This window comes from Urocitellus parryii, chromosome 2 (assembly GCF_045843805.1).
Source record: "Urocitellus parryii isolate mUroPar1 chromosome 2, mUroPar1.hap1, whole genome shotgun sequence".
NCBI classification, from domain to species: domain Eukaryota; kingdom Metazoa; phylum Chordata; class Mammalia; order Rodentia; family Sciuridae; genus Urocitellus; species Urocitellus parryii.
Genome location: NC_135532.1, coordinates 152,528,533 through 152,600,621, shown reverse-complemented (window position 1 = coordinate 152,600,621; position 72,089 = coordinate 152,528,533).

Below are 72,089 nucleotides of genomic sequence, written 5' to 3'. Positions count from 1 at the left end.
GAAAATGAAGACATTATGAGCATGAGAGTCCTTTCATTATTTATCTCCTTTCCCCCATCTTTCTTCTTTCTTCCTTTCTGAATCTCCCTCTCTCTCTCCATCTCTCTCTCTTTGTATCTCTGTCTTCTCTCTTTTCCTCTCTCTTTTCTCTATCTCTCCTCCCTATCAGCCTTTCCATTTGCTGATACAATACTAGATAATAGACATTTAATATACATGTAAATTATTTCATCAGTAGAGTTTCCATTGATTTTAAAAGTTTTTAATTTTGCTACACTGATGATTTTTTTCAGTTCTAAAGCTTTTATTCCTCTAACAATTCAAATTTGTTTTTACATATTTTTCTTAAATCTGCTAATCTTCTCATGTCAGCCTCTTGCATTTCATGTCTCCTCTTTTATCGTTTTCATTTCTTAAAAGCTATTAAAATAATGTTGTCAAAATACGTATGTTTTGAAAATATAATTCATCCATTCCAACTATTTCTCCTTCTATATGTTTTACATTGTATAATTATTATCTCTTTTATTCATCCTAGATTCGTTTTTTATAAATACCATATTTTCTTTTGTTGTTTTTTGGAGGCAGTGGGTGCCAGGGATTGAAGTCAGGGGCACTGAGTTACCCTCTGTACAGTCACATCACTAACCTTATTTTATATCTTATTTGGATACAGGGTCTGAGTTGCTTAGCATGTCACTTTTGCTGAGGCCAGCTTTGAGCTTGCAATCCTCCTTCCTCAACCTCCCTAGCCACTGAGATTAGAGGTACGCACCACAGCACCTGGCTTTTTGTTGTTTTTGTTGTTATTTACTCATTCTTAGAAAAGACTAAGTGTTTCCTAGACTAACTGAATAGCCTAAATTCTTACAGCATTTTCTATTTATCTGAACATCACCGAAGCCCTCTGTAAGACACTAATCTCAATCTGCCTGCCTATCTATCTATCTATATTTATTTATTTTTCATGTGATCACTCATGGCACATGCGTGCACCCCCCCCCCCACACACACACCCACACACACACACAAACACACACACACAGAGTTTAGTCTTTCACAAGCTTTTGAAGCCTGGGAATAAGTTAGTGCCCCGTAGTTTCAGCAAGGGACACTCACTTTGCCTGCTTTTTTCTCTCATTGTTGCCAAGATCTTTCCAAATCTAACATAACACGGATTTGAATTTCTATATTCTATATATTGATGTGTAAAATTAAAGAGCATTTCTTTTTCTCCAAGGATTTTGTCAAGCACAGAACTTGTATTTCTGCTGATGCTGCTATAAAAGAAAGCCAAAAGTTAAGAATAAACAAAAAATAGCTTACAAAAGACATTCCAGGATTTTTTGTTTTTCCAGATTTAGGACAATTTCAGAAAATTGGAAGCTATTTTGACTACTGTGTATGTATAAGGCAACTCCTCTTATCCTGTCTCCCCTTTGTTTGCACTGTCATTTGTCCTGGAGGCCTTATTACAGGGAATATACAAAAGAAATTATCATCCCCTTGTTTCTAGACCCTAAGAAAAGTTTAAAAAAACATGAGATTGAAGGCATTTATTATTCTGAGCCCTGCTAATTGTATCACTTTGGCTGGCTAGATGGGTATCAGTGACTATCTACAAGAGATTATCTTCTGCATTCTGCAAACAGCTTGCTTCCTTTGCATGTTCAGGCTGTATCTCACCATGGTGATTTTCAGTTCTTAGTGGAGTGATTATCTGATGCATTTACTACCTGCTTATATTCAATCTGCTACTGAACTCTTCAGCTGGCAAAACTGGGGATCTGGTGTGCAACCAGGATAGCAAATGCCAGCTGCACCTCCAGCTCCCCCATCCAAATTCATCTTTGAGTTTGGCTTTTGTACTTTGGCAAACACCTTCCAGTATCAGCCATGGTCTATCTAATCCATAGCTGAGAAGTCTTATCCCACAACTTGCCATAGATATCTCATTCTTTGCCAGAGTGGCTTTTTGCAAGCCTGTTATCTCCTGCCAGTAACTTTTCTAATCTGCTTTGTGGTGGCATATAGAGCTTGACAGTTCATCTAAAGAGCAGAGGAACTGAGGCATCTGCTTTTGGGGGTGAATAGTTAGGGCCAGGACAGTAACATCCATGTACAAATACCACCTGAGAGGTGCAACATTGCTTCACTCCTCGATGAACACTGACTTCTCAGAGTTATTCAGTTTTCTTGGGCTTCTCTAAACTGAATCCTTAAGTGAAGAAGATTGGTGTAACCATCTCTGCTTCAACCCATTTCTGAGACTATGCTAGTGAAAAGTCTAAATGAAATATGTATTTATGGGAGATGAAATATAAAATTTCATTGTTATAACATGCCATTTTTAAACATTAGTATATTTCTTCTCTGTTTGACTTGAACTTTACTCTAAATATGCACTGTGTCCATGCATTTGCTCAGAGAATTTTCTAGTCAGCTTGGGAGAAATTAGAATTTTCTCATTTAATTGAGTTTTCATTCTTGATTTAAGACCTTTCCTACAAAGTTGTTTCTGTATTAAGAGAGAGAAATGTATTCAGGGACAATCTTCATTGACTGCAGGTGCTATTGTTATGGCTGTCCATATTTTTGGTCCCTGTATTTTTTTTTCTAAAATTTGATGGTTCATAGGACTGAATTATCTCACAGAGTAGAGATACCAGTATTTTCTGCTACAAATAGTACTCTAGACCTCACTGTACTCTTTGATTTAGGATAAAACTTACTGATGCCTGGGTTATTTCAAACCCCTATTGGGAAGTCAGTCAAAATAAAGACCAAAGACCCATAAAAGATTTCACATTTTGTAGCAATCTTAGAATGACTTTTTGTTGAAGCAAAAGGGGTTCTTATAGAAAGATGATTATTTGTAAAATAATTTTTATTAATATATCCCATCAAAATATTTTTCTCAAAATTTTAGAGCTTTTAAGAAAATTTTCTTCATTTGTTTCATATAACGCAGAAATGATTTTGCAGAAATAAAATGTATGCCTTGGCAATTAAAAAAAAATCCCTTTAACATGATAGCGAGTCTTGAAGAAATTCCTTTTTCCAGTGCTAAATTTTTAATAAGCACTTGTTTCACTGCAACAGAAGAATCTGTGCTCTTTCTTTCTTCTTTCTTTCTTTCTTTCTTTCTTTCTTTCTTTCTTTCTTTCTTTCTTTCTTTCTTTCTTTCTTTTGGAATACTTGTGAAGCTCCTAGAATTGTAATTTTGAATATTATCTGCCTCCATCCTTTTTTTCTGGAAGTTAGTAAGTTTTATTCAAATGAATAAAAAGATATTAGGCAAGAAAAGGGGAAGTTGAATTTTCTTCCAGGCAAAGACAATACCACTAAGAAAAATATATAAAGTCTCCAAAAAAAGTTTTTCTGTTAAATAGTGTATTCTTTGAAATGTTTCTAGAGATATAAGAAAAAAGGTTTCAATAACAATGACTTGTAAAATTTAAGAAACTGTTAATTATCTACTAATTTACTTTTAATATAAATTTGCAATATTATAAGATAGTACATACAGTTTTTCTAGATTTATTGTTCATAAAGACATAAAATGAATATTTCACCAGCTCTAAAGTTTACATCTCTAGTTAGAAAATAATCACTGAAATTTCAATTGTAGATCCTTAAAATCTAAATGTCCTTGTTCTTGGATAGGCAGAATTAATATTGTCAAAATGGCCATAATACCAAAAGTGCCATTTCAATTTAATGTAATTTCTATTAAGATTCCAATGATGTTCTTAAAAGAAATAGAAAAAAAAACAATCATAAAATTCATTTGGAAACAAAAGAGGTTCACAATAGCTAATGTAATCCTTAGCAAGAAAAACAAAGCAGGAGGCATCAAATGCCAGTCCTTAAATTATCCTACAGAGAAATAGTAACAAAAATGGTTTGGTATTGACACCAAAAGAGACACGAGTGCTAATGGTACAGAATAGAAGGCACAGAGACAAACCCAAATAAATAACAGTTATCTCATACTAAACAAAGATACCATAAACATACATTGGAGAAAAGGCAGCCTATTCAATAAATGGTGGTGGTAAAATTGGAAATTCATATGTAACAAAATTAAGTTATACCCTTATCTTTCACCCTACAGGAAACTCAACTCAAAATGGATTAAGGACCCAGGCATTAAACGAGAGATCCTAATCCTACTAGAAGAAAAAGTAGGCCCAAATCTCCATCATACCAGCTTAGGAACCAAATTCTTCAACATGGCCCCTAAAGCCCAAGAAATAATATCAAGAATCAATAAATGGGATGATATCAAACAAAAAATATGTTTCACAGCAAAGGAAACAATCAAGAGTGCAAATAGAGAGCCTATAGAATGGGAGAAAAATCTTTGCCACCCACATTTCAGATAGAGCATTATTTTCCAGGATATACAAAAAGCTCAAAAAACAACATCAAAAACAAAACAAAACAAACAAAGAAACAAAAAACAACAACAATAACAAAACAAACAAACAAATAACCCAATCAACAAATGGCAAAATGAACTGACCGGATACCTCATAGAAGAAGAAATACGATCAGTCAACAAATATATGAAAAAATGTTCAACATCATCAGCAATTAGAGAAATGCAAATTAAAACTACACTGAGATTTCACCTTACTATAACCTGAATGGAAATTATCAAAATTACAAGCAACAATAAATGTTGGTGAAGATGTGAGGGAATGGGTACATTCATACATTGCTATTGAGACTGCAAATTGGTGCAATCTCTCTGGAAATCAGTATGGAGATTCCTCAGAAAATCTGGAATGGAACCACCATTTCACCAAGTTATCCCACTCCTCAATATAAACTCAAAGGACTTAAAATCAGCATACTGTAGTGATGTAGCCACATCAAGTTTTACAGAAGCTCAATTCAGAATAACTAAACTATGGGAACAAACTAGATGAATGGATAAAGAAAATGTGGTACATATACACAATGGAATATAAATCAGCTATAAAGAAGAATCAAATGGTGGTTTATGCCTGTAAATGGGTGGAACTAAGACTATCGTGCTAAGTGATATAAGCCAATTCCATAAAACAAAGGCTGAATATTCTCTCTCTGCAGATGCTGACTCACAAGAGGTGAGGAGTGTGGGGTGGGTGGAAGAGAGGAGGGGAAGTTCACCTGATTGGATGGGGGTGGGGTGAAGGAGGATAGGAATGGAAAAGATGGTAGAATGAATCAGACATAACTTTCCTATATTCACATATAAATACATGTCCATCATGTACAACCACAAAAATGGGAAGTTACATTCCATGTATGATATGTCAAAATGCATTCTACTGTCATATATAAATAAAATGAACAACTGATTGATAAAAATCTAAATGTCTTATTTCCTTTGATATTAATAATAATTTGCAGTCAATAGTGAATATACTAGCTAAAATAATGAAGAAAATACTCCATAAAATTGTAGGTCCAATTGCAATGACAGCTGACACTAGGTAATATAATTTAGCAGTGCTTAATGCTTGAAAGGACTCTGTTGAAACATTGAGCCATTTACCCCATAAGGAAGTGCTGCATATACAGGAATTCCCCATGTACTTTTCACAGGAGCTCTCAAAATCACCATATGAAAGGGTGCAGGCTTCTCATACTAACTGTATTCTTTAAAAATTTCTTAATAAATTCTAAAAGGCACTATTTATTTTTAAAGTTCTGAGCACTGACTAGGGACACCTATAATCCTGAAATACTTTTTTCTGAAATATTATTATGCATTTCATAGGAATTAATTCGAGTTTCAGTTTCTCAACTTCCCCATTCCCCATTCATCTGCCTCCTCTTCACTGCCTTCTATCTCTAGACTTCTAGCAGGATGAAATAATAGAGATATTATTGTTCTAATTATGCTGCTTAAAACACCACATCATTTGCTTTCTGAACTCATGCAGTTTTCCTCAAGAGTTTAATTTAATATATTTCATATGAATTTCTAACAGGTGTTGAGAACCCCCACTCCCTGCTCACAGAAAGACTGAACTTCACATTTAGAAATGGGATGTAAATGGAGGGTTATACTTCACTGGAACAAATACATGTTTAAGCTAGTAATTACCATTTATAGTGCTGTCCTTAAAATGTCTAACATCCCCTTGGCTCCCCTGTACCATTCATGCTAATTCTAAGACAAGAGTTTCCGAATGAAAACAAACCTTATAAATCTTTCAAAGTGGTCATGAAGATACTCTTTGTGAAACTATAAAAGCCATTAAATTGACAATGATAATATTGTGTGCATGGACATATCTTAAACTCTTGGATCTATATCACTTAGAACAGGAACTCAATATGCTACATAAATGACAAGTTCTGTGCAATCATCGCCATTATCACGAGGGAAAGGCAGTGCCAGGAAAGCTAAGTAGCCATCACAGGCCATATGAGCACAGCCCTTGGATTTCTCAAAGAACTGTCTGCTACAGAAAATGTAGTCATGAAAGAAATCATTTAGCATTGAGGGATAAGTGAAATTGCTGATTACTAGTTGCATGTATTGTCTCCAGTTTTTATATCTATGACATTTAAATTTTCTTCTCAAGCCCAGTCATATTTCATTGTACTACAATACCATTGGTATATTTATCCACTTTGAACCTCAATTCTAGTATATATCTATGACAAAAATTTTATATTTTACTAACCCCTATATTGCACAAACTTTTTTCCCATTCCTTTACTCTTTCATATACTTTTTTTGGTGAGTCACATTATAAAGTTCTAATGTTTGCTCAAAAAGTGCCTAGAATATGATCATTTGTCCCTGCATATTGGCTAGAAATAGCCCCATGTTATTTATTTCATAACAGCTAAAACTATCAGCTAAAAGCCACTCAGCTCATAGATAAATATTTTTATCTATCTCTTTGATCTTGAACATTTTGTGAGTATGAGCTCTCTTAATAATAAATTGAAGGTACTTGTTTAGGGTGTCCTTAGAACCCCAAAAATCATTGCTATAGAATTTTGCTGTTTCATTTATTATCTCTCTTCTCTATAGGCATTGCTTTGGCCAAGCCACTAGTCCCTGTGCATCACAATTGGAATTCCTTTCTGTAAAACTTTGACATTTTCAGAGAACATTTGTGAAAAATAATACTTAGCATAAATTCCTCCTTGATACCTTGGACATTCTGTAATATTATTTTATTGTAAGTTTTTTCATTGTCCTCTTAAAATATTGAACATCGGTTCATTGGTGAGTAAGCAAAAATTCTGGGTCAAGTTTTAAACAGGGAATAGATTTTTTTTTTTTTATTTTACTGATGTTTCAACGACTTACCCTGTGCTATAGCTTTAAAACAGATTAACATTCAATCATTTACAATGAACAGTGTATGCTGCCTGCTGCAGAATTTATCAATGATAAAATCACACAATATGCATTCAAAAAGCCATGTCTCTATTCTGATTGTCAGTACAGGTTAGCCCACTCAGTAAATAGAGAGGAAAATAAGGGAAATAGTATTTTAGTTCTTCTTTCACACTCGCAGGCTATTAAATAAGTGAGTCAGAGAGCCCCTGAATATTGGCTAAAAATGGCCCCATGTTGTTTACTTCATAGCAGCCACAACTATCAACCCAAAGCCACTGGTACCAACTTCAAATTCTTAAATGTGAAGTTATTTCATATGTAGTCCAAATAAGGATATTTTTAGCTATTTAAAGCATATTTCCTTTGCATATCCTTCCAAACTGGGCCCAACATCTGATCACCATGGGTAAAACAAATGCAGTAACTATAAACCACCCCAAACCACTACTGCCCTTTTAATACTCTGACCCAGAGACTACGTACTTTACTGTAGAGTGACACAACTTGTGGACATTGGCTCCCTCACTGATATTTTTTTCTCCCTGAAAAGTCCTTAGAGCTATCTTTTCCTAGGTGATGGCTTTATGCTATTGCCTCTGGCAAGTCTCCTCCTGGGAGAAACTTCCCTCTCATGCCAACATCTCCAAATACTGTTCAGTGAACACTGCTGCCATGTGCTGTGGCCGATTTTTACCCTCTTTTTTCCTAGATCAACTCCACATTCTCAACCTTACCACAGAGGGAATACACTCAATTCAATTGAGAGGTTTCTTGGCCTTGGTCCAACATTCAGTATCTTAAATGAAAGAGGGGAACACACACACACACACACACACACACACACACACACACACTCATTAAGACTGCTACCTAATCACTTCTAAATGAAGGAAGAAGTTAATTTTAATCACTCAAAAATTCTTTCAAGGCAATAATATTGCTATTCTAATTTGTTGCCTGGCATTCTATTGAAGGATAAATATTTTGCTACAGAAATTTTGTAAATATCTAACATTATAAATCAGAAAAAAGTAAGCTTCTCCCTTATAAATGTAAAATTGTGAGCAAGAAGAAGAAAAAAAAAGGAGAAGAAAGAGGAAAAGCAAAGACTCATCTTGCATGCAAATACAAGAAAACTCTGAAACTAAAGATGTCATCATAGACAATAGCTATCTAAGCCATAGTTCTGAAAACTAAAGATAAATATGCTTACTACCCTTCCATTTTCCCACACTGAGAAGAGGTTTTGATTTTAATACTAATCTATCCAAAAGCTCTTTAAAAGGGAAGTTGCTCTCATAGTAAAATAAAAATATGAAAGCCTACCCAATTGATAGACTAGTTGTTCACATGACCTTTATAATTGTATTTTAAAAGAGAAAAGAACCTGTATTGGAAAATTATTAAGTGCTTAATTTTGTAGTTTTCAAAGAAAATGATATGGTATACCTTTCTTTGGGTTTCATTGTCCCTGAGTTTTAGGGACTTGAGTATCTTTTTATGGGTATATTGGCCAATCACATTTATTATTTAGTGACTTGTTGATTTTTTTTTTATGTTTTTTTTTTTTTTATTGTTGGTCGTTCAAAACATTACATAGTTCCTCATACATCATATTTCACAGTTTGATTCAAATGAGTTATGAACTCCCAATTTTATCCCGTATACAGATTGCTGTATCACATCAGTTACCCTTCCATTGATTGACATATTGCCTTTCTAGTGTCTGATGTATTCTGCTGTCTGTATTATTCTCTACTATCCCCCCTCCCCTCCCCTCCCCTCCCCTTTTCTCTCTCTACCCCTTCTACTGTAAATCACTTCTTCCATTTGAATTATCTTGTCTTACCCCTCCTTTCCTCTTATATGTCATTTTGTATAACCCTGAGGATCGCCTTCCATTTCCATGCGATTCCCCTTCTCGTTTCCTTTCCCTCCCACCTCTCAACCCTGTTAATGAAAATCTTCGTCTCAAGCTCTTCGTCCCTACCCTGTCCTTGTTTCCTCCCCTTATATCAGAGGAGTCATTTGGTATTTGTTTTTTAAAGATTGACTAGCTTCACTTAGCATAATCTGCTCTAATGCCATCCATTTCCCTCCAAATTCTATGATTTTGTCATTTTTAAATGCAGAGTAATACTCCATTGTGTATAAATGCCACATTTTTTTAATCCATTCATCTATTGAAGGGCATCTAGGCTGATTCCACAATCTTGCTATCATGAATTGTGCTGCTATGAACATCGATGTAGCAGTGTCCCTGTAGCATGCTCTTATTAGGTCTTTAGGGAATAGACCGAGAAGGGGAATAGCTGGGTCAAATGGTGGTTCCATTCCCAGCTTTCCAAGAAATCTCCATACTGCTTTCCAAATTGGCTGCACCAATTTGCAGTCCCACCAGCAATGAACAAGAGTGCCCTTTTCCCCACATCCTCTCCAGCACTTATTGTTGTTTGACTTCCTAATGGCTGCCAATCTTACTGGAGTGAGATGGTATCTTAGGGTAGTTTTGATTTGCATTTCTCTGACTGCTAGAGATGGTGAGCATTTTTTCATGTACTTATTGATTGATTGTATGTCCTCTTCTGAGAAGTGTCTGTTCAGGTCCTTTGTCCATTTATTGATTGGGTTCCTTGTTGTCTTATTGTCTAATTTTTTGAGTTCTTTATATATTCTGGTTATTAGGGCTCTACCTGAAGTGTGTGGAGTAAAGATTTGTTCCCAGGATGTAGGCTCCCTGTTTATCTCTCTTATTGTTTCTTTTGCTGAGAAAAAACTTTTCAACACACCTCTCTCACCACTGGACAGATCTTCCAAACAAAAGTTAAACAAGGAAACTATAGAACTCAACAACACAATTAATAACCTAGACTTAATTGACATATATAGACTTTACCACCCAACATCAAGTAGTTACACTTTTTTTTCAGCAGCACATGGAACCTTCTCAAAAATAGACCATATATTATGTCACAGGGCAACTCTTAGACAATATAAAGGAGTAGAGATAATACCATGCATCTTATCTGATCATAATGGAATGAAACTGAAAATCAATGATAAAAGAAGAAAGGAAAAATCAAGCATCACTTGGAGAATGAACAACAGGTTGCTGAATGACATATGGGTTATTGAAGACATCAAGGAGGAAATTAAAAAATTCCTAGAGTTAAATGAAAACACGGACACAACATATCGGAATCTATGGGACACATTGAAAGCAGTCCTAAGAGGAAAATTCATTGCTTGGAGTTCATTCCTCAAAAAAAGAAAAAACCAACAAATAAATGATCTCATACTTCATCTCAAAATCCTAGAAAAAGAGGAGCAAAACAACAGCAAAAGAAGTAGAAGGCAAGAAATAATCAAAATCAGAGCTGAAATTAATGAAATTGAAACAAAAGAAACAATTGAAAAAATTGACAAAACTAAAAGCTGGTTCTTTGAAAAAATAAATAAAATTGACAGACCCTTAGCCATGCTAACGAAGAGAAGAAGAGAGAGAACCCAGATTACTAGCATACGGGATGAAAAAGGCAATATCACAACAGACACTTCAGAAATACAGAAGATAATCAGAGACTATTTTGAAGCCTTATACTCCAATAAAATAGAAGATAGTGAAGGCATAGATAAATTCCTTAAGTCTTACGATCTGCCCAGATTGAACCAGGAGGATATAGACAACCTAAACAGACCAATAACAATAGAAGAAATAGAAGAAACCATCAAAAGACTACCAACTAAGAAAATCCCAGGACTGGATGGGTATACAGCAGAGTTGTTGATTGTTTTGTAATGCTGAGTTTTATATTTAGTTGTTATCTTCTTGTAAAATAATTATATATGCATATATTAATACAATTATTGTTCATCATTTTAAAATATTTTTCCACTTTGTTTCTCACCCTTAACCATCTATATATTAAGCTTTTACATCTGAACATTTGGCAAAGTAAGAGTGGATGCCAAATGGGAGCAAGGGAGTATGTTTGGGGATAGGTAAAACAATACAGCACTGAATGATATTAAATGAAGAATGTTTTTAAATTCCTAGAATTATGTATCTTCATAAAATTCTGCTCTTAGTTACTTAGTGGATAACAAGAACATCATAACCACTTAATTCAGTAATCATTTCTTAAATTTCCATCATTGGATAGTTTACATTGATAATTTTCCTTAGTTGCAGTGCAATCTGGCTTATAACATGGTGTATATTAGTTTTATTTCACATTGTAGTTTTCAGGGTTCATTGTCTTAGAACTTCAATTGTGTCTTATATAACCTGGTTTCTATCATATTTTCTGCCAATTTCAGAAATTTCTTTCACCTTATAGATTTTTCTTTATTTTTTTAAATTTTAAATTGGTATCAGGAATTTAATCCAGAGGTACTTATCACCAAACCACATTCCCATCTCCCCAACCCCTGCCATTTTTTTTAAATGTTTATTTAGAGACAAGGTCTCACTAATTTTCTTAGGGCCTTGCTAAATTGCTGAAGATGGTTTTGAACTTTTTCGATCCTGCCTCAGCAGATGGGATTGTAAGCATGTACCACTGTGCCTGGCCTCATCTTATATATTCTAATATAACATGAGGGAACAATATATGTAGTTACTCTTCTTCCACTATTAATTCTTTAAATATTTTAAGGCATTCTATTATGAAATCATTTTATACACATTTACAAAATTGGTAGAGGATTCCTATATATTCTTTACCTTGTTACTTTCATAACTATAACATAATGATGAAAACCAGGGAAGTAATATCAGTACAATGCTATTAACTAAACTACGATGTTTTTAATATCATTAGTCACATTTTATAGTTTATTTCTTACAAATTTTTATGCAGGATATTGTTATGACTGGTCTTGGTTGTCAATTAACTGGATTGAGAGATGCCCAGAAAATTGGTAAAAAACACTTCTGTGTGAGTTTGTGAGGGTGTTTCCAGAGACAGTTTTTCATGTGGGTCAACAAATTAAAGACACAACCTGTATTTGGGCAGCACCATGTAAATGATTGGGGACCCAGATGGAACAAAAATCAGAATGATCTCATGCAAGCACAAGGTGGATTCTTCCAGAATGGGCTTTTTTTTTTTTTTTTTTTTTTTTTTTCTGCTGTCACAGGCAAATACCAGATTCCATATTTTCTCTTTAAATACAGTCTTACAGGGAACTCCCAGTCCTTCAGCCTGGAACTGGGGCTACATCATCAGTGTATCTTCTGGGACTCCCTTCTTCTTTAACTGAGAAGCTACTGGTTTTCCTTACACTTCAGGCTGCAGGTGCCCATTGTGGGATTATTTGTTCTTTGACTGTGTAAGACAATTAAATTGTTCCCTCTTATAAATACTTTATTTTTCCAATAGAGAATTCTGACTAATATGGATTTATTAACCCACCTCCTTTTTTTTAAGTTTTGTGATGTAAAATTAAGAAATTAATAAGCTTAGGCTCACATTTATTTTTCTACTTTTTTGATTTCTCTGTCATCAACTTCTATCTCTGCTATTACTGTTACATTTACTTATACTGAACTCTGTGAACAATGTTATTTTTTAATAGAGCAGACAAACTTCATGGGCAATACTAAATTTCAAAATGTGTAACAACTCCATCTGTAGTTCTGAGTTTCTTGGGAAAATATTTTTTTCTGATTTTTAAAGAAAAATAAAATATTATTTGTACTAGTTAGAATAGTTTACTCCATTGACATACTGAATTGATGAGAAGCTGCTATTAATCACTACTATTTGAATCAGATATCTGTATTCTTGCTGCCACAATAAACATTTATTTTTTTCTTTACAATTTGCCTTTTAACTCTATTAGCTAAACTTGTAGATGCCTCCTTCTATTTTTGATAACTTATCATTTTTTTTCCAATTTTCATTTGAGTTCTTTCTTCTCCACTCTCTTCAATTTACCCCAGGTTGTTTCATCCACTCTGAAGATTTCTTACATCATGTGATTGTTGACTTCAAAATGATTAATATTAGGCAGGTCTTTCTTCTGAGTTTCATCTTGTACACATTCATTTTGTTATTTTACATTTATCTTAAACTTAGTATGTCCCAAACTGAACACTTGTTTCAATAAAATGACTTTATTTCCTTCTATCCTATAGTCATTTCTATCCTAATCAATGTCTTCTTTCTGAATTATTATACATATCCAGTAAGCAAAAATCAACATATTCTTCAAATTTTACCTACAGAATGTTTTTAAACTTATTTAGTTTTATTAATATTCATAGGTAAATAACAAATTCAGGTCAGAACCACATCACTTTCTACCTATGTCCATCCCATGATCATGCAGTAAAATCCCAGTGATCATCTACTAGTTTCCTCCCTTATGTTCGCTACTATAAAATAATGATTTGCTTAAAACATAAATAAGATCTGCACAGGTAGAAAACAATTTGGGGGGGTTCTTTAATTTTTGCATGATTCAGAAGAAGCACTGATAGCACTTTATTCTAGACTTTTTTTTTTTTAAATTGGATGTTTGTTTAGCAAAGAGATTCAAGAAAAAAAAATGCGTCTCAACTGGACCCAAGTGTATCATGATTACTCTTCAAAATAATAAAGAACATGTTTTTTCCTGGATAAAACTTTAGTTTTCCTTATTTTCCATTAAAAAGATTCATGTTCTTTGAGCTGAGGTCCTCCTCCTGCAACAACACCTATTGCCTGGCCTAATATAATTCAGGTCCACCTGTGTTATTGATAGGGAACAGGAAGTAAAAGGAACTACCACAAATGCATTGATACTCACCTGTTTACAGTGCCACAGATAACAATTTCCTTTATCTCTTATTCAAAAATCTCAAGTCATCTCCTAGCACTCCTAACTCAGACAGGCTAATTTATAAACTTGCAAGTAAGGTCAAATCTCCTACTATTCATGTATTTTTAATGTTATATCTCTCTGGAATCAATGTTTTACAGTAATACTTTAAAGGAAATCTGGTAGTATCTGAGATTTTCTTCATGGACTGTGCAAATCTATTTCATTTCATATAATGCCAATGTCTATTTGTTTACTAAAAGTTAGCCACTTAAACTTTCTTCCAGTTTCTCAAATGCACTGAGTATTTTCTTGCTTTGAAGCTGTCCTCTTACCTCAACACTACTCTCCTTAACCTGTGGAATCTGCCTTGGCAATTTAAAGGAAGTCTGTTTTAAATAATCTTCACACTCACACCCTCACCATCACTATGAGTTACCTGGTTTCTTTCCTCATAGTTGTAATCACAAGATCTTATTTTATTTGACTGTTTTTTTTTGTTTTTGTCTCCTTATTCAAACTAGGTAATACTCTTATTAACACAGATTTGGAATACAGTAGGTTTTCATGGTGTTTTCCATTCTCAATGTGACTGTGAGGCATACAATTTTCTACGTGGGTCTTACTTTAACATAGAAAAAAAGAAAGTTTCTGATATTTCAAAAAATTTCTCACTCTTACACTAATCAGTATTCCAAATTTTAAAAAATGTGTACAGTTTATTAATAACATGTGTTTGGTTTAATTTCCAAATAGTTCCTATAATATATGGGAAAATATAAACATTCAGTTATACAGTTAAAAGTTTCCATTAGCAACTAATAAAGCAATATACTGTCTCATAATGCATAACAGGTAATCAATAATTTTTCCTAACTTTATAACGACATAGTAGTTACTCTAATGCTAACATTAAATGATCAATAAATATTTGTTTCAATTGATCAAGAGTGTATCTACGTGAGCACTTCACTGGAGTCAAAGTGGAGAATGGACCAGTTTAGCAAAAATATTGAATATACTTGGAACCAGAGAACATGCTCATTTTGATGCCATTGGCTGTATTTAATTGTATTTGTCAGTCTATATAATTTAATTTCAAATTGATTTGATTTTGGATCCCAATGAGTTTTCTGACAGTTTTGAAACTGAAAACTCAAATGTCTGAGTTAAAAGCCATGCTTGCAGTAATGGCTGAAACTCCCCAGTTAGTCACAAATGCAACTTATTGTTCTTTCATGGTGGTGAGAAGTGCATGTATCATTCTGCTGTGAATGGGGGCTCCTAGGGATGATCATATACGAACAAGTGTGGGAAGTAAAACTTCAGAGTGGACATCTCACCTATAATAGCTCCCAAAGTGCCAGTAAAGAGATAGCTCTAAAAGGGTATGAAACGTAGGTCACTCACAATTGCAAAAAGAGAAACTTAGCTTTGTTTTTGTGCAAAATGTAGTTTTTCAAGTTAAACTGATTGATGCAAATAATTCTGAGTTATAAATAACAGTGTTTGTGGACAAGTGACAACTGCTTTAAAAATATCCACAGTTTCTACTGTACCTAAAACCCAGCACTCATTTTTTCTGTTTGCTCTGGGACCCATTCATCTAATTGATGGCAGGTTTACTGCAGGAGTTCAAAGTTGAAAGCTTCTCTGGGTTTCTGAGTAGTGAGGAGCACTGGACCAAAGTTTTATATTACAAAATCATGTCTAGGGAGGTAGAAATTTTGAATAATGGTGTTATGTCTTAGACATGAGGCATCTCCCAAAATTTCATGTGTGAGACAATGCAAGGAATTTTAGAATTGAAACGGCAGGTTTATGATAGCCTTAACTTAACTGGTGCATTAATCCTCTGATAGGGATTAACTGGATGGAAACTGTAGGCAGGTACAGTGTGGCTATAGGAGGTGGGTCATTGAGAACATATGTTGGAGTTTGTATTTTGTCCATAGTGAGGAAAGCTTTTTCTCCTTCCTGGTTGTCATGTTCTGAGCTGCTTTCCTCTTCTACCCTTCCAACTATGATGGAAAAAGGTCATTGGTAATCATAAGAAGAGAAACTTGTCTTTCACCTTGGGCCCAGCTGACTATCAGTGGGAAAATAGTGATACAGAAAGACCAGTACTGCACAAATTTCAGTGGCTCAATGGAATCAGCTATCTAGGGACTGAGATCTCTGAAACTATGAACTCTGAATAAATTTTTCCTTCTCTAAAATTGTCTCTGTCAGATTTTAATCACAACAGTGGAGAAACTGCCTAAAACAAATGGTTTGCCGTTTTTTGTTGTCTTATTTAAAGGTATCAAATATCACAAACAGGTTTCAGGACTTCTTCTGTCTCTGACTTTACAGTTTCTTGTAGAGAGCAATCTCAATAGCAAAGTTGTTACTAACATAACGATAAAATATGACCACAAATATTATATTTCAAATCTGAATTTGATCAAAAGTAGGAAAAAAAGATATCAAAATATATATCTTTCTTTTCACCCTCATTACAATCTTTCAAGGATCCTTGAGATTTCTTTGTTTAGTCTGTCTCATCACAGGAAGAAATAATTATTGGGTGTGTCTATGTGTGTATGTGAATGTACTCATGCATGTTTTTGTGTGTGTCTGCCTCAGTGAGGAGCAGAGCCCAAAGAACTGAGTGGCTCATAGATGTGAGTTGACCCAGTCATTCTTTATGATATAGCCTACAAAACGTGTGACAGCCAAACATACTAAATAATTAGAAATGAGAGAAAGGCAGAGCACTAGGGAACACTCTCAGGAATACAGTGAAATACCCTTTATCATTTTTACCTAATATATACCCAATTACAAATATTTAAAAGAATATTGATGCACATTTTCCATCTTTTATGTCAGCCTCTTTAATATAATGGCCAAACTCTTTTACAGAAAGGAAAGTGAATGTTTCTATGGCACTATTATTCTAAATAGACTTGAAGTTAAGAAATCAAAGGCAATTTGGTATGACTATTTATACGTATCTGCTGAATTTGTTCATGCTTATGGAGAAAAGTAGAAGAAACCCAACTGGAATTGCCAAATGAAATAGAAAATGTCCAGTTCAATTTGAATTTCAGAGAAACAGCAAGTAATTTTTATCATAAATATGTCCTAAATATTGCATGAGACATAATTACTTAAAAAAAATCATGCTGTTTATCTAAAATTTAAATTTAACTGAAATTTTGGTCTTATTATTTAAGTCTTGCAATCCCATGATTAGGGCACCAAAGTCCCCAGCATGAGGACATCAATAGTGCAGTGGAGTTTAAGGAACCAAGAGAAGGATGTAGCAGTTATACTAAATGATATTTCAAATTTGCCTTGGATTACTATAGGGTAGAGGGATCTCTAATTGTGATTGTATAAAATCTGAATTTACTTGCTCAAATATTGGAGCACGGAAATATTTTAAAATAGATTTTTTCCTAATTAATAATTTCACCTCAGTGACTGTGTATTATTACTAATACATTTATAATTCTTTTTATCTCTTACTTTTTTTGTTTTAATTAGTTATACATGACAGTAGAACGTACTTATGCACTTTGATATATCATACATAGTTGGGATATAATTTCTCATTTTTCTGAGCATACATATTGGTCATGCAGTCACATATATACATAAAGTAATAATATCTGTTTTGTTCTACTAGCCTTCCTATCCCCACATCCCCTCTCCTCTCCTGCCTTCACTTCTCTCTAGTAATCTAAGGAAACACGATTCTTCTCTAGTGCCCCCCACACCACGCCTCGCGCCTCGCCTCTTGTGATTAGCATCTGCGTATTAGAGAAAACATTCAGCCTTTGATTTTTTGGCTCATTTTGTTTAGCATGGTATTCTCCAACTCTGTCCATTAACTGGCAAATGCCATAATTTCACTCTTCTTTAAAGCTGAGTAATATTTCATTGAATATATATACACACACACACTCACACACACACACACACATATATATATATATATATAACATTTTCTTTATCCATTCATCTAACTTTTTATCACTTTAATTTATGAGAACGCATATCTAAATAACTGATACAAATAGCGAAGGGTTTTCTTTGCTTTAAGAATAGGAACCCAGTTGTTTAAGCATTTACCAAATTTTTTTATATAAATTTTTTTTTTACAATTTGTTAAAATGTTAATTATTCTCTTCTCATTTCAATTAAGTGCTTTGGAAGATGATACTCTTCATTTCTGTTGGATATCACATACTCATTCTTCTCTGATTGTAAACCTTAATCTCTTTCACAGAGTGGAAAGATAGTAAGAAATTCATGTTTATCATTTAAATTGTCTGGTTGAAATAACTTTCCAAAGATTTATTTTTATGAACATATTATTCAGAAAGTAAGATAGATATGCATATTTAATAGGTGGATTAATTTATTAATCAACTAGTGAATACATTAATTTCCTTTTTATTCATTGGTTGAATAAAGTGGTTACTATTTACAAATAAGAACTATGCATGATTCTTATTTTGTATAATTATTTTTTTGGATATCCATCATGTGTCAGAATCATTTTTAGACACTGAAGATAAAAAATAGAGGATATATAAAATGTTGTGTCTTTGCCAATAGTACTTTTTTAAAGTGGGCATCAGATTATGAATAATATAAATGGACAAAATAAATACATAAAATGTATATTATGTAAGATGATGCAATGTGCTATAAAGGCAACTGACATTTTCACCCATGAAAGAAAGGAGTACATAGATGAGTGAGCGTTCAGTTTCACTTTGAAAAGAGAAGACTGAAATGGTTGCAAGTGAAGCTATCAGTGGGAAAACAGTGATACAGAAAGACCAGTATGTACAAATTCCAGTGGCTCAATCATGTCTGTTGTCCCGGGGACAAAAGGTAGTTCAGTGGAATTGAAATGGAGTAAGTTGGGAGAGGGTAGTGCAGGTCACTGGAAGAGAGAACGCTCTGGCCTGCTGCACAGGGCATTAGTTGAATCTTGAAAAAGCCAAGAAAATATCAATATGAATGCAGAAACAGAGTCACTTGAAATTAAGTATTCTAGGAATACTAGGAAGTACTTAAAGATCATTAGATGAGTTTATAAAAGAGCATAATGAATTGATGATATCATAGTCATGTTTATGTCAAGTAGCCTTAGATGTATGCATGAAACACAGCCTCCATTTGTGCAAGCTGGATTAGACAATTTTTCCTTGATAGAGGAATCTAGGTGAATTGCTCAAAAAAGATAAATGATTTAGGGGATTTTCACTGTTCCTGCAGGCAGAGTTGCAGGAGTTCAGAAAGAAGAGAAATGGGAGAAAAAAGGCAATGTGGTGAGAACATACATCAAGTTCCTGGTGAGAAGAAAAGCATGTATTTTTTTATGAAGATGAGTGACTGATCCAGAATATGAACAGAGGGCATAATAATATTTATGCAGATGGGACAAAGGTTGAAAATAATTATGATGCTATGAATGTTAAGGGAATATTGAGGTCTTATCTGCAACCTTCAGAGTTTGGAGCTTCTGCAGGATTTGAGCTATGGGTGGAAAAGAAAGCATTGAGGAGTCCTTTGGGGCTGTTCACTATCCCTGTAGATGTGAGTTATATACTGTAACATAAACCCCCATGTTTAACACCAGGTTATTTTAAAAATACTTATTCTAGAAACTAAAATTCATAATTCTCTGCATCATCCCTGTTTTCACTTTGAAATTTCTGGACATATATATATTGATAATATGTCTTTTAAGAACACAATATATAGCTTAATATATACATCGTGGGATAGTCAAACAGAGGAAGACTGCATTATTTTAATTAACCTGGGGAAAGTAGATATGGGAAATATTTCTTTGTGTGTCTGTGTGCCTGTTCATGTCTACATACAAGTACATATTAATTTTAAGGGTGTGCGTGTGTGTGTTTACCTATATCCATATTTATGTCTACATCTGTTATATAGGAAGATATTTTAGAGAGAAACATGACAAAGTGTTACACAGGAAGACATGTCTTTTGATAAAAAAATAATTAGGAAACTTTATTTTTTGTTAAATCTAACATTAGTCATTCAGAACAAAAATAATTTCCAAAGACAAATCCTAGGGTAGTAAGTGCTACAGTTTCCTTCTGTTTCAATGGCTACACACTAGTTGATTATGTTTTATTTTTCTCTTGTTTGAATAAACTTATCTTGAAAAGTCATTAAAACCAGCCAGGTACATGATACTAAACTGCAGATTAAGGATTTATGCAGGTATTATTATATTTGCATAATGGATTCTCTTTAAATTGGTTGCAGAAACATTTATTACCTACAGCTTCTATAATAACAATGTATAATACCCCACACTGAAAACATTGATCCCCATCTGGTTTAAAGATTGTCAAATGGTATAATGATAAGTGTGCTCTAGAAGATTTAGAAAATACATTACATGGCTTGAAAGACACTTAGGTTTATGGGTTTCAGCAGGAACATGATTGCTAGAACTCACTTAAGGGGTCCTAATCTTGTTTATACCCATAACTTGCTGGGAACTATATTTTTCTTAACCTTTATGCTTCAAAAGAAGTATCTACATGTTACCTTAGTGGCCTTTAAGAACAGCTAGGGATTTCACTGTCAATACTTCAGTTTAAGCAAGGAAAGAATATCGCAATTATGATGTGTGTCTTATTTCTTGTGCTTACTATGTAACCCCCTTTTTCATTCAAAAGAAAATCAAGTGAATGGAAGATTCTAAAAAATCATAGACATATGTATGTGGCAAAGCTAAACAACAAATAAACTTCCTACAAATGGGCACACTTCATGTAAATGCAGCCAATAATTTGGGTGCCATGAAATTCTAAGAAGTTGTTTCCTCTGGCCAACTAAAACTCATTTTTATTTAATTAGTGACTAATTTCAAAATTAATTAATTTATTTTAAGATTGCTTAGATGACTATATTTCTCTTTTTAAATTGAAATAAAAAAGAAAATTGACCTTCTTTTTTCAAAATTCTTCAGTTTCTTCACCTGTTATTTCAAATCATCTCTCCCTATGCAAACCTATGGTATACACAAAGTTCTAACAGCCACTCTTATTTTCATAACCTGATCAATCATCAAAGCTGAGTTTGCAGGAAATAAATTATTTTACCTTCTTTCTTCTACAACTGGTCAAATTGTTCTTTTTACTCTGCCATTTGTGGCTCTGTACCCATCATATTTTTTCAGTAAGGTAAGTCCAAAATCTTGGAGAAATATTTGACCTTTCCATTTTCATTTCTTACACTCAATTCATTATTAAATTAACTCAATATTACCTGATCATTGTTAGTCAATGATATCTTTCAACCCCATATGATTACCTTTCCATGATGATAGCATTACTTGAAATGCTCATGATTTTATAGCTATTTATATTTAGTGTATTATAATTTTCTAAATGAAACAATTAACTCATACTCTGTATGTTTTTAACTGTCTTATGCTATGTGTCTAGTTATTTTTCAATGCTATCATCATTTTACCTTTCATCTATTTAATCTCTGTTGTTTCATTTCTACATCCTGCATCATCTACCTTTGTCAACATATAATCTGGTCTTTTTATTACATGTTTTTCTAATTCTATCAAATAATACTATTTTATGTATCTTTGAATTTATATTAGATGATTCACACTGGGTTTAGACATTAATACTCTTTTCTATGCATTTATATTTGCTTTATGTTGTTTAACATAATACCTTAAAGACCTACACATTCTATAAGAACTAAATTAAATGTGACTTCCTAGAGAGAGACATTTATGATCAATCTACTTGTAAGTGTCCCTTAGTCAACCTCTGTCTGCTCTATATGTGGCGTTTTTTTTATACTAGGTGACTCAATAGGAGAAATACTACAACTGACCTTCTTACATATTCCCAACTTTATGGTACGTTTCTCCTCTGAACCTTCTTGCATTATCCCACATGTGAGCTCTTGGGGGACACCTCACATCCAAACCATAGCAGTTTGTTATTAGGAATGTTTTAAAACATAGAGAAGAGCAGCATTATAACTTGTAAAATTAGGATAAATTAAAATTTGTCTTCAATGGCAAAATTTAACTGAGGGACAATTGAAAAAATAATGAACAAGTAGTCTCAATTCAACTTTTTTCTATACTTGATTTTAAATAATTTGAATTTATTTATTTTGGGTACTGGAGATTGAATCCAGAGGTGCTTTAAAACTGAATTACATTCCCAATCATTTTTTAATTTTTTTTTTAATTTTGAAACAGAGTCTCCTTAAGTTGCTGAGGCTGGCCTTGAGTTTTTAATATTCCTGTCAGGAATGCTGGGATCTGTGGTGTGTGTCACCACATCCAGTTTAGACCTCATTTTTCTGAACAATATTTTTCTCCACCATTAAAACAACATTTTATGAGGTCTTCCCACTTCATTTATTTCTTTAAACAAAAATGAATATTGCAAATTTCCAGCCTATGATATCCTATTCAAAAGATATAGGCTAGGAAACCCAAATGAAAAATATGTATATAATGAGAAGTGGGATAACTGGGTCAAACAGTGGTTCCATTCCTAGACTTCTGTGGAATTTCCATACTGCTTTCCAGAGTGGTTGCACTAATTTGCAGTAGTCCCACCAGCAATGTGAGTGTACCCTTTTCTTAATATCATCACCTATGTTTATTATTACTTTTATTCTTAATAATTGCCATTCTGGTTGGAGTGAGGTGAAATCTCAGAGTAGTTTTAATTTGCATTTCTCTAATTGCTAGTGATATTGCACATTTTTTTCATATATTTATTGACTGTTTATATTTCTTCTTTTAAGAAATATCTGTTTAGTTCTTTTGCTCATTTATTGGTTTTGTTGTTGTTGATGATGTTAAGTTTTTTGAGCTGTTTGTATGTGTTGGAAATTAATGCCTTATCTGAAGTGGGGTGTCAAATATTGTCTTTCATTGTATAGGTTCTCTCTTCACACTTTTGATCATTTTTATTTTATTTGCCAGCCTCAGCAACTTAAAGAGATTTGCAATTTACTACAAATGGATTTGCAGTTTTTTTCAGCACGACTTATTGAAGAGGTTCTTTTCTCCAATTTATGTTTTTGGTGCCCTTGCCTAGCATGAGATAACTTTATTTGTGTGGATTTGTCTCTGTGTCTTCATATCCATTAGTATTCATGTCTGTTTTGGTGCCAATCCTATGCTGTTTTTGAGTATTCAATTTTAAATGGTTTCATGGCAGAAATGAAGGTAGTATTTAGAGGACTATGCAGACACATTGAGATGTATTATTAATACATTTACTTATTTTCAAGTATATTTCATGCAAATTAGATCTGTATCACAATACAAATAAGTATCTTACAGGCTATCAATGTAAAGAGCAACACACTAGATATAAAACACACACACACACAAAAAGCAGAGAATATTTTCATTATGGATAAAGTCATCAATGATATGAGAAAAATATAAATTTGTGGAGAAACTTAAATACACTAATATATGAGATGTGATTCAATGAATAATATATCTAGGGCATTGAATAAGTCTGAGTGTACAAAAGACTCTGAAGATGCTTTGAAGGAGGACAGAAGTCCTCTATCAAGAGTCAAAGAGACCAACAGTGATATCAATGTTCTTGTGATCCTAAGAAAAAAAAATAGAGTAATGGAAAATATCAGTATTAGCTTTCCAAATAAGAAAAGGGAACTATAAATTAGACATAGTAATTTTATGAAACTTCCCCACCCCAAAATATTTGTTGAATTTTGAAAATATACAAAGAAGAGCCTTATATGTCTATCAAAACTAACTAGGAAAATATGAGCAACTATACTGGCAGTCTTAAGATTCTGGGAAGATAATGATTAAAAATATCAATTAGAGTTCAGAGCCTGTGAGTGAGGGTGGACTATGTTTTTATAATTTTTTAAAAAATATTTACTTTTTTAGTTGTAGTTTGACTCATTATCTTTATTTATTTATTTTGATGTGGTGCTGAAAATCAAACCCAGGGCCTTGCATGTGCTAGGCGAGCACTCTATCTCTGAGCCATAACCTCAGCCCATGGTTTTGTAACTTTTTTCATATTCTGTTTTTTTCTGGAGAATTCAAGTTAATACAGAAGATGACAATTACATGGCCTATCCTATTTTCAATATCTATAAACAAGAAGTGTTAATTCACTCAGTAGAAGTCATCCATACACTTTGTAAATTTTCAAACATTATGTCAAATATTTAAGGAAAAATTAGCAGGCACAGAAAATTATAATATTAAGAAACGAAGAAGGAGCAGAGTGAGGTGGCATATACCTCTAATCTCAGCAGCTTGGAAGACTAAGCAACTCAGTAAGACCCTGTCAATAAATAAAATACAAAATAGGGCTGGGGATGTGGTTCGGTGTTCCAGTGCCCCTGGGTTCAATACTGGGTACTCCTTTCCCCCAAAAAAAGGAGGAGGAGGAGAAGGGGAAGAAGAAAGGAAGGAAGAAAGAGAAGTACTTATAATAGTACTTATAACAGAAGAAAATATGTAAAAAAATGGAAAAAGAATTAAAATTCCACAGACACTGGAATCTATTAAGTGGCAATTTTAAAACTAATAAATAAATTAACTAAAATCAAGAACTAAATGGATCAATTTAACAGAATATTAGACACACAGCAGGAAATTAATATAAAATTTTATAACTGGAAATCAGGGGAAAAATGATAAAACATATCCAAAATATCATTAGATTCAAAGAACTATACTATTAGGGCAGACTCACCAGGAGACTTTCATTTCTGGTAACATTTCTTGCAGTTTTCTAAGTATAGATTATAACATCAACCTTTAACCTGAATTGCTACCACTTTCCCTACCCACAGATTTTAAAATTGCCAACACTCATGATTGTGTTAGCTAATTCCTAAAAATAGATGACAGATTTAAATTTTTGTATGTTACTTATTCTGTTCCTCTGGAGAATTCAAGTTAATACATAAGAAGACAATTATAAGTAAAATGATATTTTAAAAGATTTAAATAAGAGGAATATTCCCATCACAACAAATTGTAATTGAATTGAAACTAAAATTAAAATAAAAACAAATTTGTAATTTTCCTATATGTACTTTCAAAACTAGATCTATACTTTAAAAAAAAATTACCCACTGAAAGAAATATTGAAATTCACATGTCTTCACTGGTAAGTTGTTTCATAAGCTGAGGAAAATTTAAAAGAAGATAAAATGTAGTACAATTTATTTTAAACTCTGGTACATAGACACCTTTCCCCAGTTTTTCCATCAAACATTCATTTAAGTGTTGTTATGGAAAGATTTTGCAAAATAATTAAGGTCTCAAAGTCATTAGCCTTATTTTAGGAAGATATCAGGGAGAGCCCAAAATAATCATAAGGAATCATTAGATCTATTAGTCAAAGACAGGGTAAGATTTAAATCATGCCAAGGTTTCTATGAGCCTTTGTTGGCTTGAAGGTGGATGGTGCCATATAGCAAACACTGAGATAATCCTTAGTTCAAAACAACTTGGAGCTCATAGCAGCAGGAAGGATAGGAGACATAAACTTCAGTAATATAACTCTCTGACCTGCACATTTGTGAGTAAATAAATGTAGTTGTGTAAAGACACAAAATCTGTGATAATGAGTTATGCAGCAAGAGAAAAGCAGTACATAATTTAAAATATATCTTGTAAATATATAAAAAGGTAGAAAAGGGGAATATTTAAAATATGATAAATAATTTTTGCAGGAAAAATATATATTGACCATCATACTTAATGTTATAATGTTCAAAATGTTTCCAATGAGATTAGAACCAGAAAAAGAATATCACCAGTTCATTTAATCATTGTACTGGAGTTCCTAGTCATAGCAATACGTTTTAAAAATATAAAAAAATGGAAAAGAAATTGTTGTTTAAAAATGATTTAATGATTATATAGAATATCTGGAAGACTCTACACAGAATTTACTATTACAAATATGTAATTTTTCTGGGAAAGATCAACCTGCAGCATTAGTTTCATACATAGCAGTAACAAACAAAATGTGAACAAAAATTATCATTACACTAGACTAAAATATTCTAATATCTAGAAATAAATTTTGCAAAAAAGGTACAAGCTTCTAATCCACATTGAACAATAAACACCAATTATATGATGAATTATAAATCGTTATAATTAATTATAAATTATTAATTAAATATATAAAAGAATATTCTACTCATTAAAAGGAAAACAGCTGGAAATTCCACCCAGACTGACCTATGAAAACAATGTAGCCAGGATAATAATACCATGAGCCAGGGTTTTCAAAAACAAACTGACTCTCAAATTCCTATTCAGATGGAAGTTTAGGAATAACTAAGGACTCTTAACAAAGGCTAACAAAGTAGAAGAACTGCCATTAAAAGACATTAAGTCTTTTATAAAGCTACATTAAGTTTATAAGTATAGATATTAGGGAAAAAGAAATGAATCAATAGGCTAGAATGGTTTTTAGAAACACTCAAATATATACCATCATTTGATTTATGTCATAAATAACATGTTTGACAGTCTTACAGGAAAAAGATTATTTTTTTTTCAAATATAACAGAGTTAATTGGGTATCCATATAGGAATAAAATACTCTACCCAACTACATACACAAAAATCAATTTTAATTATATTATAGAACAAAATGTAAAACAATGGAAGATTTTTAGGAAGATATAAATAGGGAAGAAATGGCTAGTTTCAATATAGATAACAACTTTTATTTTTTATACCGTAAAGTAGTTTTACCAAATATTTTGGTAAAGGACTTATATGAAAAACTCCTGTAATAAATAAGAAAACACTGTTCAATAACACTATGGTGAAATTATTTGAACTTATTCCTTATGTAAAAATGATGGCAAAATAGTTAACAAATTTATAAAAAATATGCTTAAAAATTATTGCTCATTAGGAACTTTCAATTCAAAATTAAAAGGCAATACAATGGAACAATACATGAATAACTAAAATGAAATATAGATAATACCAACATTAGTAGAGATATGGAGCAACTGGAAATCTTATACATTTTTGGTGACACTTTAAACTGAATATTGCAGAAACTGCTTTGCCCTATGTATCTACTAGTGCTAAACTTAAGCACATCTTGTAACTCTGAAATTCCAATCCTAGGTATTTACTTAAGAATATAAACTTTTGAAAAACATTTAGTCACAAAATAATTCATAGTGTATTTGTACACTGTCTATGTGTGTACATATATGTTATGTTAAATAAACTGTGAGGAAATATTAAATTCCAATTACTAGGCTTGCTTTATTTGCTAGTATGAATTAGTAATTCTGAGTTTCTTATTTGAGGTTGAGCCAATGATTATATGTATTGATTATTTAGCAGTAATCTCTTTTGGAAAATTGAAAGCATCATTACAGCATACTTTGTGATATTTACTATACTGGAGGAAGGCAGGGAGGAGATATAGAGGGAAGGACAGCCTGATGGGAAAAAAAGAGCTAAAAATAAAGCAACAGGGAAAGAGAATAAATGTGCAAATAAAAATAGGAAGTATACCTAAACTCTTTGTATTCTTTAGGTCTATCCAATGTGTGGACTTTGAGGCAATGACCCTCCAACAGAAAACAACATTTTTAGCATTCAGTACTTACTGCAAAAATCTAATTTCCTACTCAAAGAAACCAATACTTAGAGAAAAGACAAAATCTAATACTAAAACAGGTAAAGTATTGTATGGTTATGGGAGATCTTAATTTATGGTTCTTAACAGCACTCAAGGAATTAGACAGGAACATATCAAAAGGACATATTTTCTAGCCCAAAGGGGCTGTCACAGATGCAATCTGAATCAATCTGAAGACCAAATTAAGATAATCATGGATTTTATTTCCATGAAAAACTGACATTTGTATGCTAAAAAAAATGGGTAAAATATATGCAGTGGAAAGAAACACCCTTTCTTAAATTCAAATGAAAATTTAAAAACATATATGATATAATGGAGTTAGAAAAGTATTATTGGGTAATGAAACTCATATTAATTTTATTTTTAAGATACTTAAATTTGATTTTTTGAGATACTTGCAAATCTCAAATAATTTCTTTATTAAGATAATTGATAGCTGCAAGAGGAAAATATAAATTTATAGTGGAAAAACGAAGGTTTTACTAATAAGGGATTAGAGTTAACATCAACAGTGCTCAGAAAAATATAATAGTATGTCCATGCTATTTTCCCCTACTGTGCATAACTTGATTCAGATCCCTTCAAACAAACATGTAAGGTAGGAAATTTTAGTTCTAAAGGGAAAAGACACGAAACATGGTCACACATGCCTATAAGCCCAGCGGCTCAGAAGGCTGAAGCAGAAAGACTGTAGTTGAAAGCCAGTCTCAGCAACTTAGAGAGACACAGTCTCAATTTATAAAACATAAAAAGGGATAGTGATGTTGCTCAGTGGTTAAGCACCTTTGGGTTCAAGCCCTAGTATAAAAATACAAAAATAATAATAATAATAATAATAATAATAATAATAATAATAATAACTGAAAAAATGACATTATTGAAATAATTGACAAGATTTGGATATGAGCTATGAATAACCTTGTCAACATTCCATGTATGTATAATACATCAAAATATACTCTATTGTCGTGTATATGTAAAAATAACAAAAAAAAAATAGTTTTGTAAATGCTAATTCTTTTTAATTTTGATAATTTTACTGTGGTTTATATAAGATTACCCTTGTTCTTGTTTTTATGGAAATGCATACTGTAGTACTTAGAGGTATAGAGCATAAGGTGTACCGTGTATTCACTAATGTAAGTTTTATTTTATACCAGATCGTGCCCATCTCTTTGTGATTTTTCTCTGAGAGTCATCTGAACTTCCTGAAGTAAACCCTAAGGGATTATTAACGACAAACAAACTCCTCTTACAAACCAAGGAGATACTGGCCACAGCAATTTAATTGACTCAATGCACAAATTATGCTAGTCTCTAATGGAGCCCTATTGAATTGGGTCTATAATGCTCTCTATATTAGTTTGCTCAGCGTTGCATTGTAACCTTAAATCTTCAAAAGAAAATATGTGCATATAAATGCTGCCTTGAAGTACTCCTCGTGTAGGTAGTTCAGACTGAGACTATATTTATGTGTTTATATCCATATTCTTGACATATTATTTATGTTGGAGTATGGCACCTGAGTGCTGTATTGACTGCACACTGAGGTTTAAAACAGTATATGGCTATTTAAAAATAACCCATCTGGGTAAGAGAAGGCAATTACCATTATTGCCTTCCTGTTATGTAAGTTAAATCCCACGTATGAATGTACTCTCAAGAGAAGATGATAGATTGCCTCTTTGTTAAATTAAGAAGGTTCAAAGAATGCCATTTTTTTTTTGAAACATTGCCCTGCTCTTTCTACACCGCTCTAGTGCTCACATTTATAATCAAACTCAAGTACACAATTGGACAGGGCTTGCCTGGATTCAGAGCTTCCCTTCCTTTCCTGAGATTTTTTTTTTTTTTTTGGATGGATGTTGCATCCTCAGCAAGCCCATCTGTTGGCATATGGAGATAGTCAAACAAAAAAAAAAAATAAAATAGTCACATAAGTTACAAATCAATGACTAAATGACTCCATATTTTTATTGGCACAATCAGAACATTGAACACATTGCTATAAAATGAAGATGATTGGTGATGTTTTTTGTGATTTTTTTCTTTTACCTGCTGTGAAACAATAATGTTATTGGTATAGTTGGAAAAGCACAACACTGTCTCATATTAGTCTGTTTGGCCATGTCTATAACCATTGAAATGAGGAAATTTTGAACTGAAAAATTTTTTAAAACGATATAAATCTTTTTGTGTACGTTATTGTAATCACTAAAAAAATAATGACAAAAGCAATTTGCAACTCTTAGATGTTTTTAAAATCTTACATCAACAAATTCTGTTTGAGTGGATAATGTAAGATTTTTAATTTCTCATTTTTCTCTTTATAAATGCACCAATTATAAGGTTCTCAAATATAAAGTTGATTAAAACTTTTTTGCACTTCTAAAAGCACACCTTTGTTGAGGACAATTTAGAAGTCAGGCAAGTGACAGCAGTACTTTTTCTGTCTTCTTTTGTCATAGAATTGTATGTCTACACTAGTTAATTCAAATGGAAAGAATGCAACATATCAGAGGTTAATAATACCTTAAACAGAATCTATTTTAACCTCTATATTATAAAGAAGAAAATTAAACCCAAGGAGTTTATATTGTAATTCCAATACTTTGCCTATTTAGTTATTCATTTTCATACAGTATTCTTAATCCACAAATCAATCCATTAATCCATCAATACTTTTGAAGTCTAACTATAAACTTGGCACACATGAAAGAATTTTAGAAATGGAAATAAACACAAGCCTTGTCCTTGTTATCAGACATCATATCTACTTGATAAAATAAGACATAAATGACAGTATGAATAGATTGTATTATGCAACTGAATTATATTTCAAAACAAAATGGCAAGTGTCATCTGTTAATTGTCAGACTCATTGTATATCTAACAATAATTTTAGAAGTTTGGAGCATAATGGTAAAATTATGAGATTGCTCAACTCTCAAATAATTCATAGAAATTAACAATGAATTCAAAGAATTTAGAATTTATATAAGCAGAAAAAACATGCAGAGTATTATCTGAAGTCAGAATGATCAGAAATTTTAAATAGGTTTTAAAGAATAAAAGAAAGGAAGTATGAAGTATTTATTCAAGTTACGTTTAAAAATTATTTAGAAGTCAGTATATAAGGCAAAAATCCATCAAATTTTATTTTCAGAATATTTAATCATAAAGAAGAAAAATTTAAAGACACAAAAGTAATAATGCAACATAACTCTTAGAATAATCCAGACAGATAATAATTTGCATTTTGTAGAATTCATATGCATCCTAAAGAATTGGAAAATTTTATAACAGCACTACTATCTTTGTATTGATTTTATGCAACTCTTAGAATTTATATAAAAATTATCTGTGTAATCATCTTCCTTCCATGTAGTTTATTACTACCTGATGTTTTGTAAACATCATAGGTTATAACATTCATTATAATAATGTGAAGACGTTATGGTTCATTACTTCAAAGATAATGTGACTTTAGTACTTATCAACTCTGAGAGATACAAGTATTTTTTATATTTTTAAATACAAATTACCTCACCTTCAAAATGTCTTCTCTAAATGGTTCTTGTATAATTGAGATTTTTTAAAATCTTAATGGAATACTTAAATTTTTTTCCTACTTTTTGAATTCTAATACTTTATAAATCTTAAAGAAACAAGCAAAGAAACAAAATGATGTACTATATTTAACATTTGAAATCATAAATTTTCAGGGAACACAGAGGAGTGTTTCCAAATGTTCAGTGGACTTGTTTTCCATACTTGCACACATGTATGAAATGTAACTGTGTTTGTGTCTGTAGATTTTCCATTCGGTGAGATAGATTGTGAATTAGTGCTATTCAAAACATACCTTCATAGTATAGGATGTTATGCAATGCTGTGGATATACCTAAAAATATTTTTTAAATGAATGTTTTTGTGAAGTAGAATAGGAAAAAAATGAAGAAAGAAAATGCAATGTTCAGAGCTGTTCAAAAGTGAAAAATGCTGTTGTGGGAGGCACTGAATTCTCTCCCTGGGATTTTCTAAGGGAGGCATGAAATGAAAATATTCAAGCTCAAACACAATAAAGGTTTAAAAGAGAACTGGGAAATTAAATGAGGTTTTAACCTAGTATGAATGCGTTTTCCAACTATGGTTTTTAGCCTCTAAAACAGCATTGTAATTGAAATTCATAAGTGAGTTTTAGTAAAAGGTTTTGATTTGTTTTCTTTTGTGTATTTGCATGTACGTTGGTGTATTTAGATTCTGTACATTGTATGAACATTTCAGACTAGCTGGTACACTAGTTGTGTGGTATATTGACTCATTCAAGTGAAATAAACGCAAGTTCAGCCTTGGTCAATAAGGACTTGGTGGGGTGATCAGTAGAGAGATTTTTTAAAATATATTTATTTTATCTATTTTTTTGTAATTTCATCACTCTCATATTGTCATGAATAGATTTTTGTTTAATGATTAAATTGTTTGTCCTAATCAACTCTTCTTGATTTTGTGTTAGACACTTTAAGCTTTTACTGATGGTTCATAATTTCCTAGTTGCTTGCTATTTATCTTATTTCTATGATGCATGGCAGTGGGAATCAGAGACCCAATAGTGAAATAACTATCACAGTCAAATTACGAGGTTATCTTTTCAGAGTTTTAAATTTTATAATCAAATATTGAGGGCTGGGGATGTGGCTCAAGCGGTAGAGCGCTCGCCTGGCATGCGTGCGGCCCGGGTTGGATCCTCAGCACCACATACCAACAAAGATGTTGTGTCCGCCGAGAACTAAAAAAAATAAATATTAAAAATTCTCTCTCTCTCACTCTCTCTCCTCTCTCACTCTCTCTTAAAAAACATTGATTACAATCTAGATTTAGGCGGTTTCATTTTGGGCAACCCTCAGAAAATTTTACATAAAGTTTTATCCAAAAATTTAGCCTCCAAATTTAAAAATAATACTTTGACTTTATTGATATTTAAACAGTTTTTGCCTTGGTAAAATGTGCATTAAAATATTTAATCTTCACAACAACTCAGCACTATCATTATTGTCATCAATCCATTTAACAATGTGAAGATTGAGAAAGACATGTTGTATAATTTCCATAGAATCCTATACCCAAACATCACAAATCTCAGATCTGAGTCAGAACTCTGTGGCTTCTACCCAACCTGTACATTATACTTGAAGGTAGTTATATGAAAAGTTAGAAAGTGGTGATAATCATCAATGTGCTTTTTGTATTTCTTAATACTAAGTAGTATAAATATTAATAGTTATTAATATGGTGCCACCAGTACATTAAAATTTAAGAAATATCTCTTTAAGTAAAAGAAGAAAAAAATACTATCTTGCCTTATCACCACAATCTGGAACTCCAGGATCTTTTCAACCAGTTTTTCTAAGTTAAGGAAACTCCAAAAGGAAACTGAAATGCTCATATGCTCCACTGAAGGCTGGCTTTAACCACAAGCCACATCTAAGATACCTCTCAGAATGACCAGAATGTCAAGCTTCAGGAGGGCACTGGTACTATCACCCAGGTCTGCAGTTCACATGCATTTTGGGGGGGCAATTCTTTGATCAGGTTATAACATTTCACTCATTTGTTTAAACAGAAGTAGAGAGTGGAAAACTAGCACATGAAATGTTATAATAAATGAACAATGGTAAAGTTATTAGGTGTGTTGTAAGCTCTGGATCTCATCTTCTGTTAAAAATGTAGTCTTCTAAAGCAGATCTACTATTTATTCAAATATAAGGGAGCAAAACATTTTTTGCTTGAATCCCAGAACAGTTAGGGTGACGGATGCTCTGAGAGAGCATTTGAAAGGCAAACTCACAACAGTGAACACTGTACCCACTTATATGATGAGTAGCATCCTGTCAGCTTTTCCTGACAGAAATTGATATGAGCTAAGGAAGATGATAACTTTCTAAAGTTGGAGGTCTCTGAAGTGTTGCTGTTATGCAGGCTGCCTCTGTAATAGATTGAAAAAGACATCTAATAGTCAGAGAACAAAGCTGACTGTTAAGAAATATAAGGGCCTTGGCTCCTAATCCCCTTTCAGAGAGGAACCATTTAACCTACTCACTGATGCAGAAATCTTGATATTTAAGAGTTTTCTCAGGTAAGAGTTTTGAATTGTTCTAAATCCAGAACAAAAGTTGATCTCTGTGTTACCGATTACGACAAATGGTTGGATCTGATTTTCTTTCCTTTTCTTTTCTTTTTGTTCCAGGGATTGAACCCAGGGTACTTAACCACTGAGCAACATCCTCAGCCCTTTTACAATTTATTTTGAGACATGGTCTCGCTAAGTTGCTTAGCTCACTAAATTGCTGAGGCTGTCTTTGTACTGTGATCCTCCTGCCTCAGCCTCCTGAGACACTGGGATTACAGGAGTGCACAACCATACCTGGCTGGATCTGAATTCTTTTAAAAGTAACTGGTGACTGGCCTTGCATTCAAATTTGAAAGTATTGCAGTATAATAGTAAAATATCTCATTTTGTGGGGTTCTTCCACCTAATTGTTTATTTTGTGATACTAAATAGTATCTACCCAAATCTGCTTCTCTTTGTAAATTTTCTAACTGGTTGTCCTCTTTTTCCTAATCAGAATATAACTTTATCCTGAGCATCCTGAGCACTCAATGCATGTTGACCCATTTTCTTTCTATTTAATATGCTTAGTGTACTGACTAAAATAGACACCATCTGAATAGTCCCTCAATTTTGAAATCTTACTGTGGGCCCCAGTCATTGTCCTTTGATTTTATTGTTGACAACTTGTTAAACCACAATTGATCAGAGAAATCAATGGTGTCTGACCTACTTCACAGGGAAGATAAGAGAACTGGTCCAAGGAGATTACTTAAGTTGCCCAAAGATGCATGATATTGTATATTTTTGCATATTCTCTGTTAATCTAAAAAAATTACAACACATTAAAATGACAACTGAAACACCATAAGCAGGTAGAAGGTAAAGCAGCTGAAAAGAAAACGGTGTACAAGATAAATAATAATAAAAAGATAACGATCTTTATAAAATAGAGATAAGCACAGTGAAATCATGTATATTCTAGAGGTGGAATATTAATTTACCTCTGATGTTTTAGCAGTAATCTGAATAGAAAGGTTATATGAAGAAAATAATTTTATAATGCTTAATGATAAAGTCACACAAATTACTAAGGAAAAAACAAGTATTATCAATAACATAGAGTTCTCCAAGGACTTATATACTGAGAACTTTGTAATAATTCATAAATATATTCTTATAGTAGACAACAATATTTCAATATCAGCTAATAATGGCAAACCAAAGAATACGTGATAAATGCCTTTGTATGAAGATAAATAAGAGTAGTTAACCAACACATTGCTAGTTTTGCTTATTTGAGAAATGCTTTATTATCTTTGATGTAGATAAACTTCATATATCTAAGTCAATTCTTCAGAATTAATTATTACTTTCAACTAAAATATTTAAAACTTTTTAAAAAAGTTGTATTACCTGGTAAATATGCTGAATCTATATTGCAATTAGTCTCTTTTTATTGGGACAAATGATATAATTTAGTGCTTTTTAAATTTTTTTCTTTCCCCTTTACCATGTGTCACTTTGGGCAGAGATTCCTTCCTGGTTATCTCAGTCTGTTTTGTGTAGTTGTAACAGAATGCAGGAAAGAGTTCTGTTAATACTGAAGAGTTCTGTTCAATACTGAACAAAACAGTATTGGCTCACAGATGTGGAGGCTGAGAAAGCTCATCCCATGAAATAAAGAATGAGCAACATGGGTCTCAACTTCCCCTTTTATAATGGTATCTATCTCACATATGTGTATGGAGCCTTCATATCCCAATCACCTCCCACTGATCCTACCTCAAAATACTCTAACAAAAGCAATTAAAATTTATCATGAGTTTTGGAGGGGAACAATGTCCAAAGAATAGCACTAACCCAGTGAATAGGAATTTGTTTGTAATACTTGTTCGCCGCCTCCAAAGGGAATGTAGTAAGAGATAATGTACTAGATGCCTCACCAGAGGCCTTAAATAAGAAACCTTTATGACTGATCCTGCCTCCAGACCAACAAAACTCTCATACCCAGGAATGAAATATGTACACTTGTATCGCTTTGTTGTATGAAGATGAAAGGACTACTTATTTTAACATGATCACAGTTCTACCTAATACAGTTACTGAGAACAGAGTCTTGTGTTCGAACATGCATATTAGAAATATTAAGTTTATCAACATGTTTTTTTTTCTTACGTGTTGATACATATTGTTAAAGTTTCTGAATTGAAAGTCCCCCATATTTGAATCATATTTGAGCTAAGGAAATACAGAATGAGGCCAAACACTTGTTTCAGAATTATTCATAATTATGCTAGCCTACATTCATTTCAAGATGTTGCCTTTAACTATACCCAGAACATCTCAGATGGACCTTTCTTGGGGCTTGCTATCATAGTTATGGCAACATTCTTTGGTAACAGACTTTACACAGGACCTCAGTTTCCTAACTTTGTACTTTTTCAGATTGATGTTTCTTCTGGAATTTTACCTAAACTGGGTCAAATATTTAAGTTTGGAGAAAGAAAGTTAGGAAGGAAATGGCTGAAGATGAATCACATATGACTGATTGGAAGCCTTTCTTTTATTTTAATCAGTTAAAACTCATATCATTCTTCTAATAGTCTACGTTCTCTAAAATTTCATATATATATATATATATATATATATTAAATACAACTGGATAAAATCAGAACTACTTATAGAACAATATAGCAAGTATTGCCAAAAGTTTTTTTTCTGAAAAAAAAATGAACTGAGATTCATTTATTGCAGATTAATTTTTTTGGACTGACTATGTCCCAAGTGACTATAATTTCATTTATATCACTTAGAAATCATATTGCTTTTTACATTGCAAATGACCATTATGTCCATGGAAATTTATCCTTGATGATAAAATTCTCACAATTTTACTTTTATATAATGTCTTTAAAAGAGAAACATGATGGAAAAAATGCCACACTTATTTTTAATATTAGTAACAGGGAATCAAACTGGATTGATTACTTCAATATAGTTGGACATGAAGAAAAAAAACCATATTTTCATGATTCAGTGATGAAGATCACAACTGCATCTCATACTGACATCATCCATTCATACAATTTTCTATTTGGCTTCATGTGATGGAATTAAGAGCTTTTGGGGAAGCTAATTAGATCCAATTATTACTCACTTAACCTAATTTGACATCAAAGGTCTGGGAAGAAGTCATCCGAATAAAATAACTAGTGATTTAGCTACTATACACACATAGTTCAATGGATAATTTTTTCCTAATAAACTCATTTGGAGAAGATGAATATACTAATTGAGAAAAAAATAATCAAAAAGAGACGATCCAGTTAAAAACTCCTAAAATACTGGTAGCGCAATGGAACTGGTATGTATTTGTTATTATACTTACTTATTTTTTAAAAGTGTTCTCATTCTCTAAATAAAAATAATTTATTTTATTTCTAAAATTCTTCCTTATTTGCTTTTGCTTTTATATATGACAGAAAACATTTGACCCATACTTTTTGAGTCTGGCTTATTTCACTTGGCAGGATGTTATCCATTTCCATCTATTTGTCAGCAGAGGCCATGATTTCATTCTTTTTTTTTTTTTAAAGAGAGAGTGATAGAGAGAGAGAGAGAGAATTTCTTTTAATATTTATTTTTTAGTTAGTCGTTGTTGTATGTGGTGCTGAGGATTGAACCCGGGCCACATGCACGCCAGAGGAGCGCTCTACTGCTTGAGCCACATCCCCCGCCCATGATTTCATTCTTTAATGAGTAAAACTCCATTGTGTACCTACATTTTCTTGATCCATTCATCTATCGATGGGTATCTAGGTTGATTCCAAGATGTGTCTATTGTGAATTTTGCTGCTATAAACAATAAAGTGATTGTATTGCTATAAATGCTGACTTGAATTATTTGGGGTAAATACCAAGGATTTAGATAGTTGGGTCATATAGTGGTTATATTCTTAATGTTTTGAGGAATCTCCATACTGCTTTCTGCAATGGTTGTACTCATTTCCAGTCCAATGGGCAACATATGAGTGTACCTTTTTCTTCACATCCTCAAAATCACTTACTATTTATGTGCTTGATAATTGCCATTCTACTGGAGTGAGATGAAATTTTGACCAATGAAATAGAAGACATAGAGACAAACCTCTATAATTATAGCCATTTGATATTTGATAAAAGAGCCATAGGTATGTGTTGGAGGAAAAAATAATAGTCTCTTTAAACAAAGGGTGCTGGGAAAACTGGATATCCAAATGGCAAAGAATGAAATTATCTTTCATCCTGAATAAAAGTCAAATGAAAATGGATCAAAGACTTAGGAATTAGACAAGAAGACTTGAAACTTCTAGAAGAAAACATAGGGTCAACACTCTATGAGACAGGCACAGGCACCAACTTCTTCAAAAGCCCCCCAAAACAAAATAAAAAGTTTTGATACAGTAAATAAAATAATTAAGAAAATGAAGACAAAACCTACAGAATGAGAGAAAATCTTAAATCTTAATTAAAAAACTTAATGTCAAAATAAAAATCAATCTATAAATAAAGAACTAAGCAGACATTCCTTGAAAGAGACACAAATGACTAATACATAAAAAATGTCAACATCTCTAGCAATGAGAAAAATGAAAATTGAAACTACACTAAAATTTCGTCTCACTTTAGTTAGAATGGCAATTGATTTTATAATTTCTAGTTGGTTAACAAAATCTACATTAATCATATAAGTTATTTCTGTGGTATGGTAGCACTAAGATATTTCAATGCTAATTTTAGAGCAGAATGCTCTGGAAAATCAAAATAAATGGTCCACTCAGATAGCATTACAACATCCTTACACTGGAGTGAGCTTATTATGAAATTTTGAAAAAGAATGTGATAGACTCCTGGAAGATGATCAACAAATAAATTTCCCCATGAACTGAATTATTCTCATTCTTTGGTAGGAAAAACAGATATTCTGAACAAAAGGTAGTCTACCAAGTTCTGATGAGAAATGGTTGAGGATGAAAAATAGAATATAGAAAATAAATCTCAATTTTCAACATGACTACTGTATGAGCAGATGATAATGAAAGATGAATTAAAGGTATAAATGACTTACAGTCATGAATACCAAGTAGAATCTCTGAGAGAGTTCAGCAAAGCATATCATGATACAAATATAAAAGAAACACCCCTTATACCTTGTCCTTTATTATTCCTGAGAGTTAACCAACTAAATATTCCAAGCAAAGAGATAACTTCTAACCTGCTCATATAGCACTCCCTAGTCCATGAGTATAGTCAGAGCAGAAGTCAGGCATGGGCAGGAAAGAGAGGGGGAACATGCCTTCATATAACAGGCATCATGCATTATACTCTCAATTTCATCCTTACAATTTGATGTTTTATACACTTCTAAATGATCAGTAGCCCTGTGACACATTCAAAACATCATTGATCTTACCCAATTACAATGATTTGAGTTATGAAGGTAGTCGTCAAGATGTGCAAGAAAGACAGCAATGAACATTGTTATAATGTATAGAGATGTTTGAAGCAGTAGCACTAACAAGACAAATACAGATTACAGAAAGAAGAGTCCTTGAAGAATTGGAACCATTCTATTTTTGCTTGTTTTGTTTTGGTACCAGGGATGGAACTCAGGGGCACACTCTACCACTGAGGCACATCACAATCCCAATTTTGTATTTTACTTAAAGACAGAGTCTCACTGGGTTGCTTAGCCCCTTGCTTTTGCCAAGGCTGGCTTTGAACTCATGATCCTCCTGCCTCAGCCTCCTGAGATGCTGGGATCACAGGTATGCGCCACTGCACCCAGCAAGAATTGACATAATTCTTTAACCAGTAATAGCCATTTCTGAAAAACCCAGGTGATCAGGATATCAGACTATCAGACACTGGACTTATTTATTTGTATGAAGAGCATCTTGAATCTACTTACCTCTTTACCCAATTTCTTCAACTAAACAGCACATAGCTATTTGGCACAGTATGAGATCTGATGTATTTATTCCTTGCCCTACAAAGTTAATAATAATATATGCATTTATGTAAAATGAGCTTGTTTTATATATCTGAAAAGCTAAAAGACATTAAATAGTACATAAAGAAGAGATATTCACTACAAACTGCTATAAGCCCCATTGTTAAAAAAAAAAAAAAAAACTGAGTAGCAAAGTACATTTTACAAGGACCTGTGGTCTAATACAAAACATGTAAGTCCAGGCAATCGGATTATAGATTTATAGTTTAAATTTGCTATTGTGTTTACTGTAAAGACAACATAAAAAATTAGAAAATCAAAATATGAAAAATTGTAACTATAATTTTGTTTCAAAAACTTTAGAAAGAGGGTATCTTTACTTGTTAGTTAACAATTGAATGCAATTTAAGACAGACTCTTAATATACTTGATTGATTAATTCCCCTTCATACAAAAGCAGATGCCTTTCCATCTTCTTTTAGATGGATGGAAATTTTCAGCAACCTAATTTTGACTCTGAGTCACTGTCAGCAAATGAACTAGCAGTTCCCTTGATCTGATCAACGCAGCAGGCCTGCACAGATGGGCCTCCAATACCTCCTGTCATTTAGTGCATTAGTGATGCCTGGTCCTAGATCTAATTACACAACTCCTGCTTGGCCAAACACCATGGACCTTTCTTGTCTGCAGTGGGTCCTTTTTGAAGTTTGTAAATATTGCTTTGTCTCCTGGTGTTGGAGGTAGTCTCCTGGCTAATCTGATAAAGCAGAAAAATAATGCTACCCAACCCAAAGCTGGCCTACTGTCTTGGTGTTATCATTGCTTTTTATTTATTCATTATCCTTTTTCACAATGAATAAATATAAATACTTTAAAATTAAATAAATCAAGCCCTATTCCCTAGGAAATTGATACTCTAATTCCTCAGGATCCTTTTTCTCATTTAGAATCAGCCATACAGTTGATAAGTTTTATCCTATATCAAGACTCATCCCATTAGATTTCATACTCTTCTCCACATGAACCCCATGCATTACCTTACCGACAAGGTAGGAATAAATCTTTATGCTGATGTAGAATTTTAATTTTTAAAACAATTTAAATTTCTGTAAAGTAAGTACTGCCATTAACAGAAAAGTCTTAGGCAAGAGAAAGAAAATCATTTAGTTTCAGATGAATAGATAGATATTAGATAGACAGATTGATAGAAACATATATAGCATGTGAAGGCTATCAAAGTTTAATAATCTTTTCTAATAAATCTACCTGTATTTTTTTATTTTATTATATTATATTGCTTACAGTATAAAAAATCTAATAAATAAAATATATAATTGTAATACTAATTACAACATAATAAAACTAATCTTTACCTAATCTACAGATAAGATAAATCAAATATATGATCAGAGAAAGTTGTTATCCAGTTACTTAACAGTATGCTGGCTTAATTTTTGTTTATCTTGTTCATATTGTGGTGCCTTCTCTCTTTTAGTATTGTGACTTTTTTTTAAGGTTACATATCTTTGCATACAAAGAAAATATGAATAAGAGAATTTTATAAAGCCTTATACTAAGCCTTGTTAAAACAACAAGTAAGGCTAGGTATATAGCTCAGTTGGTAGAGTGCTTGCCTTGCATGCACAAGGCCCTGGGTTCAATCCCAGCAAAACCCCTACCCCCCCCCCAAAAAAAAAAAAAAGAAAGAAAAGAAAAAGAAAGAAATAAGTAAATTCCTGGAGAACACTTTGCTTCTGTAGATCTTGTCCTGTCATTCAGGATGGGTGAATGTAATTTTATTTTATTTTTTTTCCTTTGAAGAATTTATTAAATGAGTTTGAATATAAGAGGTTTCTGAGTCATGTTTCATCCTTTTTTAGACTTGTTAGAAATGTAGCTTTAAAAATAATCTAGGGACAAAGGTAGTTTCTACTTTTAATTTGCTATTTACTGAAATTTGGGAGCTTCCAAAATGAAACTAGCAAAACAATGTGGTAAAGATTCTCCATGGGAAAAGACATTTTGACCCACTATGGGGTCAGAGCATATTTACTATTTTCAGCAACAGAATACTTTTGTGAAGTAGTGGAGCTGGAGCATGGGACTGAAATACTAGCCAGATCTGAAACTCACTCTCACAGACACCTGCCAGTGCCTGTTACAACCTTCTCTCTACCTGACTTTCCTCACCTGTAGAATGAAGGAGATGATGACACCCATCTCACAGAGATCATGAAGATTAACATGTCAAGGTTTTTCAAATGCTTAAAGCCCTATGGAGTATATTGTGAATATTAGAGAAGTTTAATGAAGCATGCATTTCTAGATCCACTGACTGGATTTAAAATTTTAATTGTCATTATATTCTATTATTAAGTGAAATAAAAAATTGAGATTTAGAAATAAAGACAATATATATGTATATTTGTCTGCCTATCTATTTATTATCTATCTATTGGCATACCTCAAAGATATTATGTGTTCCATTTCAGATTATAAATGAATCAATATTATAATAAAGTGAACCACAATTTCTTTGGTTTCCCAGGGCATATAAAAGTTAGGTTTGCACTAAATTGGAGTCTATTAAGTGTGCAATAACATTAGGTCTAAAAAAGTAATATTTATCCCTCAATTGAAAAGTATTCTATTGCTGAAAAATACCAAATATCCTCTGAGTGAATCCTTAGTGAGTGAAAATTTCTTTTCCCATGGAGAGTCTTGACCATGTTGATGGTTACTGGTTTATGAGGGGGTTGATTGTTGGTGGAATGGCTATTGCAATTAATAAAATAAGAAAACAATTTTGCTACATAGAGTGACTCTTCACTTTACAGTACATTATTCTGTAGATTGACATGTTGTTTGATAGCATTTTACCTACAGACTTCTTTCACATTTGAGTCACTCCTCTCAAACCTGCCACTGCTTTAGCAACTAAGATTAAATGATAGTCTAAATCCTTTCATTTCAACAATGTTCACAGCATCTTCACCAGGAGTAGATTCTATCATAAGAAACCACTTTCTTTGTATATCCATAAGAAGTAACTTCTCATATGTTCAAAGTTTTAATATGAGATTCCAGCAATTTGATCATATCTTCAGAGTTTGCTTTTTAGTTCTCTTTCCATTTCTATGGCATCCAAAGTTATTCCTCTGCTGAAATCTTGAACCCTTCAAAGTCACTCATGAAGGCTAGAATTAGCTTTTTCCAAACTCCTCTTAGTTGAATTTGTACCTTCTCCAATGAATCACAAGTGTTTTTAATGAAATCTAAAATGGTGAAATCTTTCCAGAAGATTTTCAATTTACTTTGAACAGATCCAAAATAATCACTATATCCAGAAAGTATGATCTTATGAAATTATATTTTCTAAATAATAAGACTTAAAAGCCATAATTACTCCTTGACCCATGGCTACAGAGTGGATGTTGTGTGTAAAACTTACAAATTAGATACTTTTTTTTTTTAAAAAAGTTCACATTCTATGAAAAGTGGATGGATACAAAATAACATTACACAACTACATGCACACACATTTACACTTGTATAGTAACAATTTTAATGTATTTCTTTACTCAGGTACATTAAATGCAAATTTAGAAAATAAGAACAATGAAAAAATCTGAAGTTTTGTTCTTGTTTTGCTTTATTTATTTATTTTTTTTTCTTCTAACCAGTCCAGGCAGATACAATTTATTCAGGAAGAAAGAATAGTAAATGTGAAGATCCTAAGATTTCTGAGAAATAGCAAGGAAGCCAGTATGTTTAAGTAGTATAAAGGAACAGTAAGTGGGAAACAAACAAACAAACAAAAAAAGGTTTTCAGTGTTGTTATAATCATGTGTTATGGTTTAGATATTAGGTGTTCCTCCAAAAGCTCATGTATGAAAATATGGAAGAAAGTTCAGAGGTGAAATGATTGGGTTATGAGAGCCTTAACCTAATCAGTGCATTAACCCACTTGAATGGATGAACTGGGTGAAAACTCTAGGCAGGTAGGTTGTGGCTAGAGGAGGAGGGTCACTGGGGGCATGCTTTTGGGGTTTACTTTTTGTCTATGGTGAGGGGAGCTCTCTGTGCTTCCTGGTGGTCATGTTCTGAGCCACTTTTCTCCACCACATTCTTCCACCATAATGTTCAGCCTCATCTTAGACCCAGAGCAATGGAGATAGCCATCTATGGACTGAAATCTCTGAAACCATGAGCCCCCCCCCAAAACTTTTCTCCTACAAAATTGTTCTTGTTAAATCTTTTGGTCACAGCAGTGAAAAAATTGTCTAAAACATTATGTAAGAACATCAATGATTCAGAAGTCACTTTTCAAACTATGATATAAAAATAAATCTAAAATTATCTTCTTAGGATAGATTTCTAATTTTCTGGCTTTCTTGACAGCAATTACTTTATGTTATTAGGTATTTAAAATTTTTGCTAAAAAAAATTGATGTTTTCTATTGTATTAAGAGATGTTTGCCTGGCATGGTGGTATGTGCCTAAAGTCCCTGCTAATTGAAGCACAGGAGTGTGGAACCAGTCTTGGCAACATAGTCAGACCCAGTCTCAGAGAGAAAACTTTTAAAAAGATAAAAGAGATACCCTACTCCAACTCTGTCATATCCTCTAATGTTTGGCTAAAATTTAATTCCATGTTCACAGCATTTTTTTTTTCCTAAGAAACAGGAAAGAAATTCTGTAGACAGTAGCACTCTGTACATATGTAATAGGTTTTCCATTTTCCCTTCTCCCTTTCTTCCCTTCATTTCTCCTGCACTCCTATGGTGATTGAACACACGCAGGAAGTGTGTATGGGCACACAGACATATATACTTTTTTTGTTTGTTTTTTTCTGGTTGTGATCAACAGTTTTCAACTTTTGACCTCTAAAGTACGCATATATCTTCTATCAAGCTAGGGGAAATCTAGTGTAGATAAAATGGTCTGTTTCTATAGTTCCCCATCTAATTCAATTCTGATCCCTCTACTGCCATGTAGTTCAAAGGATTGGACATTGGCTTTGTTTTGCAGCCATTTTTAGCACTTTTAAGTAAAAATCTCCTTACTTTGCATAAATCAGTATTTTTTGATCCATCAATAATTATTGAGTAGACAGACGATACAAATCTATGCTTATGGGATTCTTTTTACATTGTATGAAAATATATTTTGTATACTTTATAAATCAGAATTTATTTTTCAATACTTTAGTTAAGATTGAACTGTCCTTTCTTCCCTTTCACTTTTTCTTTAATGCTACTTATTGTGTTGAATATCAGAGAGTAAAATAGAAATACTTTACTTATTCATAATACTTTTGTTAGTTTTAGTATCTGTTATGTTTTTTCTCTTCTTAAAAAAGATATATTACTCTCACTTATAAGTAATGTTTTAGTGTGTATCTGGTTATTTCAATTTTTTTTACGTAAACTCTTAGAACTATTCATAATTGTGTATAAAGTCATCAAAAGAAAAAGTTCTATTCAAATTTATGACTTTTAAAAAGGTACACCCACATGTCCAGGTGCTTTCTTACTTTCAAACATATATTGTAGATTTAAAATTCCTTTGAACATTACTTTCCTATTTTTAAAGTACTGATTTAGAGATATGAAAAACAGGATATTTCAAAGTTTACTTCTTTACAGAAATTTCTATAGCTTCTTCACATGTTGTCATGCTTTGATTATTTTTTCATTGTTCATATTCAGACTTTCAAGTGTTTATATCACAAGTGAACCTGAGTATTGTATTTTTCAATCATTTCAATAAAGACAATTTTATTCGTCTAAATTTATTTATAATTTAGCTGGACACAAAATTTTTAGATGACAGTTTATTTTGAAGATCTTGGTAAATCTTTGTCAGGAGTTTTTTGAATTTTATAAAAAAATATTTAAAGTCAGGATATTTTGTCAGTTTATTTATGAGTAATCTGCTTTTCTGTCCTTGAAGGGCTATTGTATTCTTATATTTATGTTTTAATACTTTCTCTGTTTAAGCAACATGCTTGTGGAATTCTTTCCATTAATTTTATTACAATGTGAAGTTTTTTCATCTTCAAACAAATATCCTTATTTGAATTAGAAACTTTTCATTCTTTTTAGATTATTTTCTCTTTCTAATGAAAACTTCTGTGCAATAAAAATCACACACATCAAAATATGAATCATTTCATTAAAAATATCAATAATATAGACATTGCTTAACTCTTGTGCCCTCTTTTGTGTTTCTTGCATTCTTTTTTGAATTCCTGTTATTTGTGGTTAATTTCTAGGAATATACCCCTTATCTCATACTTTTTTACATTATGTTTTTTTTAATTTGTCTTTTTTATGATTTAGGAGAAAGTACAACAAATAGTACAGTTAGATGTATAGGAGCCAAATAAAGTAAACTAATATACACCATGTAAAAAGGTTGATGGCTTAATTTCTTTACAGGTTAGCATGGGTCCTAGCTAGAAATTTAGTGATCCATTCAGGTTTAAATAAAAGATAAAAAAAATCACATTTACAAAAATTTTAATTATGGTCTCAGTGTGTGCAATAAATTAAGAAATATCATTTCTTTTCATAGATCCAGTTTCGTTCAAGTTTTCTCTAAGTACTCTATGTAAATAGCTGCTTTGCAAGATTCTTTATTCTGAATTTTATCACTATTTTATCTGGAAAAAGATCTCTTAATCCCTGGAATATGGATGATGCATGTTTATCCTCATTCATAAAGCTGGCATAAGATATATATATATATATATCTTCAACTATATATCTGTAACTCCAAATATATATACACATATATTCATAAATATCTCAAAACAGAATATATGTATATATTGAATATATATATCAAAAAATAATATATATATATATGTGTGTGTGTGTTCCAGTATATATATATATATATATATATATATATATATATATTCATACATATCTATATTTATATCTATCTCTATCTATATCTATAGATAGAGATAGATATCGATACATATAGATATATGGATATACTATGTAGTCACAATCAAAATTGTTTCTATATATTACAATACCTCTAGAAGAAAATCTTTATTATTTAAATGTTTTACCCTCATTTATAATGGTTCTATAAACACCAGATTATTAATTTCGGTTCTTTATGTATGCATTTTCTCAGTTTGTTCTTCTTTTCCCATCAACACACACACAGTAGCATAAACACTAAGTACTTGGACTTCCTTTGATCCTCTTGATCAGATATGAATTTTTGCAAAAAATAAAAATAAAAAACAAAAACAAAAAAAATGTTGATTTCCTAAGCTCCCTGCATATTTGTTCTTGAGTTAAAAAAATAATCTTGAAAGTTACATACATTTTCCAGTTATGCATTGTTGAATGGCATATAGAAACTCATTTTCAATCCCCTATCATTATATTTTTATAGCACTTTTAAAAATGTTTCAGGTATTATACTGGTGTTTACAAAACCATCATGAATTTATCACACTTTAACTCCAAATAATATTATTTGATTTTATCTGAACCACCCAAAAGAACTTTCCCAATTCTTCCCTCCTATACTTGGTGCTAAATTTGTAATACATTGTATTTATATGCATGCAGTTATCTCATAATTAATTTGTTCTGATTGTTTAAAAAGATGATTATCTTGTGAACAAATAAATATATAAATTAATTTTATGTTTACACAAATTATACCCATTCAGAGTTATCATTTCTTTTCATAGATCCAGTTTCGTTCAAGTTATCTCATGCTGTGACTGATGGACATTCTTTTAGTACAAGTCAATATATTCTCTCAATTTTTCTTTATCTGAGATATAACTACTCAATTTTGAAATATACTTTTTCTGTGTATATAATTCTGGGTTGTCTTTTGTTCCACCATCTGAATGATGCCACTTCATTATTTTTCTTTCTTGTCAAGTTTCTGACAGAAGATTGTTCAAATTTTTAACCATTTTACTCCCTTTCTATTTTTCTCACTATTATCATTATGGATGTTCTCATTATCATTAGAATCTAACAGCTTCTACATAATGTCTTAATAGGTTGCTTATTTGTTCTTTTTATTTAGCCTTGATTTTGTTCTGAGTTTCTTGGATCTGTGGATTAATGCAAATCATTATGTTTCAGAAAATTATTAGCTAACATCTCTTCAAGTTATTCCATGTTACTTTAATCTCTTTTTCTTGTCAATGAAGATCCTTATTACATGAATGTTAAACTCTCACATTTCCCTAGGTTCTCATATGTACCTTCCTATGTGTTTTATGTTCACTTTTTCTTTGTGTGATTAGTTTGAACAGCACTTGTAGTTCATCTGAGGTTGAACATTGAATCTATTTATGAGCCCATTAAAACAATTCTTTAAACCTTCTAGCATTATGTTTTAGTCAGCTTTCTCCTTGCTGTGATTAAAAGACCCAACCAGAAGAACTGTAGAGGAGGAAGAGTTTATTTGAGGGCTCACAGTTTCAGAGGTCTCAATCCGTGGACAGCATGTTCCATTCCTTGGGCCTGATTGCTCCAGGTAAGGAGCAATAGTCTGGAGAGGGAACCCAGCTCACATGATGATCAGAATGTAGAGAAAGAGACTCCATTCTCCAGGTAAAAATACATACCTATAGCCATGCCCCCAAAGAACCACTTCCTCCAGCCACACCACTGGCCTCCAGTTACCACTCAGTTAATCCCACCAGGGATTAATTCACTGATTAAATTAAGAGTAGCCTAATCATTTCTCCTCCAAACTTTGCATTGTCTCATACGTGAGCTTTTGGGGGCCACTTCACATCCAAACCATAACACACTACATCTCAATTTTTCTAATATATCATTTTGATTGTAAATTGTAATTTGCATTACTTTGCTGATACTCTCTATTTGATTTTGCATGTTACCCTTCTTTTCTACTCTAGATTTTTTGTATTAGCCAGAGTACTTTAAATTATCTGAGAGTCTCAACATCATAGTCACATTTTATTGATTCTTTTTATCAATTTTGTCCCTCATTTTATTCCTTCTTTTTTTCTGTCTTATCATATTTGGGTGAAAGTTATCTATTATATACAAGATTACAAAGAGCTAAATAGTGTGTATGCCTCAACATGGGCATGTTTCTTCTGCTAGGGTTCTAGTACAGAGGTTATTATTATTGTTGTTGTTGTTGTTATCATTTTAATACAGTCAGGAATCAAGCCGGATTTGCATTTCATTGTTGGTATTAGAAACATTACACCACAGACTTCAAATTCCTCATGTTGGATTGCTGAAGGTAGTTGCACACTTTATCTCCTCTCACAGTTAGTTTATCCTGGTGATTCTATGCAGTGAAAAGTTTCTCTACCCAGGCTTTTGTCCCTTTCACCAAGGATAAACCTCTATGCTATTGGGTAATTGGCAGGGCTGCTGACTGGCCTTGGGAAGTGGAAAGTGGTAACATTTCTTGCTACTGTTTTTCAGCCTCAGACTCAGGGCATGTATCACTGGGTCTTGGATTTAAGACATTCTCAGAGGTTCTGCATCTCCTCCATATGATCAGGCTCTCTAGTGGTCCAGGATCAGGGCACTTTCTGCCTTTCTTTTATGGTTAGTAGACTTTTTTCCCCTTATTTTTACCAAAATTCAGTAGGTTATATTTTTAGTTTAATGGTTGCTTTACAGGAAAGAGTTTTTCCAGTCCAATCACTTTGCCATAAACATGTTAAAATTTGAAATAATTGTTCATTCTTCAGTGATTCATGCTACATATGAACATATAAATGTATCATCTTGCTTGAACGAACCTGAGTGTGTGTGTGTTTTGTGTGTACATGTATGTAAGAGAGAGAAAGAAAGAAACACAAAGTTACTCTGCCATGCCTGGATCCCAAACCCGGTAAAGAATAAGAAAAAAATAGTTAGATATCTTTAAAATATGAATTAAATGAAAATTGTGAAATGAACAACAGGAATTTAAAATTTTGTGTTTGGAAATATCTGCAGTCTATCATCAAAGTTTGGTCTACTTTCTAATTCCACATTGGAATCTGATATAAAAAGCTGTCTTATTGAATAGTTATTATAGTCAAGGTATTAGAGGAATGACTCACATAATTATCCAATATTCTGAAAAAAGTCATTGGATTTGCCTTAAATCATCAAATGACTCACTGTTTTGAAACCTTCAGCACATAAATTTGCATTAATCCATATGCCTGGAGTATCTATTCCTGAAAGCTATTGAGTGGCTCTTTAGTGGCCTGCTATCACTTGAGATGTTGCAAGAAATCTTTTCCATTTTTAATTCTGTTAACTTTCACCCTTGATTGTTTCTTTATGAAGGCAAAGAACTTTGCTCTTTCAGCTCATCCTAGGGTTTCAGATTTTGTAGGTAATGGTTTTCAGAACTCTTTTTTAAAATATCAATTTCAGTGAAATGGAAATTTTAAAAAGAGTACATGTGTAAAGGTATAATTTTGGCATGAACATACTTTATGTACAGATTTATGAAAAATTGTGCTAAATGGGTAATAATGAGTGTAAGGCATTCCACTATTGTCATGTATATAAGAAAGAAAGAAAGAAAGAAAGAAAGAAAGAAAGAAAGAAAGAAAGAAAGAAAGAAAGAAAAGAATAAAAGAAGAAATGTTGCACTATAAAACAAAAGCAGCCCTTTAGGTAGAGGAGAGATAAAGTAAAGTAGAACAGTTGACTTTCTTCATCAAGTTGAGATTAATGTATCTAAAGTCTAGTTCTGTTTCCTAGTATGGTAATTTCCATTCTGTTTCCAATAGCAGAATTCAAATTAATTGTGAATATTTTCTCTTGTAAGTCTGTTTGAGCTTTCTATATGCTTAGTTATAAATTTATCCATTTCAGTATTGTGACAATTTATTTAACTACCACCATTTAGGACAGTTTTTAAAATAAAAATTTAAAATTGAGAGTAAGCCCAAATGTGCAGAAAATTTGAAGACACATTGAAATTCACTAAAAACATAGCTTAATACATCCTTTTAAGTACGAAGTAAAATCTAGTATTTTTACATTTCAAATCAAAATTACATGTGTTAGTAAAACTACTTGCTTAATGATTCTTTTGATTTTTTAAAATCAATAACATTATTTAACAGATGACCCAGGAATATGTTATAAAATTGAAGTGATGTTAAATTATGTCACTTGTTGGCATCCATTCTTTAGAATCATGAAATATCTTTCAGCCAATTATATAAGTAGACTTTGTTCTTCTCATTTCATTCTTGCTTTAGCTTTTATACAACATCTTTCACACAAGTACTTCATAATTGCATACATGACACAAAGTGAATATTAGATAGTTTTTGCCATATAAGAATTAGGAGGGTGTTTGGGATGTGGCTTAAGTGGTAATATGCTCGCCTGGCATGCGCGAGGAGCTGGGTTTGATCCTCAGCACCGCATAAAATAAAGATTTTGTGTCCACCGAAAACTGAAAAATAAATATTAACAAAATTCTCTCTCTCTCTCTCTCTCTCTCTCTCTCTCTCTCTCTCTCTCTCTCTCTCTCAAAAAGAAGAATTAGGAAGAAAGAAATCATATGTCCAAGTACAAACTTGCAATGGAATCATGAAACTTTGGGCATGCATTTACAAATCTTCAACAGGTAAAGATAGAAACAATTACAATTTCAAAATCAATTAATGAAAAGTAAGCCTAAAAATAAGCTTACTAATCATGTTGCATGTAAGAAAATGTAGACTTAAAATTATTCTGAAAGACAGAAATTTTTATGATTTCACTGAGGAAGAGAAGTAGCATTTTGTTCTTTCCTTGATTTTATTCTGGATTTCTTTTTAACATCCTGGTGTATTATGAAACATAAGATACTTCATATTTATTAGATTTAAGTAGGAGGAATCAGGGTACAGAAATAAAATGTGTTCCACTTAAAGAAATAAAAATCTAAGACACAGAATTGATGAAGATGAAGATGAAGATGACAGGAACACACCACAAATTTCTCTATATGTTTTATAAAACTTCTCTTTTGAAGCTGATTTCTACATATAACTTGGGGGTAGTATTTTTGAAGTTTCCCAACTATAATTTATTTGTGGTAATTTGAAGTTAAGTTTTTTTAAATTCATTCATTTCACAAACATATGTAATAAAATATTTACTTGTTTGGAAACAAATGAAGCACAGTGATGAATTCTGGTTTCTCTTCTACATTTTCATAAGCATCTTCCACCTTCTTCTCCTGCGAATTACTATAATTCCAGAAAATTCTAATTTAATACTTAACCATCTGCACACCTAATTCATACATACTAAGTCTCAAAGTTCAATGAAGGAAGCTCATTTAGTAGGACAACAGAGTGATTCCACAAGGATATCTACATCCTAATACCCAGAAGCTTATGTTACTTATGTAAGTAACTTTATGTTACTTACACAGCAAAAGAGACTTGCAAATGTGACTGGATCAAGGATCTTGAGATGGAGAGAGTATCTCTGATAGTCTGGGTGTGCCCAATGTAACCAAGAAAGTTATTCTCAGAGGGAGGCATAAGGTCAAAGTCAGAGAAGGAAATGAAACAACAATTGAAGCAAAGGAGTTTGCATGGCAGTGAGTCAAGGAATACAGGCAGCCTGCAGAATCTGGAAAAGTCAGAGAACTAATTCCTTTTCGCAGGCTCCAGGGTGAAGTCAGTGCTACTTACTCATTCTAGACATGTTTAATACAGTAGACAACAGTGTGTGTGTGTGTGTGTATGTGTGTGTGTGTGTGTGTTTGTGTGTGTGTGTGTGTGTGTGTGTGTGTTTGTGTGTGTGTGTGTTTTAAGCCATGGATTTGTAGTAATTTGTTATAGTAAAAATAGAAAACTAGCAGAGTTGATTTAGAAGAAAAAATGGTAATACATTTTTATGAATGTTGACCTTGGGTAATGAATCATTGATAGAAAAATAAAAATTAGAAAAAGCTTCACAGAAAGTGTGATTGGAGGCTAGATATTAATTCATGAAAAACTTATCAGAGGATATACAGGAAGTGAATGTTAGGCAAAAGTATTATTAAGTGGCTTCCATTGCTATGATAGGGAGTAATTTCAAAGAAGAAATGAAAAGTTGAGACAAAAGGAAAGGGTTATGATATTTGTTGACAATTTTAGAAGCATATGTCTACAAAATAGATTTTGTTTTCTTAGTAGAATGTTCTTTATTTTATATATTTACTTATGTATTGTCTCCGTATCTGATTAGAGCTCTACAGGAATTCGGTGTGCTAGGTGGTTTCACAACATGTCATTATAGATAATGCCTCAGAGAGAAGCATCTGTGTGAATCCTGTTCTTGAATTTCTTTGGACATGAAACACTGTAGACCTTGTAGAAGCAATCGGTTGAAATATCACTTTGAGGGTGTTAATAAAAGTTGTACAATTTATAAATGTCTACTTATTGTAGAGTTTTCTTGAGTACATTTATAAAATGACAGTGTAAAACTCTTTCCAAAGGGCACTTTTAAGAGCTAATTGAATAATATACTTAAAAACTCATTTTGAATATTTTTTGAGTGAGCAAGAAATACTGACAAATTAAAAAGAAGAATTGTAACATGAAACTCAGAATAATTTTATAACATTATTAAAATAAGTTGATGTAAATTTTAATGAACAGCTATTTCCTTAATTCTAAGGCTCATGTTTTTCATATTTTAACATTCCTAAAATTATGATGTATCTGATAATAATTATAATTATGTAGCAATTATACCTAGCAGTGTTTTTTAAAATATTTAATAGTGCTATAAAATATAATCATGTGTCTTATAATCAGTGATGACCCAATTTCAATGAATACAGTAGTCCAATATCTTGTTTCATTAATAAATATAAAATGAATAAAGATTGCTCTTAAAATACACTAAATACTGAATCTGGTTATAGTCCATATGAATGAGTAAAATAATAAGAATGTCAATCATTAATGTCAACATTATTGGAATAAATGCAAAATGTCTTAATGTAATTACATTTGTATATTTGTGTCAACTACCAAACCAAAGATCTACATCAAAAGAAAGGAACTAAAGCTTAAAAATATAAAGGAGGAAATAACAGATTTAGTACAGGAAAAATGCAATATTTTCACTCTTACTGGTATTTTTTTTTCTGTCCTAGATCATGGGTAATCAAAGAAAGAACTGAAAAAAATTAAATTCTGGGAAAAACCAATGCAATTACTTTTCTTTAAAAATGAAGAGACCAAAATACATGTAAATGAGCTCACAGAGCATCCTTCATCCTCTAGAATAACTAAGACAAAAAATTGGTTGCCTGGCTCAGCTTCTGTTTTTGTTCTACTCCATCCACGCTGTGCTTTTCCCATTCCGCCAGGTGAGAACCTAAGTCTGCCAGTATATGCAATGGTTTAGGGATTCAGATCAGCATGATGGAGATGAAAAGGTGGTTAATCAGGAGCACACTAAGGGACTTTAAATCGGAATTCACAGAGTGAGAGAAACTAAGATTGGCTTTAAGATTAGTTTGGTGGATTATAGGAGGATTTCTGGCTTTATCCATATATTATAAAGCAGAAGGGGGAAAAAGGTATCACAAAAGTATTTACAATGATAATTTGCTCAAAGTAGGCAATTTATTAGCCTTTGAAAAGTGTTAGATGACAAATACTTTCCCTGGATTACATTTGTATCCAGACTTTGAAACATTATACTTTATCAAACAACTATCAATTTTATTATATCCTGTCGCGACCCCTCGCCGGCAAGGGAAACACGACACAGGATTCTTCTTTCAGCACTTTACTCAGGACCTTTGAATCATGATGAGAAAACAGGAACAAGAGAGCGAGCGGTCGGTCTGCCCTAGCTTAAGTACCCAGCCCCGCCAATGAATTAGCACCACGCGGGAAAGTCTAATAGGTACAGCGCAGCGGAAGCAGGCCAGAGCCCAGCCCCACAGCCTTACAAGGAGTTGTTTACTTCTAACAACTCTAACTGCTAAAGAAGTGGAAGCAGAGACCAGCGCCATATTCAGGGTGCGGTCGCTGGCTCCCAACAGTTCCCCCTTTTTGTTTTACAAGCAACAGGTAAAAATAGAGGTCCTATCTCCATTGTGCAAAAGTGGCCGTAAATAATGGCACACTCCTGAGGGGGCCCTCCCCAGGCGAGTCACCATTCCGACCGATGCCTTTTTCATGGACGTGGGGCGTCAACATCAAACCCACATGCAATAGGACATGCTTTTCTTGGGACTCAAACCTAGAGCTCCCAAGTGCAGTGCCTTGCCTCACACCCTGTGCTGTGTCGATCACTTGAGCATGGTGAGCCATGCTTGAGGGGACTGTCCTACCTCTAAAGCGGCAAAGGCTTGTACAAGCATAAGATTCTGCACCCGCTGCCGCTTGTGCATATGAACCAGACACCACAGGCACAATCCAATGGCAAGTACCAGGACCACAGCCAACGCACCCATGCCTGCCCAAGAAACTAAAAGACTTAAACAACCATGATATTACATCTTTCACGGGAGCAATATGGACTCGCGTTTTATTTACTCTAACAATTTCTTGTAGTCCATCCATGGGCAATAAACACCCATGAGTGAGTACTTGACTCAAAATGTCCACTTGGTCTTGTAGTAGATCTACCCGCTGGTTTAGAAGCACAATGCCATGATGTAGATGTTGATTCATCATAGTCTGAGTCTCCATGGCTGTTGCAGCAGTACCCGCAAGCTTGTTCACAGCATCAGCAGTAAGCACAGCAGTGGCGAGAGCTGCAGCGGCAGTGGCCGCCGCAACAGCAGAAGCTGCAACGGCTGCCACAATGGCTGCAGTTATACCAAAGTCTCTTTTGTTTCTTTGCAATAATACAGGCAAATTATCATCATCAATAGACACAGGTAAAGGCAAGCAGGAGGGTACACATACTACCACAACAGAGTCCTCCAAAGAGGCATTCCAGCATTGTCTAAGTACTACGGGGCAACAATGCCGGTTGTTGAGGAATAGAAGTATTGGCTCTCAATACCTTAGCAGGAAAAACACCATTGATTACAGTAGCATTACCATTTGAGTCCCGGGAACCATCACTATCAAACCAGCCCAAAGATTGATTGGTTAACATAATACAAGGTACAGAATCAGAGTAATTAACATGTACAGAGAAACACAATGTGTCAAATAATGAAACAGTAGAAAAGTTATCAATAGCTGGTACAATATCCATAGGCAATGTCGGCCAATCCATGGTGGCAGAGCCATTAGTAGTGAAGAAAAATGGAAGTACACCAGCCTGAGAAGTAATGGGCAATGGATATGGCCACGTCTTTACCACCGCCCAGAGGAGTCGTTCTGCAGTCCAGATGACCTCATGTCTGATCACCATCAGGAGAAGCATCAAGGACCTCATCTTGTTCATCTTCATTCTTCCTTCCTCATGGGGCTTGAAGAACTTTCCGCACGAGGCGCTCTGGCACCCACAACGGTTCCGTTCGGTCCTGTGGGAAAACACAGACAGAACCTTGTGCCCATGCCAGCACGGGATCAGGCCCATACCATTGTCCAGAAAGTACATCTTTCCACTTAACGTGCCCAAAGTTCGGGGCAGAGGGCGAACAGTGCCTAGTCGCAGCAGAGCGCCCTTGGATGTCCAGATTCAAAAAATTAATAGTGAATAGAGCCAAAGAAAGGCGTTCTTTCGGGGTGTGGCCTAAGCCAATTCCCCCTTTTTGTTTTATTAACATCTCTTTTAGACTCTTATGGGTGCGCTCTACAATACCCTGACCTTATGGATTGTAGGGTAAACCATGGACAAGCTGGATACCCATCTGGTTGCAAAAGGAAGAAAATTGTCGTCCAGTATACGCTGGACCATTGTCCATCTTAATGGTCTGTGGTAATCCCCAGGCTGCCCAGGCTTCCAAGCAATGCATGATAACATTTCCAGCCTTTTCACCAGACAAAGCAGAAGCATGGATAATGCCAAAACAAGTATCTACAGACACATGGACATATTTAAGTTTGCCAAAGTCGGGGACATGAGTGACATCCATTTGCCATATAGTTAAAGGCCACAAACCACGAGGATTCACGCCCACAGAAGAGGGATGATGTAAAATGATACAATTAGGACAATCCAATACAATCTGCCTAGCATCAGCACGGGAGATAGTAAAGCGCTTCTGAAGTGCTCGTGCATTAATATGAAATTTACTATGAAAGTTTCTAGCTTGATCTAAGGAGGAAATAGGGAACACCCAAGAGGGATGAGTAGCAAGATCAGCTTGGGCATTGCCAGCAGAAAGAGCACCTGGTAAACCTGTGTGGGCTCGAATATGCAAGGGGTAAAAACAGGTGGAGCGATTCCAAATCAATGTTTGAAGATGGAGAAAAAGGGAAGATATTACTCCTGATGTGTGTATGGGACCCACTGCTTCCAACACCTTTAAAGCTTGAACTACATAAACAGAATCTGAGATTAAATTAAAAGGAAATGGACATTGTTCAAATACTTTTATGACAATTTGCAGCTCCACCCATTGTGGATTGCCAGGAGCAAACTGATGTTGGATAGGAGGTTGATCGTTTACCACATAGGCTCCAATACCAGTTTTAGATCCATCTGTAAAGATATTTGCAGCTCCTGGGATAGGCGTAGAAGAAGTGATTTTAGGGAAAATGATAGGATGTTCCTTAACAAATGTAATAAGAGGATGTGAAGGATAGTGATTATCTATCTCTCCTGGAAAAGAGCATCGTAATATAGCCCAATTATCCAGGTTAGCACACAAAACTTGAATTTGTTGACACGTATAAGGGACAATCACAGACGTTGGAGGAAAACCAAAAAATTGTATACTTTGTTGTATCCCTAACATAGCTAAAGAAGCAACTGCATCAGGATAATACTCAAGGGATTTTCCAGGGGATATACGTGGATGTATCCACCACAAAGGGCCATCTTGCCACAAAACTCCAGTAGGTTGCCGTACAGTGGTGAGCACACATAATTGAAGACGCTTATCCTCTTGAAGCCTGCAAAGGCTGGCATGTTGTATAGCCTCTTCCACTTTAAGCAATGCTGACCTGGCTTCCTCAGTAAGATATCGAGGGGAAGTAAGATCTGAATCACCTTTAAGAATTTCATACAAGGGTTTTAATTCAACATTGGGAATATGCAAGTAACCCCTAATCCAATTTATGTCACCCAACAATCCCTGAAAATCATTCAACGCATGCAAATCATCAGTCCCAAGAGCTACCCCCTGGGGTGCAATAGCCTCACAAAAGACACCGGCACCAAGATAATCAATAGAGTCTCCTGTCTGCACTCCACCAGGTGAAATAAGCAAACCCTTCAATTGTAGCAAATGCACCAAATCAGTGTAAGCCCCTCCACCTGAGTAAGAGTGAAAGCAGCATCTATACCATAAGTGCGAACGGATTCTGCCAAAGTTTTAATTATTTTAAAATCTAAAGGCTCATGGTATCTTCCCCTATTAGCATCCTGAAAAACCGGGTACGCTAGTCCCATGTCTGTACTAACTGTTCTCCAAACTTGTGCATGAAAAGTTCTCCCGGAGTTTTGGACTCCCCTCACATATGGGGGCGGTGCAACAGGCACTGCATCTTCTAAATTCTCAACCTCCTCCTCAGAATTAGATTTATCAAAATTAGATTTATCCCCCTTCTCACAGTAGGCTTTCATGCTTTGTGTCTCCCTTTTTTTCCTTTTCATTTTTATCTTACGTAGTTGCTGTAACAATATATCAAGGTCCTCAGAACTCTCTGAGCCGCTTGTGTCCTCGGTGTTTTTAATTCGGTCAAGTCTGGATAGAGCCTTCTCCTATTTTTATCTTCAGGCTCTTTTGCCTTTTTACTACTCTTACTCTTAATATTCTCTGCCACTTCGCTATATGACCCCTCAGACTTTTCCTCATGTAGTTGTTCAAGAACGGCCTGACCCTCACCCATAGCTTCCTGGCATTTACCGTCTGCTATACATTCTCTAACCAATTTCCAAAGTGGTATAACGCCATCCTCTAAAGTACCTTGCTCATAAGTGAAATCCAGATCTTTCCCTAATTTGTCCCAGCTGGGAATCGTAATACTCCCTGAAAAAGCAAACCAAGGAGCTGCTATATCAGCTTCTCTTAAAAACATCTGCAAAGTGCTCTGCTTTACCTTAAGTCCTTTTGAACATAGCAGCCCATCCAGGGCCAACAAAATTGGGCTTGAAGAGGTAACACCCATAATGTTTTCAAATCTATAAAAAAAGTGAAAGTACAAAAGCCCCGCTCTCTCTTTATCTACAGAGGAGCGTCCCGCTATTTGCTTGCGGATTCCCACTTACCTGGGAACTTACCGGTGCACCACCCTGACTGCTGAAAGTTCTGGATCCTGGGTTCGAGGAATATTCTTCCCTGCTCGGGCCACCAACTGTCGCGACCCCTCGCCGGCAAGGGAAACATGACACAGGATTCTTCTTTCAGCACTTTACTCAGGACCTTTGAATCATGATGAGAAAACAGGAACAAGAGAGCAAGCGGTCGGTCTGCCCTAGCTTAAGTACCCAGCCCCGCCAATGAATTAGCACCATGCAGGAAAGTCTAATAGGTACAGTGCAGCGGAAGCAGGCCAGAGCCCAGCCCCACAGCCTTACAAGGAGTTGTTTACTTCTAACAACTCTAACAGCTAACGAAGCGGAAGCAGAGACCAGTGCCATATTCAGGGTGCGGTCGCTGGCTCCCAACAATATCCACAGTATAGGCTCACAGTGAACAACAACATTAAGATTACATTTCCTGTATAAGGGGTAAAATGGGAGTTCATAACCCACTTGAATCAAAATGTGAAATATGATATATCAAGAACTATGTAATGTTTTGAACAACCAACAATAAAAAAAAGATTACATTTCCAGCATGTTAGTATTAATAAATGTTTTATATGCATTGTCATGCTTAGTTTAATTTGCATAATAACAAAATCAGATGTCATATATTGTAGCGCCCATTATATTACAAATGAATAATAAAGTATCAACTGAAAATGATTGATACGAAAATAATTATGTTTTTCTTTTACCACTGAGCTCTTTTTTTAAACCAGTGCTTTTTTTTTTTAAGAAAGGATCTCAATAATTCATGATCTTCCTGCCTTAGTTCAGCCTCCTAGTTACTAGGATTACAGGTGTGTGTCACCATGCTCCACTGAAATAATAATAATTCTTCTATTGATACATATAACTTGTCAGAGTAACATATACTTAATACTTGGGGAGACTGGTGGAAAGTTGAAGAAATTTCTACTTTCAACTGACTAATTACACAACCACAATATGAAACTTCCAGTTGCTCTACATTCTTGTCAATATTTATACAATCTTATTATTTTTCATTTTACTATTCTAATAGCATGTTGTGGTAACAGTGATTTTAATTTACATTTTCTAATTAGAAATATTGCTAAACATTTTTTTTTAATTTTTTTTTTTTAGTTTCAGATGGACACACTGTCTTTATTTTATTTTTATGTGGTGCTGAGAATCGAACCCAGTGCCTCACGCATGCTAGGCGAGCACGCTACCACTTGAGCCACATCCCCAGCCCCTAAACACTTTTTCATGTATTTAATTGCCATCCATATATATTCTTACATGAATTGTACATTCCAGAATTTTGTTCACCTTAATTGGTCATTTTTCTTAAACTTATACTAATGATTACTAGGTACTGCGAATGGTTAAGGGATGTTGTGTGGGCAGAAAAAAGTATGGATGAATATGATAGATGCATGATGTATGCAGATGTGGAAACACCACAGTGAAGCCCATTAATAAACAAGATTAATATGTTAACTAAAAGTAAAATGAATATTTTTAAGTTATATCAATAAATTGTTAGTATTGAGCTATTAGCACTCTAGATAGATTCTGTAAATAAGTGCTTTATTAGAAATAAAATATGCAAATATTTCTCTGTTAACTTTTTTAAACAAATGTACAGTGCATTTTGAAGAATAAAATCTTTGAATTTAGAAACAAAATTAACTTTTGGTTTTTATTTTTGCTGTCATTTGGGTTGTCTCTAAGAAATGTGTGTCTATTTGTTCACCAAGACATCATGCTATGTTTTCATCTAGTTTCATAACATTAAATCTTATGTTTAGGTGAAGAATGGACTTACTGTTAATTTTAATGTATAACAGAAGGTAAAATTTGAATTTCAAAAATTTTAAATGAATATACAGATTTTCTAGATTTCTTGCTCCATTTACTGTCTCAACCTATTAATTACCTGGGCAAGTCACTGAATTAGCTGGCTATGTATTTTTGGATCTGTTTCTGAACCGGTGCCTTCTGTCTGTTCTTCTATTTTATTTAAATGTATACATAAATTTTAAAAGAATCTTGTACATTTTTACAAAAGAACTAACTGAAATTTTAATAAGAATTGCAATTTATAGATAAATTGGGAATATAGAATCTTTCAAATCATGTGCATAGCTCTCTACTTAGGTATTAGTAATTTCTTTCAACAATATTCTCAAGTTTTCAAAGTACAGTCTTGCATGATATTTGTTAAAATTATATAGTTTTGATTAGTTCTTTCATTTTTAGTATTATTGTTTTTGTTTTTTTGCTACATTGTGTAAGTTGGTCTTGCACACAAGAACTCAAGTGACCATTGTTTTTAAGTTTTAAATTTTTGTCTTTGAAGTTTTTTTCTGTTAAAATAGAAAATATGGCTTTTAAATTATTATTGGATCTTGTAACTTTGTTGAGTCACTCATTTATACATTTTTTGTGCATTCCAACAAAATTCCTTTGTAAGCAATCATATCAATTGTATGTAGAATTTTGCTTTTTCCTATGGTTTTTATTGACATTCCACATTGGATAAAATTTCCAGTAAAAATTTTAAAAAGCATTTGGTATTTATCCTTGACTATTTTACCAGTCTCAAGAAATCTCTTGATTAATTCACCATCAAAAATCCTGGTAGTTATACATATTTTGTAGATGCCTTTAACCAATCAAGAAAGTAATTTCTACATCTAGTTTCTTATGTTATCATTTTCTTTATTTCTTCTACTACATGAGTTAGTGTTGCATTTGTTCACATGATTTTCCTGTACCAATTGAAATGAGCACTTTTTAAAATGTTACATTGTTACCATGGTGGATCTTTTTTGACTTTTGAATGTTGAACAATCCTTCAATCTTGGGGGAACAAAAACATTAATGACATATTACTACCTCAATACGAATTGTTTAATGTTGAAACTGCATTACCAACATAACTCTAAGCTGTACTCACTTGACAGTTTGAGTAGCAGTATCATTTCAGTCTTTATCCCTTGATTGTCATTTCCCTTTAGATGATCTCTCATTTCACTGGCTCTGATGTTGAGTAAGTAAGTTTGTGTAATACTGTGGTCATTGTAAAAGAGAAATTCTATATATGATGGATTCTCTTATTCTCTTGCATTTATACAGAAACTGTTTAGGATCTGCATTAGTGGGCAATTGATCTGATTGCATTCAAATTGAAGACTCTCAAGGCCACTTAAAATTTTTGTCATGAACAATATTTTGCCATACATGTACAGATGGATGCCCTTCATCAAATCAAGGAAGTTTCCTGTTATTGAGAATCAGGGTCTCCCTTTCTTGGACACTTTCCCTTCTGGTGTTTCTGCCTGATTATTCAGTAGTTCAGTTTCTCAGTCTACTTCCTGTCGCTTCTCAATGAAAAAACAGGTTGGCATTTACAATCACATTTTTAGCTTTCTGTTAAATGGTTTGGATCTTAAATGTCCCCAAGGGGCCATGTGTTGAAATCTTGGGGCCAGTCAGTAGCACTTCTAAAATGTGGTAAACCTGTTAGAAGTGGAGCACTTGGGAGGAAGTTAGGTCACTGGGGCTTTCCTCGAAAGGGGAGATGGGGGTCCAGGCTCTCCTCTCTCATTTTATGCTTCTTGGCAGTCACGGGTGAGCAACCTCCTTCTGCTTACTGCCAAGATTGTGCTTCTCCACAGGCCCTTAAGCAACAGGGCCAAATGGTCAGGGAATGAAACCTCTGAAATCATGAACCAAAATAAAGCTTTCCTCTTTTTAAGTAGATATTTTCTTTGTCTTTTGTTGTCAGCAATTTGAATATGATATAGCCAATGTTTTGAATTCTATCTGCTAGTTTCCAAACTCATGTATCTACAATTTGGTGTATAACATTGATTTTGTAAAATTCATGGCTCTAAATATATAGAATGTTACTTTGCTTTCTTATCTTCCTCTTATCATTCTGAGATTCCAATTATGTGTATGTTATTCCATTTTATATTATCTCCTACAGAATTTGGATTCCCTTTAAAAGAATGTTTTCACTATATAATGAAGGTAATTTATGTAGAGCTACTTTCAAGTTCACTGAATCATTCTTTGGTTGTTTTGATTCTTCTGATCAGACAATCAAAACAATGCATCAAATTTATTACTCTGATTGATTTGTAAAAATTTTACTTTTTTTACCTTTCCTGAATTATTGCTTTTGTTTTTCAATTTGTTTTCTTCTCCCATTAAGGTAGATGTGGTTTAGCATATTAATTATAGCTATCTGGAATTCTGGTAGTTTTCATATCACTGGTACATCTAATTCTGGTTCTGGTTGATCTCTTTATCTCATGAGACATTTCTCTTCTACTTTTATGGTATACCTCATAATACTTCTGCTTAAAGATGAAAATGTTATATGGGATAGAAAGTATAATATTTTATTTATTTATTTATTTATTTTGTGATATTCTCGTAGTAAAACTATGGCCTCACAAATGCTAGGCAAGTGCTCTACTCCTGAGTTATATGACCAGATCTTTTTTTTTTTTGTATTTTCTTTTTTTTCATATTTGTAAATCACAACCTTTCCTTCCAATAGAGCTTCTGTATGAAGTTTCACAAACTTAATCATTAATTATAGTGACCTTGATGATTTTTGTTTCTGCAAATATCGGATGCTTCAAAATACTCAAGAAATATTGTTTTTGTTTTCTTGCTTACAGTGTGTCCTTTCAATGCTCTGCTCCCCAAAGATAAGATACTTGTGCTGTGATCCCAGCTATGCTACTCTGATATTTCTACTGAAGCCTTGTTACAAGAGGTGGTTAGGAATGAGTTGTCTTGCCTGATGTCATGACTCAATCTCTCTTGTAGGCAGGAACCAAGAACTTGGGTCACTGAACATGGTTTTACCATCTCAACCTTTCCTTCAGTAAGTTTTTTTCTTCCTTATTCTACTATTTATTCTATTAACTAACTACAAAATTCTTTCCATTTCTTTACTTCTCTGACCTGAAAATGTACTCAAAATTTGACACTTGTACTCCAGCAAATCAGCAAACCTGTATAGTTGGAGTAAAAAACAGGGAAAAATCCTAAGACAGCCATGAGTAAATCAAGAAGGGGGATTTGAGAGGACACTGATTGCCCACAGAGAAATAAGTTTAAAAATTAGAGTAGACTTCTCATGAAAAACTATGCAAGTCAGAAGATAATGCAGTGATATTAAGGTGTTAAAAAACTTCTTCAATTAAAGAAGAAAGACAATCATAGTTGTGGTGGTATGCATCTCAGTAATCTCAGCTACTGGGAAGGCTAAGGAAGGAGGATGGCAACTCTGAGGTTAGATTGTCCAATTTCTCCAGACCCCATCAATCAATCAACCAATCAATCAATAATAATAACAACAACAACAACAAAAATCTTAGAGGATGAGGCAGGTGGACAGGAGGATTGCAAGTTCAAGTCTGAAGTCCAGCCAGGGCAACTTAAGGAGACTGTCTCAAAATAAAAATATAAAAGTAGTTTAGTAACAGATCACCTACCTAGCATGCTTAAATCTGTAGGTTCAATCCCCAGTATCATAAATAGAAAGAGTATTGGAGATGTAGCTCATTGGTATGCTGCTTGTCTAGCATGTATGAACACTTGAATTTGATTCATCCTCAAAAACTAAATAAATAAATAAATTCTTTTTCAGATAAACAAAATTGAGATAGTTTATTGCTGGTAAATTTATTCTGCAAAAATATTGAAGTCATATGTAATTAAGCAAACAATTTAGAGGTCAGAATTTAGATACACATTCACACATGCAGTAATAGTTGCTAAATAATACAAATAAAAAAGTTCTATTTTGTCTTGTTTTAATTTCATTATAACATAAATGGTTAAAGTAATATAGGAGTGACTGGATGTGTATTTTTATAGCATATTTGAAAGTAATATGTCTGACAACAATGTTACAGGGACACAAGGAAGAAATTGAAAACATACAGCTTTAAGGTCCTTGTAGGTAAACTCAGATTTTATATATATATATATATATATATATATATATATATATATATATATATATATATATTAAAACATTTATCTCAACAAAACCCTGTCTTCAAAGAAAAAATTTACATTGTTTACAAGGAACATTCTTAAAATGTAAAACTTGGCATCACCATTTAGGAGAATATGATGTGTAAGACAGTAAAGAGAACCACAGGTGTAGACAAATAATTTTACAAATTTTCTTGTATACTAAATCCATTCTTTCTTTCCAATCTTCTTATTGAAAAGTGTAAATTACAGGCTTCACACTGAAGATGAATTGAAGAATGGATTCATGATCAGGCTGTATATAAAGGAGTTGAAAATCATAACTTGGATGGTGTTCCTTCTGTCTCTCTGTTTCTCTCCCCATCTTTCTCTGTCTCTTTCTGTCTCTCATTCTTATACATAGGGGATTGATTTCAACATTTGGTATCCCACAGGTACCAAAATCCTCTGAGGCTCAAGTAGATTATGTAAAATGAAGCAGTATTTATATGTAATTATGCACATTCACTTGTATACCTTAAGTCATTTCTTTGTTACATATACTACTTAATGCAATACAAATACCATGCAATTAGTTGTTATATTAGTTAGTGAATATGACAAAGAAAAAAGTTGATATATGGTAAATACAGACACGATTCTTTTTTTTCAAATATTTTCAATTGCTTTTAGTTGAATCTGGAAAGTACAGCTGTAGAGGACCAACAATATACAAAACTGACATCACACACACAAACACACACACACATACATGCACATATACACTTTTATTTTTGTTTTTGCATATCTTACTAAAATGTATTTTATTCTAAATGTGCATAATCATTCCTTTTCAAGTATGATTTTTAATTTTTATTGTGTCAAGTGACAGAATTATATTTTGAAAATAAATCAGATAAAAAAGTGATGGAGTTTTTGAATCTTGTCTAAAAACAAAACATAAAAACCTCCAACTGTTATCAGGAGTATTGAGAGTATTCAGTGAACTGAAATCAAATATCAGTGGTCCTCATAATTATAGACATTAAAAAAAGTCAGACTCTCGAATTAGACCACTAACATTCTCTGGTGAGAGTTTTGATGACATCCCAAAGTTTTAAAGACAGTCTGTGAGTATAAAGACATTTAAGACTGAAACAATAAACAAATAAAGGAAACTCCAACCCAACTAACAGGTTGCATTTAGGTTGCTTTGATTTAGGTTATCCCAACAAAAGACATCATTATCCAAATCACAGCAGTAATCCTGTCATTGCAGTTAGATTAGAAGTCTGAATAGTATGAAAGGAAGCTTTAAGAACGATGCAGAAATCTTAAAGGGAAGCATCTGTTTTCCATATGCTCTGGTATAAGGCTCAATGGACTTCCCTAAATTCTTTACATACTCCAGGGAAAATTTGTAGTTAAATTTATATGATTTTACCTTACCAGTGTAAAAGATGCAAATCCATTCAGGTAACTTTGCTTCTACTTTTTTTATTGTGCACACATTTTAAACAAATCTACAAAATTGTCACTTATTGCTATTTTCACCCATGAACATTCCACTCACACCTATAAAAGCATATTTTGAATTTCACATTATGGCAATTTTATTTACAAAATTATTGGTGTTATAAAATCTAAGATAATACTGTGAGTCAATTTTTAGTGAACTGCTGTTTATTCATTGCTGATCCCCATTTCTCTGTGCAACTATGAGGATTTTAAGAAATACATGGATAGGAAAAGAGATGTGTGTATGATAATACTTATTTGAAATAACAAAACTCTTTTCTTCCATAAATCTCAGAGTACATTCTACATATGTTTTGACTAAATCTCAGTATTGTTCTTTTCATCATGAAGAAAACTAAATAATATTCAGTTTTTTTTTTCCTTTGCAGTGTAAGGGAATCCCTGTGCCTATTATTCAACATACTAAGCATTCATTGGAGATCTCCTTATTATATAGTAAGACATATTATGAGGCTGAGAAATTATTTTGAAAAAAAGAATAAAATCTTCAACAGAATCTGCCTATACTTTTGTAACAGGCACATAAATGAAATTCACAGGACTTGTATGCAACAGAAAGCAGTATTTTAAATACATTTAAGAGAGGGAGAGTCTTGAGAATCTGATGACAATTACAAACCATTCTAATTTGTTGCAATCCATATTTTCAAGGAAGCAAAGAAGCAGAGTTTATTATTCCTTTATGTTTTCATGAATGTTATGATTTAACTTGTGTTTTGAATAAGTAAGTCAGGCATATGATACAAAATTCAAATAGACATAAGCTTACACTATGAATATTAAGGCCCTTCATTTTCTTCAGTTCTGCAACTGAAACATATTTTTGTTACTGTTTTTTTTTCTTCTGTGATCCCTTTTTTTACATATTTTATAAAATACAAACATACATGGAACCATCCTTTTTTGTAGTAATATTTGTTTTTTTTCACAAATATGCCTTGGTTTTTCACTTAATAATATACCTTATAAATTATTTCATGCCAGTACATATGGAGTTACTTCATCCTCTTAATGCCTACTCATTATGCTGTTGAATGATGGCCATGATATATTTAACAGTGTCCTAATTGATGGGCATATAAATTGCTTCCAAGTACTTCATGTTAAAAACAATTATGCACTAAATATTCTGGTCTACTTTCAGAGCATAGTACTTCTAGAATAAATAATCTAAAGAGTTATGTGCATTTTAAATCCAATAGTTTTGTCAAATTGCACCAGAAAACATGCTATCAATTTTTATTTCATAAGAAGTTTATGAAAGTGTATGTTCTCCAACAAAATGATTTATTAAGTTTTTTAATGTGGTGCCAATCATGAGGAGAAAAATTGTCGCTATTATTGTTACAGTTTTCTTATACATTTAAATGGAATGTCTTTCACATGTACGACCCCCCTATCTTTTTCATGTGGAAGTGTTAATATTTTTGTTATTGACATATTGGTACTTTAGATCATGATATTTTGGATACAACAACATTCCACCTTGGTGCTGAATAATTTGTTTTAACGTGGAAATTTTTCATAGATTTTTATCAGTAGTACTATTAGCCAGAGAAAAACTCATGACTGATTGTTTTTACCATTAAGCTTCCTGGTTTTGAAGTGTTGTTAGGTGAATATTGGAGCACTCTTCCTTGCTTATGTTCTAAGCTTCATTGATTATAAAATTGTTTTGATCATATTTCTCCTAACTTAGCATAATAGGAATTAATAACGGTATGCAGTACAATTAAAAGCCTGAAGCAAACTTGTTTATCATATAAAATATTGGTTTGAGAGTCTGAAATTTGTAGTTGGTTAGGAAGGAAATAGTGGTAAAGTAAGATTTTTATGCATGTGATTTTGGAGCTGATATGAATTCTGTAATATCAATTATATTTTGTAAGTTTCCAAATAACCTCTTTAAGTTACATTTCTACATACTACCTCTGTAATTAGAAAAGTCTTTGTTTATGTTTCCTAAGAGCATCTAATAATCCATGAGTCAACAGGGCCCAAAGAAGGAACAGAAAAGTGGTAATGTTTCAAAAATATTTTCGTTAAAGAAATGGAAATATAGTACTTTTCTATACAATCAACACAGGGTTTTTGTTCAATTTGGTTAGCAAGAGAAGACCTATATGATTTGAGACTCACATTGCACTATTCCTGGAAAACATGGAACTGCATATTGGAAGGGAGCAATACAAATAAAATAAGCTAAACAATACTCTGTTGTTGGTTGACCCACTCTCCCACTATACTTAGACATACACAAAACCAGTTTGTTCCTTTTTCTGTAAAATTGCCCATATCTGCACTTTCCATTCTTAATCCCTTTACTTTAATTCAGACATCAGTATCTCCTACCCAATATAACAATAGTTTCTAAATTCTTCTCCTTTCTATAACATTGTTCTTCCAGTACAGATTCATGCTGACTCCCTCAACATACACACTTTCAAATCTGAACTCACTAGCATGGCATTAAAATCTCTAGATATTTTAGTTATAAGCTGGATATTCTCATTAGAATTTAATTGTACTTTTCAGTTATTAATACAGTTCAACACAACATCCATCCTTTGTCAACATAGCCTGAACTCTCCTATCCTGGATTTATGCTTATGCTCTGTCAATCTGAAAGTCCCATCCCAGTTAGTTAAATTGAACTTATAAAATAGCTAAGACTCTTTGGTGGAGATATATATATATATATATATATATATATATATATATATACTTGAAACTGGACATTGAGCCTAGAAATGTGTATCATTCAATTTCATCCCCAGTCTGTTTCATTTATTTATTTATTTATTTATTTGTTTGTTTGTTTGTTTGTTTATTGATACAGGGTCTCACTAAGCTGTTGAAGTTCTCATTATGTTTCTGATGCAGGCCTTGAATTTATGGCTGGGATTATAAGTGTATACCACCTTGGTTGGCACCAGGAATTATTTTAACTTTTTCATCCTCATCACCATCAAATAATAGAGGTTCTGTATCCATAGTATAAATTTTACAATTGAAGAATGGAAAGGTTAAGTAGTTTAGACTTAAACATGAAACTGGGTTTCAAACCTGTCATTCTGTCTCTAGAATTGGGAGAGAAATGCTTGTACTTTGATTATCCTCTATGCACTGCAGCATGTTAACCATTATTGGTCTAGAACAGGTGTCAAATAAATGTATATTAAACTAAATATCTTATTTAAATTACAATTTGGGATTGAATGACCCAGAAAATTAATTATGCATTTGAGAATGTGAATATTATATTGAAACTTTTTTGTTAAAAAAAATAGTTTCTTCTGTTTTTTTCTGCAAAATTTCTGTAATGACATTTCAAGTCACAGCAGAGGTAATTCCAAGGACCCAAACTAAGGCATCACAATATAGCAATTTAGAGACCAGAATATGGTGACTCCTCAAATGGTGGTAATTCTGTAGAAGGGGCTATAGTTTCATTAACTTTACTTTATTAGTGACATACTCCAACTTCCTTTCCTTTAAGGGAAACTGAGGAAGCAAAAGGAAAATGCCACATTTAAGGACATTGTTTTAGTCAACTTTTGCAATGCTGTGACTAAAATACCTAACGAGAACAAGATAGAAGAGGAAAAATTTATTTGGAGCTCACACTTTCTGAGGTTTCAGTCAATAGTTGGCCAACTCTATTGCTCTAAGCTCAAATGAGGCAGCACATCACGCATGAAACATACCATAAACAGTCAGCAGAAGAAATCTGCTCAGTTTATGAAAAGGTTCACGAAGAAGGGCTGGGCTGGGCTGGGGTAGGAGGTGGACTGGAATACAGATCCCCTAGGAGCCACAATTTCTATCTGTGTCCACCTGCCTGCTATTATCATTCAGTCCTTTTAAACTAGAATTAATTGATTAGTTTTTACCTCTCACAATCCAATCAGTTCACCTCCAAACAAGTGCTTTTGTGGGATACATCATATCCAAATCATAATAGAAGTTTATATTAAAATGCAGAACACATGCACATTTTTGTGTTCTTGAGATAGTTGTAGGAAGTGTGGTTAGAAGATTTCAAAAGGCAATATTTTTCCAAGTGGTAATACTTATTTGATAAACTAAACTTTTTAGCAAATCACAACCACTTCAATTTTAATTGCAAACTATAAATAATATTAAGTGAAATTTGCTGTTCTCTATTATTTTAAGACTTGTCATCCTTAAATTTCTCTTATCCTATATAGCATAGACAGCAGGAGCACAATACCTTCACTTAATGGATTTCCTAACAATGCACAGATTTTTGTCCCATAATTCATTCTGTTTGAAGATTATGGTACATTCCACTGCAGGGAAAAATGGTTGGATCACAGTTTATGTTTCTGTTCTTTTGCAGCTTGATAACTAGCAATTAGTGAAACAACTCTGATTTGGGAGTTCTCCTATCTCAAACTTCAGCAACTCCCCATATGCCTGGCTTGGATATATGTATCAAAGCAATGTAGCAGGAACATTAGCCTGAAATGCCACTTTTTTTTTCTACAAAGACTATTAGCTGAATCAATCTCAGTAGGTTGATATATGAGTAGCATTAAAGGAACAGAGAGCCAACTTTGCCTCCCATGATATTTTTGAATGATCCAGGACCAATAGCTGGAATAGCAGAACAGATATAGCAGAATGGATAACACAGAACCAATAGCTGTGTTATCAGAACACAGTCTGAGTAGCAGCAGACAAACAGACCACATGACAGTGACATGTGACTTTCTCAACACTTTTAACATTTTGCATTCTTATACTTTAAAAAATGAAATAAACTTAATATATACTTGCTAAGTATTTTTTTTACTAGTTGGTACAGTTTTATTTTATAATCTTCATCCCCTTTTTCTATAATATTGACTTGTTCTTTTTTTTTTTTTTAACAGCATGCACAGCAGGTCCTCCCAATGCTGAGCGCTTAAAATGCTGTCATATCTCCCAGCAAATTAGTGCTCTCTGGATGGGGCATTGACATTTGCCTATTTAAACCACACTCCCTTAGTGAAGACTCTATCACTAGGGCCATTAACTGGGCTCTAGATCTAACTCTGGCATGATACCATCTATATCCAGATGGTGTAAAAATGGAAATTTCCATATTTTCAGGTGACCTTTAGGATGAAAACCAATTTTGTTCTTTTTTATTTTTAACCCACTTTTAGTCTCTTGTTCT